This window comes from Brachionichthys hirsutus, chromosome 9 (assembly GCF_040956055.1).
Source record: "Brachionichthys hirsutus isolate HB-005 chromosome 9, CSIRO-AGI_Bhir_v1, whole genome shotgun sequence".
In the NCBI taxonomy this organism is placed as follows: domain Eukaryota; kingdom Metazoa; phylum Chordata; class Actinopteri; order Lophiiformes; family Brachionichthyidae; genus Brachionichthys; species Brachionichthys hirsutus.
This window is the reverse complement of record NC_090905.1, coordinates 11159224-11231312: the sequence shown is the minus strand read 5'-3', so window position 1 is coordinate 11231312 and position 72089 is coordinate 11159224. Positions and strand designations below refer to the sequence as shown.

General features: G+C 42.8%; 3 protein-coding genes across 3 annotated transcripts; 2 read left to right on the top strand and 1 right to left on the bottom strand.

Moving 5' to 3' along the window:
- Positions 1-9314: 9314 nt before the first annotated feature.
- Positions 9315-10568, top strand: LOC137899824 (C2 calcium-dependent domain-containing protein 4C). Its single transcript, XM_068743864.1, has one exon. The coding sequence runs from the start codon at positions 9315-9317 to the stop codon at positions 10566-10568; it is 1254 nt and encodes a 417-aa protein (XP_068599965.1).
- A 30311-nt stretch (positions 10569-40879) lies between these two features.
- On the bottom strand, positions 40880-49354 carry LOC137899161 (guanine nucleotide-binding protein subunit alpha-14-like). The gene is made up of 7 exons (XM_068743181.1): positions 49204-49354; positions 46840-47024; positions 46209-46363; positions 44643-44771; positions 43522-43651; positions 42181-42334; positions 40880-41085 (listed from the first exon to the last, which is right to left on the bottom strand). The coding sequence occupies exons 1-7, from the start codon at positions 49352-49354 to the stop codon at positions 40880-40882; spliced, it is 1110 nt and encodes a 369-aa protein (XP_068599282.1).
- A 5432-nt stretch (positions 49355-54786) lies between these two features.
- Positions 54787-68779, top strand: gna11a (guanine nucleotide binding protein (G protein), alpha 11a (Gq class)). Its single transcript, XM_068743093.1, has 8 exons — positions 54787-54922; positions 60179-60363; positions 60626-60780; positions 61032-61160; positions 61687-61815; positions 65863-65992; positions 67835-67988; positions 68589-68779. The coding sequence occupies exons 1-8, from the start codon at positions 54787-54789 to the stop codon at positions 68777-68779; spliced, it is 1209 nt and encodes a 402-aa protein (XP_068599194.1).
- Positions 68780-72089: the final 3310 nt, after the last annotated feature.

Below are 72089 nucleotides of genomic sequence, written 5' to 3'. Positions count from 1 at the left end.
CCCCCCCCCCGCCAGTGTTCAGTAAAGGTCGCTCGAGGGCCGGCGGGCGATCCCTCGCTCCGGCCGCTTACGCTTTTAGTCTAAAGGGTTTTCATTTTCGTCAGACTAGTCGTTTTTACATAGAAATATTGTCTGAGCTGCCCACTCTGATCGGTGGCAGCGTCACTGAGGGCTGAACCACCGCAGTTAATTTAAAAACTACGCAAACCTCAGGGGAGTAAGAAACAAACGCTTGCAACCCACCGACATCGTCAGCGAGCGAGCGAAGCGGACCCCGGGGGCCGTTTGTCTACAGAGAACTGTTTACGATCGCTACCCGAAGTGGATATTTGACAATTGCTTTGATTTTCCTTTTTTTCTTTTTCCTCATGGTTTGTAAATATATTTAAAATCTTAAATAAAGATCTTTATTAGATAAAAATATTTCTTTATTGAAGTGCCGGGGGGGGGGGGGGTTTACAGATTAATGAACTCTGGTGAGAGAATCAAATGTGACCCAGTCCCACGGCTTTGCCCTGAAAGGTAAGATTTCCTTTGCGTTTTGTACCTTTTTTTCTTTTTGCCGTCTCGTGCAAGAACGGGAAAGCCTCTCGTGTTTGGATTTAGAGTGAGTTGGAAGTGCCTTTCTTTGATTATTTATCGTGTAGCTATTTTAAATGACCAGATTTGCATCTGGATCATTTACCAGTTCTAACTCTATGAACCTACAGCTCCCTGCTCCTTCATGTTGGTGCCCCAGGTTGCCTCTTTGGTGCTTTGTCCAGACACTCAGTTGTCCACTGAAGCGTCACTATACCTTTGTTCCCACCGGCCCTCGGATCCAGATGCTAAAACGTTCTGCCTGATAAAGATCAATGCTTCTTTAAACCTAAGCCTCTCAGAGCTGCTGGCCTGGCTTCGCACTTGATGTCCGGCTGCAATGGACCGAATGCAACGAGACTGATCCTCAGTAACGCTGCTGTAATACAGACATTTTAAAGTCTCATAACAGTTGTGAAACATCTGTCCTTTTCTGTCTGTTTTTGTGATTCGTTCTGGCCGGACTTGTGTTCTTAATAAGGTTTTTTCTGCAGTGGCCTCTATTAAAGTGAAAAGGAAGAATTCAAAGTTTCAGACTTTGTGTGATTATTAGTTCTAATAATTTCATTCTTAGTGATCTTTTTATGATGGATCGATCACATGAACGCTGTCCACAATAGTCTTTACTATGCAGTAAATTCAGCTTCTGCTTTTAGGAGGCACAAATGTTCCAAATGAGGAAGCTTCAAGCCTCCTCAATGTCTCGATCATGCTGCAAAGTGTTTCCCAGTTCCCACACTCCTCAACCTCTCTTGATGCGCCTGCCTCATATCTGCGAATGAATAGCATCATTAGGTTGGATCAAATCTATTAAATGCACTGTGAATTTGTTTTCAATATTATGGGCTAGGTTTCAGAGGATGGTTTGAGAACTCGGCGCCCACAGAGGCAGCTGCTCCTGCTGTCTACTAGATGGAAGGGGCAAAAAAGCTTTATTTAGACCAGGGGTATCAAACTCGTTTTCTCCAAGGGCCACATTATCATTATGCTTGCCCTCCAAAGGCCAAATGTAAACCGTAACACAGTAAAAAAAATGTAACTAAATGTAATGTCATTTACTGTAAAATAAATGTAGCTACTCATTAACATGCTGTCAAATAACTATTTATTATTTAACTCTTTAGCCACCACAGTGATTACAATAAAATATTCAGTTTTGATATCACTATTTGAAAAGCCGAAAAACCACCACCTTGTCTTGTCATGGACATGCGCAAACCTAAAAACCAACCAAAGTGGGCAAGATAAAGAACATTCCCCGAGTCAATGCCGCGGAAAAGACGGCACTTTCAGGATCAGCACTGGACAGCTCCATATGTAGCCGACTACCTGTGGAGCTGTCCAGTGCTGGTCCTGAGCACCATAAATCAGAAATCCTTCACAGGAAGTTTAGAGTTGACACTGCAGATACAGGACCTGTAACAGTCAAGGCTTTTCTTGATCCGGGTTTCTGCCACTGGTTTGTCTTGCAGATGCGTTGATGGATGAACGATGTCCAAGAACTCTGACGATGACGCACCAATGTTTTCTTATGGGGATGCACATTTGTACTCTGCTCTGCCAGATGAACATTAGAGCTCTATGTTTGAGCTCTGTGTTTGAGCTCATGCAAATGTGAGCAGTGATGAAGAATCCCGGGTGCTTAATAGACTTGGCCTCTAGGGGGCAGCAGCGGTCTTGTTATGTTTGAGCTGCTCGACTTAGTATTTTATTTTTTTTCCACTTAAATTGTATTTGTTTTTTTAACAGCAACAGAGCATTTAATACTAATATTATTTTCCACATTATACAGAATACAAGACAGCATCAAGACCCCAGGTCCACTCTTCCTATACAATGAAAAACAAATCTTAACCACAGTGGCTGGTACACCCAGGTATACATGACCCCATTATCCTTAGCCTCTACATCAAAAAGCCCTCTGCTGGTCGCCATCGCCCCATAAAAATGTGTAACTGCAGTCATAGTGAGTAAGTTATCTTTTCCATTCCGTAAAGTTCTTTCAGTTTTACTTTCCAAACGTTAAGCGACGGTGGTTCTGTCTTCATCCATGAGATTGTGATGCATTTCAGGGCTGCTGTAAAAAGTATAGATAAAAGGTAGGTTGCAGATCGTCCTTGCAGCCCTGGTGGAGTAAGACCCAGAACAGCCACCGTCACATCCCTGGGTATTTCTAAGTGAAAGATCCGGTTTATGGCAGTATACACCTCGTCCCAAAACTGTTGTATTTTAGAACATGACCAGAATATATGTGTATGATTAGGCACATCTGTGCCGCAGTTTCTCCAGCATAGACTTGGTATATTCGGTGTCATTTTAGCTACAATGTCTGGAGTCCTAAAATATCTGCTAAGTATTTTCCATTTGAATTCTCTCCATGTATTTGAATTTGTGGTCTGGTGTGCCGCTATACATGCCTCTTTCCACAGTTCATCGGATATATTTTGTGGCGCCTCCGCCTCCCATCTCTGCCTCGCCAAAATGGGCTTGTTTTGAGTCATTGACTTGAATATTTTATATAACTTTGGCTTAAAATTGGCTCACCTCTAACTGCAAAGGCCGGGCTTTTGAAAATGAAAATCATCAATCTGAAAAAACGCCATAAAGTGAAATGACTGACAAAAATGTAGATCGATGCTCTGTATACGCTGGCGTTTCAGGCCGGCTCTGTGCTGAATCCTTCCTGCCTGCGACGCCGTTTTCACCACTGCCACCCTAATCTCCAGGGTCATCCCATCAGCCTCACCCGGCCGTCTTTCTGCAGAGTCCACCAAATTTGTTTCCTGTGGCGACATGTCCGACCTTTTGCCCGGCATGTGTCGAATTCAACAGACCAGAAGGAGCAAGACACTCAAATGCTCCTGGCATTTGCAGAATTGCTTCCTCCTCTGGTTTCTTTCATTCAAGGCTTGTCTTGAAAGGATAACACTCGACTTAAACCGCAGGGTATAAACCAGACTCGTGGATCAGACCCGGATGTTACAAGCCTCTCTCTGAGAGCAAGTCACATTTATTACTCAAAAGGGCAACTTGGCGTCTGGACACTGGCAGCGACTTGACTGAGATGGATCTCCGAGTGGGCTGCAGACTGCTGAGGAATGAGTGAACAGGGTTTATACACCACTACGGGTGCAAATTAGCATCTTTCCTACATGGTAAATACTAAACTGTACGCGGTCCCTGTGTAAGAAAATAGAACCTAGATTTGGATCTTAATCCAAACCACGAGTCTCTGATGCTTGAAGCGCAGCTCAGTGTTTTGCAATACATTGTTTACTTACGTGTGTCAAGTGTTTTCCTATTAAAACGTGTAAATGGGACCATTAAGAAATGGATAATGACTGGAAGCACTGCGATCTGGGGCGACCAAAAGCACAGAGGGAGCTCTGTCACAGATCCATTTGGGTTCCGCTGAAACACGCAACATAAACATCGCTGAGACGCTTTAGAGCGAACCGTCAACGACCAGCAGGTCAGACTGGTTGAACTGAGCCGCTTACAGGAGTGAGTCTCTGACTGCATGGATGACGGTCAGGGAGTCGATTAAAGAGTGATCCCACTTGATAGACTCAGAAAGAGGGAATGTCAAGTCAAGGTTATAATAAAATCAGCAATATGACTCAAAGAATGCATGAGAACACGTGTCAGCCTGGTGTTCATGATGACACCCCCTGTAGAGTTTTTGTGGAGCTCCAGCTCGATCCTCCTCTCCACAGCTCCTCCTTCCCATCCGTCCAGGAAGTCAATTGGATGTCAGCAGGGAAGATGTCTGGCCTCGGCGCCGGAACACTTTGGACTGACGCGTTCAGCTGCTTTCCTCTGCCTATAATTGCACCCACTGCCGGCGTCTGGGAAGAGAACCCGGTCCTGCGTCCTCTTGTGTTTGAAACGGCCTCTGTGTTGGACAGATGGTTATAGGGTCCAGCCCTTTAATGGGAGCAGGAGCAGGCGTTTACAAATTATTTTGCAGTATTTAACAGGAAATACGTTACAGAAATGCGGGACATCACCCAAATATCGTGAAGCACTAACACGGATCATGAGCTCTGCGTTATTAATTTCATGTTCACATTTGTATTCAGCCTGTAGGTCACACAAAACACACAATGTGAAAGTTGTCCCCTGAATCTCTGCAGTATTTGTATTCAACATTTGTCCCAGTTTACCATCTGATCGGCTCGGTAGAAATAGAATCAATAGAAGGATGAAAAAAAGTGTTGCACCTCTAACAAGGCGGCTCTATTTAGCTGCTCGTTGCTCCACGAGCGAAACCTTTGTAAAACGCTTCGCCTGACGAGTTGAACTGGCTGCAGACCACACACGGCGGGTGAGTGTCCCTCCCCTCTGTCATCTTAGTGGATCTTTCCACAGGCTGATCACTTCAGACCTCTGAGAGAGGAGAAGAGGCATTATTATTGTGTATATTTGTGCATATTGTACACGGTTGTGTTTGATGTGGGTTGGTAAGTTTTATATGTGCATAAGGGGGATGCCCTTGTGCCGTAAAGACAAATCTCATTCATGACTGCTAAGTCATGCATAGATGTGAGTTTCTGTGATCAGCGTTCCCCACTTGAAAACATATTTTTCTGTCATCTTGTGTGGGAAGGGCAGCAGTGTTGTGATAGTTTCCTGTCCTTGGCTGTGCATCTATATTAAGGGCAGGTTTTAGTCATACTTGGCTGATATTTATGAGTAATTCTGTGTCTGAAAACACAATTTTCTTTTTTTTTTCCCACCACTTTGTTACAATATCCCACCTATTATGAAAAAGCTGAAAGGCTGGAAAGACAATGGCATCTGCGAGAATGATCCAGCTGAGGATTGCACCTGGAGGCGGATCAGTCTACCAGAGAAGCTGCCAGGATAGCGAATGCTAACAGTTCAGCAGCGTGTCTGCGGCAGCATTACGTAATCAGAAGAGCAAAGACAGGCCAGACACAGCGCGGCCGACCACCCGTAACAACCCAGGATCGGGATCGACCCATAGAAACCGGCCAGCTACTGCTGCTGCAGGCCTGGACCGGACCAAACAGTAATTATCACCTGAGACATGATGGACGCGGTACCAGACCATGGCACACCGGTGCTGTGCTGATCCAGAGGTTGTTCCGGTCCATGAGGAGGAGGATTACTGCTGCGATAAATGTCGATAAGCACTGATTGTGAAAAATTCAAACTCTCCAATTTTTTTTAATCCTTCTATTTGTTTTTGCTGCTGATTAAATGGAGATAATAACAATTAATAAGATCAAAAGGCAGGTTGTTATTCTCATGATTCTCAGCTCAAACTGTAAACTTGCAGATAAATACGGTGGAGTTTATATTTAGCCTTTTTAATTAAACTATCAGTATCAAAATTCTGCTGAGATAAAGGTTTGGGCTTGAATAAGGGTTAAGAGTTTAATGGGAGTTAAACGCCAGCGGCTCATTTACTGCGAGGCTCTGCTTGTTGTGCTCCGTGAGCTCCCAATTAGCTGTGACAAGAAGGGAGCGTGATCCGGAACAATGGAGCTCTCCTCATTTTCCATGGGAGTGAGGCAGATATACCGGCGGCGGCGCTGTCTACGGTTTGTCATGTTAGAAGTCTCTCTGTTGTCTGAACTGTCCACATTTCCAAAGCCACTCCTCCCTGGTCGTTTCTGTTGGGTTTGAAGGGAGCTCGCTTCACGGCTTTTATACAGCACTTGACACAAAACCAACCAACATGGACAAATGAGCTTTCTGTCCTGCAGATCAATGAAGTCAGTGGGGCTTTTCCTATTTTAGGCAGAAAATATATTTGTTGCCATAGCAAAGTTTCCAGGGAAACCAATAAGATGTTTTAAAACCAAAGCCAGACAAACAAGGAGAATTGGGGGGGGGGGGGGGGGGGGAGCAACAGTAGAGTGAATTAAAACACAGGTCAAGAGCTGCTGCTGCTTCCTGCGCTGAGAGGATTTTGTTATAAGCTGCAGATGCATAAAAGCAAAAGTCGTGTGCAGCATGTACCACAAAAAAACAGCAACGAATTAGTCACTCTTTAAGGAGGATCACAAAGGATGGGAAGCATCCCAGTGGTGTAAGATTCAGGGCCAGAGAAATATCACATCCATGTTCATTTAGATCATAGATCAACATAATGAATGAATGAATGAATACACAAACACCGATCTGTGTGTGAGCATGAAATAAGAATCAGTATGGACGTAGGACGACAATGTGAAACCAGAGAAAACACATTTAAATAACACTGAAAAAGTGTTTTTTATTAAATTAAGTGGTCTCAGATTATTGACATAAAAAGGTTTTTCATGTAAAGCTCATGCATTTACAGGTCTAGCAAACGCAAGAGCATCTAAACCAGGAAGCCGCTTTAGTAGGAGGTTATTTACTTCCTGTTGACTCCAGTCATGAAGTGATTGTTTGCTGGAAATGTGTTTTTCTCTTCAATGATTTTTTTTAAATATGTAAATTGCAGAATGCAATTGATTAAATTATCCTTTTATTTTCAAAAACACGTTAATAACATTTGCTGCTCTTGATTGACGGCTCACCTGAAAACAGACCAAATAATGTCAGAACCAGGTCGGACCCACGGGTTTGGTAAAAAAAAAAATGTTAACCCCTTTGGTCAGATTCCACTGCATGGGATCTGAAACCAGTTGGCCCCACTGGGAAATACTCTGTTAGCTCTCATTGGTCAGCCGCAGCCCTTCGGCGGCTATAAAGCGCACGGCGTGCGCTCCGGAGCAGAGACGGTCTGAGGGCGCAGAGCAGCGCCACGGAACTCGCAGCTGGTTCTGACGGAACAATTGGACAAAGACAAGCGCGTCCTCTTCTTGCAGCACGGTGAGCATTTTATTTAAACCTAAATGCACAAAGATAAGAGGACGCCAGCATTAATCCAGAACCAGACAGGTTTTAAACTGCGGATTGGTTCGAGGAAACCTTCCATCACCTGTTGAACAGATATCTGTGTGCAACTTTAAGAGATTATTTTTTTCTCTGTTCATTCATATAATCGACGAATTATTGTGTTTAAAAAGGCACAGAAAACTGATTTGTAAAAAAAGAAAAAAGAAAAAAAAACAGCCTTAAATGTATTAATCCTCATTTCGATTATCTGCAGCCTCGTTAATCTGAACTCAGGAATCAACTCGTCATTTTCCTACCGGGTCTCATTTATAAAGAGGATGAAACACACATAGTTTATTTGTCTGTAAATGATGAGATTTTATAAATGCTGTTCCAAAAATAAATAAATAAATAAAAAATAGTGAAATAGATCTGTTTTATTATAATCCTGTGTTAGAACTCTGGTTTTTGTTGTTAATCCTGTAATATGGACTCTGGGGATCGTTTGTTCAGAGGCTTCACGCTCCTGTTCGTTCCTTTGTTCTAAACCCGATAAATGAACTGCAGTGCTTCAAAGACGTCGTCTAAGATAGACCTCTCACTTTATAGCGAAGATGTTCACAGCCTTAATCCTTGCAGTCCTTCCTGGCTGCTTGTCAGCGCTGCAGAACTTTGGCTGTTTTTAACTCTGTTCCATGTAGAGCAGGGGTGTCAAACTCATTTTCTCCAAGGGCCACATTAGCATTATGTTTGCCCTCCAAAGGCCAAATGTAATGTAACTAAATGTAATGTAATTTAATATAAAATAAATGTAACTACTCCTTAACATGCTGGTAATAACTTTTTATTTATTTGACTCTACACAGTAATTACAATATAAATTCAGTTTTGATGTCACTTTTTGAAAAGGTTGAAACTTAAAAATTGTTAGAGATAAAGCCATACTGTAAATGAGAACAATCACTAGTATGAACCAAAGTTTGTGATGGGAATAAATTAACACATCTAATAAAATGGAAAAGTTCCATTCAAATGCAATCATCACGCAGGAACATAGATAATCAATACAAAATCAAAGCTAAACCCAAAAGCCACCACCTTGTCTTGTCATGGACATGTGCAAACCAAAAAAAATAACCGAAGTGGGCAAGATAAAGAACATTCCCCGAGTCAATGCTGAAGAAAAGACGGCACTTTCAGGATCAGCACTGGACAGCTCCATATGTAGCCGACTACCTGTGGAGCTGTCCAGTTATGATCCTGTGCTCCATATGTAGCCGGTTACATATGGAGCTGTCCAGGGCTGATCCTGAGCTCCATATGTAGCCGTGATCAACATTTCAGCACATCCTGGAAAAAACAAAAAAGTTCAAATAACTTTCAATAGTCACCGCCAGCAGTTTATTCATTTCCTGACTGCAGCGTGTTGCTATTGTTGTTGCCATGTTGCTGAATTTTTCCATTTGATCAGTTCACTACTTAAGTTACAAACATTGCATATTCAATTGTATAGTTGTAAAAATATATGGATAGATTATTGCTGTTATTATAACATAAATCCTTTCAATTGATCAGGTTAAGAAAACCACACTACTCCATCGATCAATAATCAAACTTATTCAAGTAAATAATATAAAATAATAAAGAAAGAAAAATATCATGCAACACAAGTTATGGCATTAACGTTGTTCAAAACTCTTTTGTCACAGTGCAGCATTTTACAAAAACAAATGACTTGGAGGGCCACATTTGGCCCCCGGGCCTTGAGTTTGACACATGTGCTGTAGAGTAACCATCCTCACCCCCCCACCTCCATCATGTGCTATTAATTTGCAGACACACCTGACTGCATCGGCTCCGCACGGCCACAACGTCCCACTTTCTGGCGGCGTGGGAACATGTGGGTTCTGGATAAGATCCGTAGCTCCGTGGAGACCAGCGTGCTTCGATCGGGCGACAGCGGAGACAAGAAAGGCGCCACCCAATCATATAGCAATGTCCTCACCCCGGACAAGATCCCGGACTTTTTTATTCCTCCAAAGCTGGTCAGCAGCCCCCCTGAACCGGATGTTCTTAACGTAAAGCCCAAACAGGGGGTGCAGCTTTTAACTTCAGAGAAAAGCATCATCAGTGGGAAGAAGACCAGTTGCCCAAGAAGTACAGGCCTGGTGGCCAAGATCACAGGCGACAGCAAGAACCTTCTGAAAGCAGCAAACCGTCACATCATTCAGATAGAGAGCGCCGACGATGTCGTGGCTGGAGACACCAACGCAGACCCTCAGTCGCAGACAGCCATGTCCCTGCCTTACATTCCCAAGACTAACACGCCGTACGGCTTTGCCACTTTGAAGGAAAGCCCCCACACTCGCCGTAAAGAGTCGCTGTTCCACTGCGAGCATACGAGTCCGATCACCTCCCCGAGCACACAGAGGAAGGGGAAAGGCAGCGAGGCGGGGAACCACCTGAACCCTGCCGACTTCAACGCCTCTCACATGAATCCTTACCGGTACTTCAGCGGCGGGGAGAGCGACACCTGCTCCTCGGCCGAGTCGTCTCCCTTCAGCTCTCCTCTGCTCTCCCGCTCTGCCTCCTTGCTCAAGATCTTCACCCACGAGACGCAGGCCAAAGTCGTGAAGGCCAAGCGGACGTTCGCCCGCCACAGCTCCCTCTCCACCGACGAGTGCAGCTCGGCCGAGCCGAGCCCCAACGTCAAGCGGCGCCTTCACATGCCCTCCTTCCACGGCGGTGCCGGAGCATCCGACCACGGGGTCCATCGGGAGCACACGGTCAACCTCCACAAAGGCGGCACAGTAAAGATCAGCGCTCACTATGACTCCGGCACATCCCGCCTGCTCATTCGCGTCCTGGCAGCAGAGAGTCTTTACGACAAGCACGTCGACATCAAGAGCATCAACTGCTGCGTGTCGGTCTACCTGAACCCGGGTAAGGTTCAGAAGCAAAGGAGCAACATCATCAAGAACAGCCGCAACCCGTTCTTCAACGAGGACTTCTTCTTCGACTCCATCAGCTCGGTTCAGGTGAAGAACATGTCAGTGAAGTTCAAGGTGGTGAACAAAGGCACCAGTCTGAAGAGGGACACCCTGCTGGGGGAGCGAGAGGTGCCTCTGACGAAGATGCTCTCAGAGCTTTAGAGCCAAAGAACCCAGAGGGCAAATCAGACCAAAAAAAAAAAGAAAGTGGGGGAAAAGGATTGAGATTTAATTCGACTTTTGCACTTGTATCTGTCCGTCAAACTCAGAAACTACATCTCTTGATATACACCAAAGGATGATGGATTTATAGCAGACGCCTGCCCGATTCCTTCTCCCAATAACGAATGCTTATTAAATCACTTCGGGAACAAAAGTGACAGATGGACTCCACAGATGAAAGGGGTTGTTTTCTGGATGTGTTTCTTGGCCAACTTCCTCTGGTTCAAAGGCCGGGCGGCACCTGTGCATCCAACCTGTGCCGGTGTCCTCGGCGGCGCCGTGCTCTTCATGCATGGCATGGTTTTATTATTGTAATGCGACACAAACCCACACCAGGACAGGATGCGATTCGACATTAGCTGTTCAGCACAAAGGTGCTTTTGTAAATAAGCACAAGCTTTGAAGTGGTTCGACATCCTGATGTGCAAATGGACCTTTGATCCCAGTTGCCATGGCCCGCTCCCGCAGGGCAGGACACAGGACACAGGACAAGCACATCGACCACAATAGACGCATTTACATGCACATCCAGATGGAATCACAACATGATTGATAATGCAAAAGACACCTACGATTGCATAATGTAATTCGTGTTCTTGTTAGCAGAGTGTGAAACCCCAGTAACATAGCCTATGTGTGCTGCAAAAATCTCTTACAGTGATGTTGAACGGTGCCTTGTGGAGTTTTGTAATGTAAAAAAACAACAACAACCACAACAACAATAGCTGTTTTTGCATTTCTAGTTGCTGACCAAAATTCTAAATTTTGAACCTTTTTTTAATACGTTTCACTCTTAAAATAACAATGACAAAAATAATAATTATCTTGTATAATACTTTCATTCATATGATTATTTACAGATGCATTAAAACACCCAAACAGTTAAAACGAAATAAACACAAATACAAATAAACTCCACCGGACACCTTTTCGTCATTTCTTTTCGTTCATTATTAAACATCTGCTCGTTGAGAATGTAAGTTGGACTGTAGACAGTCGAGGCGTTGCCTCTATTCTGCACACACGGTCCCCACCAGAGACACCGGAGCCGACGCGATTGGCATGGATTCTTTTCAGCCTGTCACCTGACCGCATGAATTGTTTTTTCTGACATTAGAAACTCCTTTCCACTCCATTTTCCACCGTTAAATATTGCCGATTCCCTGCTGTCTTTCTTCATTACTTTAGAAATCATTGTAAGAGTTGCAGAGCTGTCTTTGAACCACGATTTAACATCTTTATTTTATTAATTTCAATACCACTGAGAGGACAAACAAGGTTCTTAAAAACTAGTAGAAATTAAACCGTCATGCTAAAAACAGAATCTCAACAGTTGCCAATTTATGCAACCACAGTGTTTGTAGTGGGCAAACACGCCAACTTAATGCATGCAGATGTATTCAACGTGTCACGTGAGAAAAACATGGCATTGATGTCACGGTGCAGAAGACGTTTTGCGTGACATCAATTTGTGGCAGACACGTAGATGTTTGCATGACATGCTGAGTTTCATGATGCCCCAAAGCCTTACTATGTATCTGTGTGAGTGGGAGAGAGAGAGAGAGAGAGGGGGGGGGGGGGGCGTTTGATTATTCTGACAAGTTTATCTTCTTTTTCTTTTCATGTGCAACATGTAGTATTTTGTCAAATACTTTTAACGGGTTGAAACTACTTAAGACGTGTTCGATTTGTATTTGTACATAACTGTGTACTACAGTTGTCTCGTTGAAATGCCAATTATGCACCAGCATGTGATAAGTGTTGCCTTTTTAATTATGCCTGTTAAACGTTTATGACCTGAGGGAAGAGGAGGAGGAATAAATCTCACAAAAGGCTCAAGAAGAAGAAGAAGAAAAAAAATAATCGACCAGGAAAGCTGTCATGGGTTACGACGTGAACAGCAGCCTTCTTGTCTTTCCGTGGATTCTGCTGGCCATCTGAAGAATTAGAAGAAATTGCATGTGATTGCAGCCTCGGGTGCTTCGGGGGGGAAGGAGAGCCGGAAAATAAATCAGAGACATCAGAGCGATGCAAATTACTGGGGCTTCTCTCAGGCTGCCCCAGAGCCTCGGCTTAATGCGGGGAGAATTACTCTCACCTGGTGTTTGCACCTCACGTGTTCCACGCCGCTGCTTGACCCCGCTGGTTGTTCCAGTGTGAAAGTCTCTGCTGTAGCCCTGTAGCATCGTGTTTGCTGCACATGCTGTGTTTCCTGCCGACCTGTACGCAGTCCTGTTGTAACTCTGGCATGACTAAAATATACTTCAGTATTGTCGGCACTAGATTTCAGTGGATTCCTATTCTCAGTGGTGTGATTGCCGTTGCGCGCTGATTACCGACGAGGGTCTGCTGCAGCTGCAAATATTTCTAATCTAATAATAATATAGCAGCTCAAAGCTACGCCAAGTTGACACACTTTTGTTGCTCTTGTGTAGCTTTTGATCCAACAGAGATAAATTTTATCACTTGAAAAACACCAAAACAAAAGCTGCCTGCCCTTTCCCCTCCATGTGGGTTCAAAAAATAATCTTCTCTGTATAAACAGAAGTTTCCTAAGATTTCACAAAGTATTTGATTGTTTAAAAATTCTTTTTAAATGAAATTTGTTTTTCACTCTTCAAATAGTAACTGTAGTTTTGCCAGCAAATGCTGGGCCTTATTTAAAAACAGGAGATAATTTATGATCTGCTGATGGAAATGGCATCTTATTAAAAAGAAATAGGAAAAAGATTCAGGCTCAGTCTCTTAGGGTAATTAGCATGTTATGGCATTCGTCTTTAAGTGCATCTTAAATGGGCGGGAACTGGTTAATTCAATGTCTGTTCTTTATACTGCCTAACTAAACACACAAAGAAGAAATCATACTGTCTGGTTCATATAAATAATAGATACAGCACATATCCAACTGGATTTACATCCTATACTATACGATACTTTTTAAAATTTTTTTATTAAATTAACAACTTTTAGTACTTTTTGATGGTCAATTTTGTGCTGAAATCAACCAGTGACTCAGTATATCTATACTAATAAATACAACAAAAATATTTCTCTATCTCTTTTTCCTGTTGTGTTGAAAGATTTTGCTTAGTTATTCACCACCAACATGATTAAGATTCATCCTCAGGGGACCATAATATATGATAATGCGAAGCGTTTTCTGATCCAAAGAGGAATCACCAGAATCAAGTTTCCAATTTCCCATTCCTTTACAAAGTTTACAGGAACTTACTGCAGTTTTTTTTTGCGCGGGGGGGGGGGGGGGGGATTTGGAGTAGTGATTGGATGTCGTATTTCCTTGATGGTTGCTGTTAATTCTTTTTTTTTTAAATAAACTATTCTGTATATGCTTAAGTTTATCTCAAGTCTTCTCTCTGAAAAATGAAACTGAAAAGTGCCAATCCATTACTTGACAATGAAATCTTTAGGTCTTTTTCCAGATTTAGGTAGATAAAAAAAAGAGAAAAGAATGGAAACAGGTTTCCATCTGTTGTTTCTGTTTGTGACGTATGCTTAGCCTTTGCAGGTAGATTTTCTTTATTGAGTTTTTACTGTGATACTAAACCCTTTCTCCGGTTATCCTACTGAATGTGTTCGTGGGTGTGAAACAGTTTAATTAAAATAAAAACATTTTAAGTAATTTTTTCTGCCTTTTTTTGTACCGAAAATGAAACGAACCGAAATTACATTTTAGTGTACCGTTACGCCACAAAAAAATACGGAGTGTGGACTGGTGGCTGGAGAGGCGCCAGTCTGTCGCCAGGGCACTGCCTAGGTGACCTTGAGCAAGGGCCCATTGCCCATATTTTGCTTAGGGCCCCAAACTAACCTGGGTCCAGCGGGGTTAGAGGGACACTGTAGCTGGAGTGACGCTGCATTCCTGCCATGTTGGAGGGGCGCTCACAGTGGGCACGGATTCCCATGTTTATGGCTTAGGAAGCAACTTGGATGTCAATGAGAATATGATTTTAGAGAGAATTGCTAATTCCAAATGTGACATGAACAAGACCGATAGGAAATCCATAAATCTGAAGTGGCTTGAATGTGGAAAGATGAACGTGGCTCTGAACTGAGATATCAGTGTTGCATGATAGTGATGCATGCACCATTTCTTTGAGGACCAGTGAGTGTCTGGTGTGACCACCCTCAGCCCGTTGCAGCGTGTGTTCTTTGTCCATAGTTTCTGCCTGCCTACATCAAGCTGCTCACCCGCATGACACCAAACACCATCGGCCATCTGCTGGTGCAGCGACGATAAATCCAACGTACCAGATGCGCATGCCCAAGGAACAGTGACTGAGGTTTCTTTTTTTATACCAGTAATGCCCACCTTTATGAAATTATTGTTGAGCAATGAAGTTCCATACCAGGACCAAAGGTTGATACAGAGTCAATAAATGATCCATAGTATAGTTTGCAGATTTTCAATAGAAAAAAAAAAACAGTCCCTAAACGATGATTATTACATTTAGAATGTGAAATTCTGTTTTCACCTTTGTGTACAGCAGGTTCACTTCCCGACACAGACATTAATTAATCTGACATTTAAACTCCTCCAATTTGAGCAACCCCCCCCCCCCCCCTTTGTTTCCCCTCCTTGCTATCTTCCTGCTTTTCTTGCTGTCTTTCTCATTACCTGCTACCCCTCACCCCTCACACCAAATATATGAACGTCTGCCGCCCAATATCTCGCATGCATTTTCCACACCAGTAGTCCGGCTCTCCCACTGTCCTTAGCAAATAGAAATATTAGAGACCTCATCTCTGCCTTGTCCTTTTAATTGGCAGCCTCGAGGAGGAGTCGGCCCATTTAGAGGAAGTGCGTGGGAAGCAGGCGGGAGCAGACATGGACAACACACCGGAGAAATCAGATAATAAATGTCACACGCCCACTCAAAGGAGTGCAGTTTCCTTCCACGCAAAGGTAACTGTTGCTGTCCTAGTTTTAAGCAGCAAACTTTTAATGCTTGTTTACCCTTATCATCATCATCATCGTCATCATCATCCTCACAGCAGCATTGATTCCAGCTACAGCGGCCAACTGTTTTCAGCATGAAGGCTCTGTGTGCCGCCTCCCCGGCACCAAACGGCCGCTAATGTGAGCATCTGGTGAACGTATTGGAGCGTTTAGCAGCCGGAGAGCCAGATACTGTGAAGCTGGTGGAGACTATAAAGGGGGGGGGGGTGAAATTGTTGTTGTTGTTGTTGTTTGGACACACAAACAGATTACTGTGCACCTCATTTAATGGCTTCAAACTAGCTCGGAGCCATTCTTGTGGCTTTGCTTCAATATTACAGCGCTTTGAGCCAAATGATGACTCAGCATGGCGACATTCTGTCTGACTTCCTTCATGTTTGAGTTTTTGGCCCAAATGCGACGATAACCTCAGTCGATCCACAGAGCAGACGTGCACGCATGAAGCTTTGATCTGGCTCATGGTTTACCAGACGTGTTATTCTTAATTTCTCTCCAACGGTTTTCCGTGCTTTTGACCAATTGATTCCGTTATAAATTATTCAGGATCGCACATACGCAAAAGGTTGGTACCGCACAGATCCTTTTCCGCCGTCCTCATCTCTACTGCCCCGAAATCATTGTCCTCACGTGTGCACGTGCACACACACAACAACACTATTGGGTTTCCTGTGCCAGCTGCGCAGGAGATGATGGCGCTGCTGATGCTCGCTGTGGCGGAAAGGAAAATGTTGTCCAATATCCTTCATCTGCCATTGTTCATTCCCATCCGCCGCCGGATGCTTCTGCAGCTTGTAAATTTATTTATAACGCCGTCTTCTCTTGACTCGGGTGGAGGATGGGGAAAATACTGTAGGCTTGGTAAATGGTTGCAGGGCGCGAGGCGATGGCAACAACGAGAACCTGGAGTGAACACCGTGGGCAAATTTGATTGGGGCAATTTTCATACCCAGCTTCGTTGACTTGTGGAAAGATTATTGGCTTTGGGATTACTATGGCAACCACAGAGAAGAGCGATTTCTGAGTGAAGGAATGAGATGAGCATCTGTGTGTGTGTGTGTGTGTGTAGAGCGGTTTGAGTATTGCAGTATAATTGTGGTACACTGTTCTTTTCCTTCTGTATTAATCCTCAGACAATAAACAACATTTGTGTATTTGTATAAGTCGACGCTCTCACAGTATCGGCAACGATGGTTTCAAGTCGTTGGAATATGTGGAGCTGTTTATTGAGCAAAAATGTCCACGGCACATCAAAAAGACCTGATTTCTGGACGGCCTCATATGAATGAATGTTGGTCTTTTCTGGACGTTTTATAGATGCCCTTCTGATGCTGCATCTTTCCTCCTTGTTCTGTACAAACTACTTCTGGTCACCATTGAACATCTACATTATGGGCTGGATATGACGTCAACCGGTTTTGTGGTCGATATCCGTTGAAAAACGTTCTTGAAAAAAGATCTGAAAAAGGCTCTCAAATTAATGAGAGCCTTTTTCAGATCTTTTTTGCAAGAACATTTGTCTCTGGTATCTAATTATCTCCAAATGTGAACATGGATTAGTTTTGGAATTAAACCAATTCCAATGAAGCGATTCATGTAACGAGATGTGAAAATGTAAAATGATAGCGGCCTCAAGAATTTGTCTTATTTGTCGAAAACCAGGAGATAGATCTTCGGCTTTTCCTCTCAGGAGAGTTCAGAATGCAGAAAAATGACATTTGATGAAGTGTAACCAATATATTTCTGTCATCACAAAATTAGAATAGCTGGAAACTCATTTTCTCTTGATCGACTAATCAAATAATTGTTGTATCTGTGGAGTGGATGAACCCTAAACTTGTTTAAAACTCATTGACGGATGGTGCTTCTCTTTTATTATCGCTATTAACTTTACTTTGTCCCTTGTTACTCGTGTGACGTTACTGTGTGGTATTTTTGTGTTTAAACCCTTAGTGCTTTGGGCGGAGTTTCTGGAAACATTTTATCCTCTGTATAATGAGAAATGATCCAACCTGAACACGATGAACGGTGCACGATTATTGAGGGTAATCATTGAAATGGGTGCTGATGAAGATTAAGCGTTAGACTGTTGCTTGTTTAAGCAGAACAATCAATATTCGGTGGTGTTTACTCACCTTTTAAATCCGCTGCCGCGATGATGGATGAAGTGCAATGAAGGGAAGCACAATATGAATTTGTCTTCAGTAAATTCTCTCTGGGGAATGAGGGACAACACCCCCCTCCCCCCCCCCCCGAGAAACAAAACGAGACAATATAAACAGGATGAGAGGAAATGAAAGTTGTTTCATAAACCAGTGAACCCCCCTGGAGATGAGGGCTGTTTTCCTCCGGGTCTATTGTCAAATATTCCGGCGTTGCATGTTCTGTCACAAGGCGGCACCTTACGAAAATCCAAATCCAAAGGCGTGACACCCTCCTGGCTTGTTGTCCTTATCAACAAATGACACCTTTTCATGTTAGAAACTCTTCTCTTCAGCCTCTTACTGCCCATTTCTCTTTAAATCTCCATCTTCAGTGCTGTCTTTGAGCAATGCGATCCTTGAACTTCAAGGATCATCTATACAAGTGAACTTGTGTGTCTCGCTGTCTCACTGAAAAGCCTGAAAGACTAAAATGCAGAGACCCCCCCCGCAGATGTGAGCTGCAGATGTGTAGTAAAACAACCCTGAATTCACTCGCTGGTGAGCTCCTAGATCTGAGCGTCATCAGTCACACTGCTGGTGCTCTGCTCAGCCCGAGTCAACATCCAGGGCAGTTAGGCGGCTTGCACTCTTTATTGAACAAGCCCTTGCAGTTTGTTTACCATCCAGAATGCACTTTAAGATCTGACTGCTAAACAGCCTCGATGTGCTGCCCACCAGAAATCAGGTTGCTCGTACCACAGCGAGCATTGTTGATTAATCAGTTCTGATAGGAGGAGGGGGGGGGGGGGTTGCCATGGTGACCGGCAGGCAGCAGACACCTGTGTATTAAAATGAGCGCTGCAGCACCGGGATCTTAATTAGCGATGCGGGGAAAGAGCGGGACGACGGCTACGGGGACATTTATCAACACACTGCTTCCATAAAATCGAAGAGAAGCAGGTTTCAATTGAATAATTGTCATGTGGAGACAATGTGAGGGATGATAATGGGGGGGGGTGCCTGGTCCTCATGAGGGTTGAAGACTTTGCATTCTGGATGGGATCTTTCAATGTTAGTGTCTTGTTTGGGCTGTTCCACACCTGCATTATTCATGTTCTGTTAAAAACAGTGACACCAGTGGAAATATTGCAGTATTATATTTGCTCCAGTGACTTCCAGCAAGTGTTGAAAGATACTTTGGCACAATTTTATTGGACTGAAAATTGTCAAAAGAAATGGTAGTTTTGAGTCTAAACGCAGCGCATGTATGTTTCTAAGACATATAGAGGGTGAAACGTGCTGCTCCTCTAACCTCCAGGGATTTTCCACTGCCAGTAGCAGACCTGCAGACCGGACCAGAATCTTAACATGAACGCTGCACAATAACAACACAATCATTTTATGTCAGGATGTAAAACAGACATTGTTTGTTTGAAAACTTTCTTAATCGCTGTATTTATTGTATGTGCATATTTGTTTTGGCATTGTTTTGGATTTGAAACGCTCCACGAGTGATGGAGGCGGTTATCGGATCACCCGTGTTTGTTTGTTCATCTGTCTGAGAGATATCCCGAAATGACGTCAACAGAGTGTTTGATGAAATGTTGCGTAGGCGTAGTAGAGATGATTACATTTGGAGGCAGATGCAGCGGCAGGTGAGGGTGCTGTATCCCCCCCCCCCCACACACACACACTTTCTGTATTGTGGCCTTTTGTAATTAACGTTTATTAATATCACAGTAAACCACATGTAATCCATGCATGACCAACACATGATGGATCCAAATTAGATCCAAATCTGAATCCAGCTTTGGGTGATTAAACCATATAAGTTTGGAGGCGTTCAATATATATCTAGTGCTTTCTATTTATTCTGTGATCCCGCCTCCATTTATCATAAGGGTTATCGCACATAGATCTGGACATACATGTAAATAATACCTTTTCTGCTACTTGATGTAAAATTGGAATTCAAATACCTTTTGAATAGTATAGAATATTTGAAATATATATTTCTTTACTGTCTTCTCCAGGCAAATGTGTGTTTTGACTTTAACCCCACGCCGAGCTGTGTCATCGACGCCATGGTGGACTGCCTTCATTTAGACTGCACGTAAGCAATAAAGGATGAATTGCAGCTGACATTAAAGTAGTCATTCAATTTGTAATAATTGAATGAATGAACAAATGCAGAACAAATATTTCTAGGCGGAAGCACGTTTCTTGAACTTTGTAACCTGCCATAAAGCACCTGCTTTCAGCTCGCCACTTAAAGGCCACGCTAATAAGAGAATGTCGTGTGTATGGCGAGGCCCGGCTCGACTCACCTTAGATGTGTGTCTGTGTGTGTGTGTGTGTGTGTGTGTGTGTGAGTCAATTTCAGTCTGCTGCAAAGAGAGGTTGATACGGCCCTCAAGACGTCGTCTTCCATTTCATTCGCATGTGCAAATATAAACACAGTTTGACCACACGAAATGTTGGTAGACGGGGTTTCGTCTAACGATGAAGCGTAACTCCGTTAATGTGAATATTGTCTTATTGCATTAACTACTTGAGTCCTTCAGACTTAAAGAGAGAGTTAGATATAAACGTAAGTGCTGGTAGAGAAAATACTTTGAAGGTTTATACGTTAGTTTAAAATAAAAGAACGCAAATCAGTATAACCTAAATAGAATACAGATTTAAAACACACATAGCATTAAATGACATCGAGTCAATAGATTTAATAAGTATTTTTGTGTAGATTTATGTCATATTGTGTTTCAGCTGTCTACTTACAGCCTAGTTATATAAATACAGATTGTTCCAGCTTGCCTTATTGACTCCATCTGCTGTGACTCCTGAGTCTGACTCTTGGCCCTCCTATTTTCTTGAGCACAAACATAACTGTAGATTCCAGGTTATCCACCAAATAAATGAACTTCATTAAGAGAGACAAAGTTCATGCGTGCCTTCTTTCGGACTGTCGTGCAGCTTATTCTTCTTTTTTGCCGTGGCCGACAGCAGCAATGCTTCGGCTGCTGCTGTCTTAAAAGCAAAACAACGATGACTCCCATTCCGTGTTTGTTCATTCTTACCCAGTGGTGCGGAAGATTAAACAATCCTTTTTAAATGCCACTTCTAATCTGATTTGAAGTGCAAAAGCACAAAGATAATAAATCACCCAGGCCCGTTACCTTTCTGTCCGTGGTTCTGTGTGGGTTTGCCGTGGCGCTCCGCTTTTGTGACGGTAGCAAACCCAAGGTTAGAGACAAAGAAAAGACGAGACAAAGAAATCGTCTGGGAAACGGTGAAGGACACATTTTTACACTAATATAAAAATGCAAAAAAATATTTGAATTCAAATTTAATGTTATATTTTCAGTCGGGTCCTGAAGGTCCGATCCCAGCTAAGCAACAAGAACAAGTAGGTCTGCCATGCTTTACATTTCTTTTCATGCTAAAATTAGCACATTTTGAAAGCAATGTGTTTCTGACGGGAAGACTCTGCTAATTGTTAAATTCAGATTATGAATAATGGATAATGAATCCAGAAGAGCGCAGAGAACAAGTAAGAACCTTTTGCTATCCAACGTGTCTAATCAGCTGCTGCCTTTATTTTTTAGCAGAATATTACCTAATTACATATTTATGTAGAGCTATACAAGTTCACTGTTCAGGACACACTTTAACTTTCTACATTTTTAAATGTAAAAACTTCACTTCACGTGCTGCCTGTGTTTCTATAGTAGGCATCCAAGCAGGGTTATGGTGGAACTAATAATATTTTAATTATGTTTTAATATCACTGTGGCTGATAAAATGTGGTCGATGATGTGTGCTACCTGCAATTTCATAACCTGCTCGTATGGAATTCTGGCCAAATTGATTTAAAACCTGTGAAGCTTGAGGAACAGTCTCAGAACAGCGAGGCGCCTCCCTGTCCAACCTTTCATTTTGTCTGTTTTACAAATGGCCTTGGCGTTCCAACTCCACGTACGTTGCTGCTCTATGATGCAAAGCTTTATTGATTTTTGTTTGTCATTTATTGGTACAAAATTATAGTTTAGTTACACACCTTCAGCTGGAGAAGAAAATGAAGAAAAACAGCAAAGCACACACTTGTGTTTCATTTGAATGAAACACTAATAATGTCTTTATTTGGATAATAACTGCGACTGACGGAGAAAAGGTCGATTTCAAAAATAGCCTGATTTGTTCTCTGTTGTGAAGAGGATGTTTCAAGAGGCAGCCTCTGACGCCTCGGTGTTAATGTGTGAACTGCTGGAGCTGCACTAAAGGGTGCCAAGGAAAAAGGGATGCGGCAGCGTGGCCAAATGAGCAGTGTGGATAATAATGCAAAGGCCAAGATGCTGGAAGCGTCGTCACCACTACAAAGACTGTAATTGAGGCAACAATGGTGAACTAATCCTTCAGGAAATGCTATTCCCGTCCGCCATCGTCTGCAAATTGGCATGTATGACGTCTGACGTAGCCACGCGAACGGACAAAAACACACGTCAGTTCCTAAAAATAATAGTTTCTGCCTCTTTTAGAAGTCTTAATTAATTATTTGCATTTAATTCTGCTGCCCGCTATGGTGAAGAGCGAATGCAAACCAGTTGGAGCTGGTTGAGAAGCCGACTGAGATTCATTTTTCTGCGGCTATGTCAAAATGTAAAACTACTCACAGAAGATTTATATACCGTACAGATATTAATATTTCCGTTCTGCTGTTATATATTGATCTGTGCTTCGCCTCATATAACTCAATCCACCGCCTTTTTATCTGCATTTCTTTCCCATTCCTCCACCTCCTCTGTCCTCCAGCTTCATCTGGCTGCAGATTTAGGAGAGCGATGAAGGGATTACTTCCAGATTTGTTTTGCTCCTTCTCCTCGGAGCTGAAGGCCACGTGCTCCTAAAAAGCAGACAAAGGACTATAGATTTATCTCGCATCCTGGCCTAATGAGATTCTGCTTGAACACTTATGTTTTGCTTTTACGCTGCAGCTGCTGTTTAAAGGTGATGCATCACATACGAGTTGATAATTTGCAATTCCTTCCACAATTAAAATCTAGATGGATAAGATGGCCAACAACATTTGCATCATCTGAGTAATATGCAGCACTTCCTGTTGGTTAACTTTCTTTCTTTTTTTTACCTCTTCAGATGGGTTTTCAAGGTGTGCAAAATTTTAAAGGCCACAGACTTTTTTTTTTTAATCAGGCTGATTAAATGGCCCTCAAAATCAGATGAAGAGTAAAATTATCACTCAAGCAGCGTTTAAAATGATTCCCTGCTGGACTAATAAACCTCCACTTTCCACATTCCTGAATATCCATAATCACATTTTACTAATCCATCACTTCCTATTTTGTGTTACTAAATATCAAAGAGGAATTATATAATTACTGTCTTTTTCAAATCATACAACAACATTTATTTCCTCAGGACTTTGTACTATTGATCTGTATTGAGTGGATAGAGAGGGAATACAATTAAATGTCGACTCCAAGCGCTTTGTTTGCCAGGGGACAAATTGAGAGGTTATGTGGCATAGTGTACAAATTGACGAAGATGAGAAACATAGGTCTGAAATGTTTTTCCTTTTATTATCAGCAGGTGAAAAACAAGTGGAAACAAACATTTTTTTTTTCCACTTGAACATCTTGATTGGATCATCCGTGATGGTTGGAACCTCTGTTTTCCTGTGTGCCTTCTACTCACACCTGTTTATATTTTGCTTTCAGTGCCGATTGCTGCAGTTCACGGATTGGCTGTGGCCACCCCGGACGCACCTGGCGCTTATCCCCATCGTCGCCAGCAGCCTTTTTAGGCTCTGCTTTAGTGTCTTAGAACTCGCTTCGTTTTTCGGGCTGTGTGTTTGTGTCCACCGTTCCTAGTGACCTTTATTGTTATTTCTACTTCTGCTTATTTATCTCACGTTAAAGATCAAACCAATTTCTGGCCTCTCTGCTTCTTAGGGTCCATTTATGTTAGTCCCAGTGTTTACTGTGAACAGATGAGGGGACAGTAAATGAATTCCACTGGTAGAACCTGGTGAAGGACAGCGCGGGCCGGCCCGTCTGCGTTCTGCACAGAATCCTTCATTGTCTGAACATCGGGTGTTTTCGTCAGCACAGCACAGTCTACTAGAAATGATGCTTTTAACATTACCTAACCAGAATGTAATGCTGGGCATTTGCATTTTCTAATGAAATAATGCAGACACGGAATACATAAGTAAGATCTGTGCTGTTTCAGTAACAGGTGTTGTAGCTGCCTGAACAAACTAGATGTGCATGCTAAATCTACCCCCCCTGCATGCATTTTTAATTGTAATAAAATTTTAATTTGGACTGCATTTGAATTTCATGTTGTTCAGTTACAATTTAATGAGAGTACTTGAATATGTAAATTACTTCAAATGCACACCACTGGTGATTCTATTCATAGCATACATGTATTTGCTGGCCCACAATTTCCTTTATTTTCTGTAGAGCCTTATCCTTTGAAGGCTTGGAAGGGGCTGGAGCCTATCCCAGCTGACATTAGGCGAGAGGTGGACTATGTCACGCACAAGTCACCAGTTCATCACGGGGCCACATGACAGACAATCCAATCACAGCCACATTCACATAAACAGTCCAGGCAATTTACCGGTAGAGGAGGGCGGCGTTCCGGTGACAGTCCATGTGGACATTAAGTGGACATGATCTCAGGGGATGTGGGACCCAGTGGAAACTAGAACCACTCAACTCTACGGCGACTGCTATTAAACCCCCAAAGGCCAAACCAAAAAAAAAAAAAGTTTGGAAATGTGAGAGCAGTAAAGTCTTTCAAATTAGTAATGTGGCTCTAGCAGCCGGTTCTGTTTTTCACATGACAAAAATACATACATTCCAATCTAGGGCTCAACGGATCAAACAAAACAACAATATCAAAGGGCGAGGAGCAACCAACCAAACGCGATATCAAACTAGGGAATACGGGACGACGCAGGGAACGAGAGAGGCTAAAACTACTGACCAAACAGAGGAAATTCTGCCAATTCTGCAATAAAATATTGAATTTGGACTGCATTTGAATTTCACATTGTTTAGTTATAATTTATTGAGAGTACGTGAATATGCAGAGAACTGTCCAGAGAGTCAGGCCCAAAGAGGCAGGAGCTGATTAGGTGAGTCTTGTTCAGTTCAACGATGCCTCCACAGCTGTGCAGGGCAGAAATCAACCTGCAGCTAAAGTCACCATAGCAACCCTGACTAATGGAGTTTTAATGTTTAACTTTAACATTTATTTCTGACCTCATTCTGGATCAGATCCAGGAGACATTTTGCAGGATTTTTGGTGAGTAAATTGAATGCATGTTTTACAAGATATGATTTTTTTTAAAAGCATCCATTAAAAGTAAATGGGAAAATCCAGATTGCGACAGTATCCGCAATCCGGATCCGATCCGGAAGGAATTCAGTGGTAAGGTAGAAGTCCCAACCCTACATGACTGTGCCAAATTCCATAAACATTGGTCAATAATTAACCGAGATATTGAGGAACAGATTTTGAAGCCACATAGCCAAGACAACAGTCGTGATCTAAAATGATTTTTAAGTTTCTTTTAAATAGCTGCTTCCTGCCAATACAAGCGAGACGAGGCAAGTTGTCCCACAGAGCTATTGCTCTATAGATAATAGATGGAAACAAGGCCTTTGCACTTCCAGCTGACCGTTGCTGGACCCGCTCGTGCCATCGTCATGGTCATGCACAGTACTGCTGAAAACAATTAGTTTGAATGTAAAAATCTGGGGTTTTATTTATTCATCAAGGTTAACTTAAACATTACAGTTGCATTAAATGCTAACCTGTTTTCCACCATCAGCCATGAGAGGGGAATCATGCATGACTTTCAGAGTCCTGTCTCTGCAGCTCCTCGGATTTTCTCAGCCCTCGTCTACCCCCACCAGAGGCATTATCTCGCTGCTTTCTCAAGCTCATCCTTACTTTTTTGCTCCATCTTCTCCCAATATCCTCTTTAATTTCACACCCAGTCCCCCCCCCCCCCCCCCCCCAACCACACACACACAGATATCACCTATCCCCTCCCTGCACCGCGGCCGTAGGGTATATCTGCATTGTGTGGAAATGACATAATGCTCTCGTTTTCTCACTGCTGACTGCTGCTGTGCACGGTGAGAACACAATAGCAGCACAATTATCCAGACTAGTCTCAAGGCTGTTCAATAAAACATGAAGATAAAACAACAACAAAACTATTTGTTGATGGAGAAATAGAACTACGTTGCTCTCATTATGAGTTTCTGCATCAGTATTGTGGCGTATAATCAGTCCGGATATCAGTTTAAATACCCTTTGCAGATTATTATTCTAACCTTGACCTAAAACAAAAGGAGCCTTATGGATAATTACCAGTCTCATAGATTGACCGAGGTCAATATTACAATACCCATTGCTGTTGCTGAGGAAAAGATGCCATTCAGTGACGCAAATAAGAAACCGGAGCAAATTCCCCGTGTTGTTGCCCCCGAGAGCAAAACGCCAGAGTTTCTGAAGGGACTCAGGATTTGTTCCGAATCTCAACGTGCCGTGATTTAAGCAGCTTCATCTTCAACTCCCCAAAAGCAAGTTTATCAACAAGTTAGCAGTCATTTCTGAAATCTTCATGCACAGATTAGTAATTTTGGAATCAAATATTTCCTAGTGCAGTAAGTCTCCTCTTTCTTTTTTTTTTTGAACTGATGACTCAACCAGAAGACGCTAATAGTTCCCGCTGACGTGTTTCCAACTGCCAGTCACCCGACACTGACTCACAATGTGATCTCACAAAATGTTGTCTAAAAAGAACTGCACTTATTTTTAGACTATTTCACGTTTTTGTTGCTACAGTTGTCTTACAGTCACTGCAACAAAAAGGGGTTTGATTGAGTTAAAGAACGTTAAACATGTCCGTGAAAACCCACTTCTTGATTGGCAGCCGCACTTTGTGAGCTTTGCTGACTGTTCGCTTGCACTGATCACACAGGTTTCATTCATGTCTGCTAAATGTCTTCTTGTGTACGGACACATCGTCGTCTGCGGCCATTTTTCCTTTGTTGGTCAAGTTAGCTCCAGCTTTTACGCGCCGACGCGATGATAATGGCGTGCGTAGCTTCCTGCTGGCTGCACAGAGACACCGGCTCCAGTGACGGCCTGGAAAAAGAGTTTTAATCGTAGTGTGGCGCTTTGCTGCTTCTCCTGTCGTGCTCTCGGCTTGTAACGTCCATCCTTGGACTTAAAGTCTGACTTTTTGAAGTCTTTTCACTCAGCCCTGTCGTCTCAAGTCTCTCTGTGCTGGGTGGCCCCTCACTGCATACCGCGCTCCCCATGCTCCGCTGCCCCATCTGATTAGAGAGAGAAAGAGTGAGACCGACAGACGCAGGTGGAGGGAGGGCGGAGAAAGGAAACAGAAAGAGATAAAGGTGGAGGGAGAGACAGGGCGGAAGAAAATGAGAGGGACGATGGAGAGAAAGGGTGACGCTGAGCTGGATGGATAAAGGCAGACGGGGCCATTTGTATGAGAGAAGAGGAGTGGGAGGCCAAGCTTTGTGAGAGGTGGGCATTAGAGAAGGGGAGGGGGCCCCAAACCCTCATCGCTTCCTCATTTCCAATTTTATTGCCCATTTTGTTTTAGAGGGAAAGTCATAGCTTCCTCGCCCCCTGAATACACCAGGCTTCCAAAGATCAAATTAAATCATTCTTCCTCACGCCGGAGTCAACAAAGGGTCTGCATTTGAATTGGTATGAGTCTCTTGATGAAGAAGAATGGGCCTGGTGCTGATCTCCTCTCCATTACCTGTCTAATTACACCTCCACTGATGAGGGAGAGCAGGGCTAATCACATTATCTCTAAAGGCCTAATGTCATTCTGGTCCGCAGCAGCGCCAGCAGACGGGGATTAGAGCAGGAACGTGTCCATTTCCAGTGAGATTAGTGCACCATTGTTTACCAAAGATTAGCAGCAGAGCCATCGCAGTGTTTTTACAAACTGTGGTAAAACCTTGAGTACTTATTGTTAATGCAATAAAGTTTGCATTTACACGAAAACCTTTCCAGCATTGTTTTACGAGAATTAAAAATAATCACATAATAAGTCCCAAAGAAATAAAGAAACATGTCAAACCAGGTTCACGAAAAGATCACGTCATTATTACAAATAAGATTTTATGTTCAATGATTGCGAAACATGATGAGTTTGTCCGACTCAAAACGTTTGAGGAAACAGACTATACCTCAAATCACTGAAGTGCATTAAATCAATATATTACCATGGAGACGCGTTGATTTATCACATCAACCTGCGTCAGGAACAGTACAACATGTCCTGTTCCACGCCTTCACTGCTGGGAAAACCCTTATTTACATGACGCATGCTTTAAATATCAGTGCCTACTGTTGTGGGGTTGCTTTATTTATTTATTTATTTAATAATTGTTCTTTACCCCGAATATAAATGTTGGTGAAACTGAAAACTCTTACCTAAATCATCAGGTTGACATTTTGGGAAACCTTTATCTCTACCTTTACTCTGAAAGGTAAAGGTTAGATGCACCATCAGCATGTGAGCAGTGAATAAGTGCATGGCTCAAAATGTCAAGCTTGTTGCATTAAAATAGGTCACTCTGGCATTTACAAAAGTAAAGTTTTTATCTATTTGTTTCGGTAGTTTTGCTTTTTTCTAATGTTATCCTTTTTCTTTTTTTTCCGGGCCAAATCAGAAAAGCATAATTCTTCTCAAACATGCTGCCAGTTGTGGACAGACTGTGACTCGCAAAGACGTCTAACAACTGACCAGCATCTGGGTTCCGAACGGAACCCTTCCAGTCATTCCAGTGGTTTCATCCACTGGGGTAAACTCCAACACATAAGCAGAGAGCTGGGCGTGGGGGTGTAAGCCCACACCAGGCCTCTGCCTCTCACCTGGTGCAACTCCACTGAACGAGAGCGTCCAATCCCCAGAGCTGTGCACAGCGGCGAGCCAGACCGCATCGAGACTGAACTCCTCAACCTTCTATGTACTGAGATTCTGCAAGTGGTGATCGGAACGCCAAGGCCCAATGCTGCCCAATCCACACTGCACCAGACCCCTGTGGCTCCTCCTGTGGGAGGTGGGCCCACGGGTGGATGCACCCATGTCCCTGTTGACCAGGTCCCATGGGTGATGGGCCCAGCCACCAGGCGCTCCCACAGAGGGGCCCCTTCCCCAGGCCCGGCTCTAGGGTGGGGACCTGGTATCTGATTGAAGCGGGTTGGGTGCTTGTCATCAGGAATATTTTCAACAACACTGACCATTCACCTAGATCCACTATGGCATGGGAGACCCTATTAAGGGAAAACTGCCATTGCAAATGGCCCCAGACAACACAGCTCCTAGGGAAATTAGGCTACTGGAAAACCTCCACTGTGGTAAGCTGGCATGGAGGAGACACGCTAGCTCCTTATTAAATGTCTTTATGTCGGGAGGAGTCATAGAATGAGCTACTAACCTCCCCCCCCCCCCCCCCCCCCTTTTCCCATTATCCTCAACAGCCAGCCTCCGTAAATACTCCCCCCCAGGACAGACAGATAATGAGAAGAGAGCACTTCAGAACACAACAGGGACATTTTGGGATGCAAGCAGGTCAAATGGAGCAAAACCGTGTCCAACAACTAGTAAGACTAACAACACAGTTATTATACATAATCTGTTGCAGTGTTTCAATAATCTGGTTTTGACATTGGCGTGCGTTTCATCTTGTCAAATCAAAGCTCACTGATCCAATCACACCCATAATAGCTGCTCTGACTGGCCCACAGTGTTATCATACAGCAGCCCAGTCCTTCGCTTCGGGCAAAGTTAGAGAGAGGACGATATCTGGACCTTATGAGAGGCCAGAGAGATGAGTTTCAGAGTTCGCATTTCACCCTCAAGTGCCTCTGAAGTTGAGCTTTCAGGCTACGTGTCGTTCTCTATATCCCTGGGTTCATTTGCACAGTGCCGTAGGCTGGGATTTCTCTCTTTGCAGAATGGGGGGGGGGGGGGGCAGCTGCACCTCTTAAAACACTCGATTCATTGGTCGGGGAAACGTGACCTGGAGCTCATTAGTCTATATTTGTCAAATCAACAGGACCCTCTGTAGTAAATTATCAACAATGCAGTCAGGCTACTTTCCAGCTTTAATTAAAGCGTGCCATTGTTCGTCAGGGATTTGCCGCACGAAGGTGGCGTAGGAGGAGGATTCTGCAAAACGTCACAGTTGTGAGTTGTGTTCTAAGCAGGATAATGAAGTAATGGGTGAAATATGCCCCCCCCCCCAAAAAAAATAAAACAGACACACCCTTCTCCTCACACATTTGAAATCTCACAACCCCACTTACTTTACTTTAGTCCATCGGTCCATCTTGTGTTTCTTATGAGGCTTTCATCATGGCTGATGAGAGACGAGGTAAACCTTGGGCATGCCATCGCTTTGAATTTAAGAGATATTTATTCTACCGTTTCATCATTTTCAGTTTTAGAAGTCCTTTTTAAGTGGTAAAAAAAAAAGAAAATAAATCTTCCTGATAAAAGCCTTTGAATAATAAAATAAAGGGAGCCTGTTGTGAGGAATTTGCAGGACGTTACATTGAATTCAACACATTTACTGACGACATCTGTTCAACGGCTGCTGTTAGATGTTTAGAAGAATCCTACGAGAAGATCACACAGAATGAAGTCAGGAGCGCTGAAGGGTAGCCTTCAAACACGATGAAGAAGCGATCCTACTACGGTTCCTTTCACAGGTCAAACACCTCGTGCTTCTAAAGGTGTGACTGGGAGGAAGGTTTTGCACCTCATATTACTCTTGTGAAGTTGAAATATTCAGACCTGCCTTTCTGCATTATTTCTGGCTCGCTAGTTAATGTTCACACTGAACGGGCTTCTATTTGACATCTCAGGCTCCAAACAGCTAGAAACTATTACAATCTACAACATATACGATTAATTCAGGCACCCCCGTTTCAACTCCTTCCTCTTCTCTGCAATTTCATGGAATTTACTGACAGCATGCATTGATGAGATAAGCGTCCAGCTTTAAGTTTTAAGTTTAGGTATTTTCAACATGTGCAAACGTGTTTTTAATCGCAGTTTGTAAGGCATAGTTCCAGATAGAAAAATGAAATTAGCATGTTATGTGTGATGCCATGCTGCACCGCCACGTCCGCTGGCTAACCTGCGTCAGTTTGAGCTTTTTCTAATCACCAAATCTATCTCGGTATTAAACTTAAGTGTGAAAATGACTGTATGTGTTCATGTGCCACGCTGTACTCACTATGGCAAAGGTCCTCATGACAGCGTTCATAGAAAAGGTAAAGGTCAGGCACCTCATCAAATCAGATATCCATTAGTGTACATTATGTAAACCCGGCTCGGCTCCTAAAATGATACAGACAGGTTACAGCACCTGTCTGTCTTCATTCAGCCACATCGACAGGTAAGTTTAGGGCAGGGGTGTCAAACTCATTTTCTCCAACGGCCACATTAGCATTATGTTTGCCCTCCAAAGGCCAAACGTAAACCTTAACATAGTAAAAAAAAGTAACTAACTATAATGTAAATAACTATTTTTTTAAAACTCTTTAGCCGCCATAGTAATTACAATAAAATATTCCGTTTGATATCACTTTTTAAAAGGTTGCAACTTAAAAATTGTTAGAGATAAAGCCAAACTGTAAATGAGAAAAATCATAAGTTTGAACCAAAGTTTGTGATGGGAATAAATTAACACATCTAATAATGTGGAAAAGTCACTTTCAGGATCAGCACTGGACAGCTCCATATGTAGCTGTCCAGTGCCGATCCTGAGCGCCATCTGTAGCCGGGAGTTTGACACATGTGGTTTAGGGGCTCAATTACAGGGAACCTTCTCTATGTGTAATTACACCCTCATATCCAGGCTAATTATAATCTGCACTTTACCACTGAGAGTCACCGACATCCCAGATAGGTTTTCTTTTAAGAAGAAAGGCAAGAAGAACATACAAAATTACATAAGAAGCAGTTCATAGCAAACGTATAAATCAATTCATTCATGTAAATTGTGCAAACTTGTCTTTATATCCCAGGTTGTAGCTAGAGCCTTTGAAATAAGCGTTACTGTACTTTGTTTGAATGCAAATTCGCTGTTGTGGAAAGTCAAATTTTGTATGCAAAGCGTTATGCTGATCCTTCCCATTGACTTCTGAGGGATGCAGATGCAACTGAGTGGGATGGAGGCTGGAGTTGAAGTATGGGTCTGCATAAAACCGAACATTTAATGTCCCCAGACCAGTGAGCCCCCAAATCCCTTTTGTGGGAGGAGATGGAATTGGAGTGCCTGCTGCTAATGAAGCCAGATCGCTGGTTGGTTCAACCAATCACAAGTCGAGTCAAAACTGTGACTCCCCACGATTATTTTCCGCATGACATTTAACCTCTCACGAGTGCAAACGCCATCATTCCCCACTCTTTATTGTGCAATAATGCAGTGCATCAGACTCTCGACCCCAAGTCTTATTACTTTACATTATGAAGTAATACTTTCTGTTTAATGCCATTTAAGGCCTTCATCTAATTCTGTTCACGTTTATGAGCTCTGTTCTGGTTGACCTGAGTCAGATTGCACGTTCTTGTATCTCGATCTCGTGTATCTGTTGCTCGTTCGTTAAAGCAGGGACACCGAACAGGTGGAGGAGGCCTCGCCGACAGAGACAGAGGAAGACAGACAAAAACAGAAGTGAAAACTCAGATGGAGATTGACAGGTACAGATAGGCTGATAGGAGAAGCAGTGAGGGCAGGACAGCTGGAGAAAGGGAGCGCCAGAAGCGGGAATGATTGACATCAAATGCTGCTGCCGCGCCGCCTGGGCCCAATTAGAGTGCCATTACGGAATTGCTGTAATGAAGAACCGTTTCGTTTGCTGTACTCCCGAAGACACCCCGGTTCAGAGCTCCAAATGCATTTCCCGTTTCCATCTCCAGGTATGGACTGAGACAAAGAGCGGGAACAAAGAGCACAGTCTGCTGGTGAAGCCTATTATTCCGAATGCGGATGTGGAGCTGAGATTAGGAGCCCGCCCTCTGGGTCAGGAAGACCGGGTGACGCAGCGCAGTCACCCGGTCTGTTAAAGGTCACATGCGCCGTCTGTTAAAGGTCACATGCGCTCTGCTCATTTCCATTTCCGTGTGCTGTGGTGCTTTTACCCATGAATCCCTTACATTAGCAGATCATCAGAGCCACCCATCGCTATCCGCCAGTGAAGACAGGATTTGTCCTCAATCATGTGGAGGGCAGATTGAGGATAAGATTGACCCAAAATAATAAGCATTGCCTCCTGCAGATAGAAACAACAGCTGGTCCCATCTGGTGAGGAATCTTGTTACCCTCTGGACCAAATCCATAAAGCCTCCCTGGAAAACAGAAAACTGGAGCGCTGGGTGCCGTTGATGATGAAGAAATAAAGAAATGGAAAAGAACATCTGCTGAAAGAATCATGGCTTAAATGTGCCACTTACTACAAATTAATGATGGCACGCATCTACATCCACGCTCTCTGTGCACTGACGGACTCATGGAAGTGGAGCAAATTGTAAAAATGTCTTGCATGTTTCCCCGTGCAACCTGCATGTACAGTATATATCCCTTGCTTAACCAGGAGAAATCTAATCTGAGATTTGGAGTTGCTGATTTGAATTTATTTTTGGGAGCCTGTGCCCCAGATTAGCAGACTGGCCGTCTGCTTATCCAAAGTGGGCTAGAGCCAAACACTGAACCCCAATTTGCTCCCAGGGGCTGTTCCATCAAAGTGCAATTAATAGCATTACTAACATTACAGCAGTTCAACAGACAAGTGTCACATTTTCCCCAGCCTCTTTATTACACCGGAAAGACAGACAGTGACTGTTGAAGAGTTTCCTCAGAGCATCTGCACGCCCTGCAGAACGCCACAATGACTTCTATTACATTAAAGGCGCCTTTGCTGCAAAGGAGGCGCTCCTTGTGAACTTTGCAAGTCATTAATGTAATGTGTCACATTGGTAAATGCACACACACACACACACACACACACACATACTCTTGACTGTGGCTCCCAACCACAGCGTATTCCCTCCAGTAGATGAGTACACAACAGAGACAAAACCTCTTCAGTTAGAAGCACAGAGCTCCCCCGGCTACCAATATATCTGTATACTCTTTCATTTGATTTGGTGTTGGCCCTCAGGGATGATAATATGATAAGCAGCACATTGCTTTTCTGCCTCAGTGCAAAAAAGAAGAACTTTCTTTAAACTTTGCTTTTATTTATTGGGAGTAAAAGGAGATGTCGGACACTCCAGATCCATTTCTATGTCTACGACGTCAACAACAGCGTCTGGCTGTCTCATGTTTAACATGAAAGAAAGATGAGAGCAGGCGATCGCCAGCCTCTCGTTTCTGGTTTCTGCTCTGCCAGTGACAAAGAAAAAGTCTAATCACGTCAGACGGCACCTATTAAATACACAGAAACAACACCTTTAGATTAATCTGAGGGATGAATGGGATCAGACTTGAGAAACAGCCACAGATATCCATACATTTCTCACATTTTTCGTATCACAGAATAATGTTCCTCAGTCCAGTTCTGTGAGTTGATGCTTCATGTGGCTGCAGCCTTCACACGGCCATGTTCTGATGGTAATGGGTCAGCAGTAGTTATTATCGCACTCACATCAAATGTGATGCACGTTGGATCGTTAAAGCCCTGTGTGGTCCACCTCCATTGAAGCATATTCTTTTTTTTAATTAGCGTCTTTGTGCATTAGATTAGCCATCGTGTTTGTTTCTGGTTTATTTGATTCATCTGGAGCATTTTGATTTGGATCAAAGCTCTTCTTCTTTGTATTTTCCAGATTGATTTTGCTTCTGCCTCTGGGTGTCGCATAACTTTGTACGCTTGCTGTGAAAATGGAAATGGAAATAATCATTATTATCATGTCTGCTTGGATTATGCATTTCAAGAGGTTGCTTTGCCAACTTTAGATGTTTCTACTATGTCTTTTAAATCTTTTCTACAATGCCCTTTGATTCATCTAAAAGATTTACATAAATAAAATAACATTTCCTACTTCCAAATCGCTATATTTTCTTTAAAGTGTGTACATTTCCTCTATGAAAGCATATCACACTTTACCTTAGTTCAATTAAAATCCAACTAAAACAGTGTAAATATTCAATCGGCATCAATTAACCACCAGAGAGTCTAACTTTAATATATATTGAACTCAATCTACATCTACAGGTTGTGATGCAGGGGGGCAGAGCTGCTTTTAGTGCTTAATGATCTGTCTGTATGGCAGAATGTGGAGCCACAGCAGGGGGTCTCCCGTGGTAATTCAGCTTCCTTTTAATTGGGAACATTTTGTGTTGCTCCTTCCTCAACCATTAATAAACCAAAGCCCTGCAGCAGCCTCTCAAAAAGTCATTAATGCACAGGATGCAGTCCGAGCCGGGCGCTACAGTATTCATGCCTTTTCCCTATTGTCATCATTTTCATTATTAACTTCTGCATATGAATTATTGATTGCAATGATGTTAAGCAATAAATATAATGTAGTAATAAAACGGGAATAGCAGCGTTACTGTTTATTGGTTTTAATAAACCCTTGTAAAAGCTGCTTTTTACTTCTTTTCTTATTGATTGCTTGTTGATCCAGGTCCGGACTTTGTGGACTTTATCGACACACACTTGTCAGACGGACTGTTGTCCTCTCTAAGTTGCATGATGTGAATGAGTCAGCACACCGCCAGGGCGATTCAGGCTACAAACAGCCAGCTGCCTGGAGCTGTTCTGGGAACCCGTTTGGTGAACCATGCTCGTAAATTGATTCATTTCATGAGCTGCTAAGCACCTTTTTTTCTTTGTGTCTCATATGCTTCTATGGCTTTGACAAAACCTCTTTTTTTTTTTCAAACACGTCTCTACTGCTACTGTGAAAAGATAGAAGGCAGGCGCACAACAGCAACAGCATCGCAACATATATTGGCACAGTCCAGTTCAACATCACAAAGCTTCCAGCAATCACCATGTCATTAGAGCCGCTCCTCGCTGCAGGGCTTTGTGTTCGGACTCATTGTGTTTCACAGGATTTTACATTATTGCTGCTATTTTTACACACTAATCTGGATGTTATTGTGACTCCTACTGTGGTGGACCCTGAATCTGTAAATGTGAACTGTATGTTTGATAAGTACACAACAGGTGTGTGCCCGCTTTGAGCAGCACTGGTGGAAATGGGGGGGGGGGCTTTGACCAGCTCTTATCAGCAACAAGCAGTCCATAGCAACAAGCCAAGCAGCAATAGGTTTAAAGAAGGGCTACACATCTCAGCCCTGCTCCTGCACAGATAGATAACACAAGCTGCTTGAACTCACATCCCTCAATCAACCCCCAGGAGAGCAGGGCTCACTAAGCCTGACCTGTGGTTGAGGTCTGGGTGGGTGGGTTGATCACAATGGACGCTATTTGATTGACTCCTGGTTATGTTGTCTGATATTTATTAGCCATAAAGGCCATCAAAGCCCAGCTTCCCACCTGTTGTCAAATCCCCTCGTCCTTATCGGCACATACACGTTTTGGGAGACTTGTTTGCACGGATATGGAGGAATTCATCATTTTAAAAATTGACCTCGCAAAATTAGCTTTGTCCTGAACTGGGGTTCATTCTCTGAGGTGATGAGGAGGATCGAACGCGTGGTGGCCTTGTCTGAATAAAAATAAACCTTTTCTTTCTTCGGACTGACAACAGCACGTAAAATTCATGTGCATGAAACCAGCCTGATAGATTATTATAAATAGGCAGATATAGATTTAGATCGATAGAGGAATGGTTCCATGTGTCACATTTGATATTCTGACAATTTTGCGCATTTTCTGGGTTTTTTTTTAATCACATATTTATATTATAAAAGATTTAATGTTTATTATAAGTATCAGGGGCAACTTAAATATATATATTTTTGTCTTCACCAAAATCCACTCAAAGAATTCCTGATTAGTCCATCAAACATAAATAAATAAATCTATTAAATCTGACACAAGTAGGTGGAAGTACAGGCAAATTGGCTATATCACCAATGTACCTCAGTCCAAGAAGGGCTTAGCAGCAGTTAGCGTGATCGATGCTAACAGCGTTGTCGGCCTGTCGCTGTTTGACTGTTCCTTCTCCAGCTCAGGGGGTATATTTAGCGCCCGCCTCTGTGGCTCTGCACTTTGTTAAAGTGGACGGGCTATTAAGAGCTTGCTGGTGCTGCCGTTGGTCTGGGGAAGCGATACTTCCGCAGCTCAGGGCTGCTCAACAGACCTTTCACTGTGAAATGTCCAACATAAAACTATGTTCCCAGAGGTTGTGAAAATGAAACAGAGTGAAACACCTAACATGATCACAACGGAAGTAAACAAACTGCATTTTCACGGCTTTGCTCATATTGGGAAAATATAGAAGTGCTTTCTGTCATTCTGGTGAACGTCCATGTAGCCTTAAGTGTCTTGGTCATATGCACATAGGTTGGCAGGTAAGTAGGTGGATGGATGATGTTGGTAATCTCAGCCCACGGCCTTCTTGTGTCTCTCTTTATTTCTACAGCTATCACTTCCTGACCTCCTGATACATATTTTTTTCTAAAATCCCTAAAGGTGCAATCCAGAGAAAGTCCAAAATAGTGTTCAGTACAGTACAAGTTCAATACACAAGTCATCCCAGATCCAGGTGAACAGATTCACACAATGGTAAGGGCAAGTAAAAGAAAACCAGAAAAAACAGCAGAGAGAAATCACAATGAATGACAAAGAGATATAAATCAGCAACAAGCTGGAGCAGAGGACAGAAACACGCAGAGAGGCAACGAGAAAGCGACAATCGCCGGAGGCAAGCTGGAGCCTGAAGGGGAACGATGAGCCGACACGGGACAGAGAGGTCAATAGATCACAGGGAAAAACAGAAGTGTAATATGAGAACAAATTATAAGGGAATAACTATCAAAATAAATCAAGCAGCCATCATAAGAACCTTTTCACTTATAACCTTTTGAAATAAGAAAGAATAACAACTTTAAACCAAGACTATGACGTGCGGGGTGGGTTCTGGTCGCGGCCCAGCTGCCACACATCTGCTGCTCACTGCAGCGTTATGAATCCTGTCTGCCATGTCTTCAGGGCAGGTCGTCTGACCTACACGTGGCATTCGGGGCAGATGTGACCTACGGCAGTGAAATTACAGCAACTTCTTCTTTCATTGGAAAATGCGGCAGTTTTCCGCACCTTTGGCAACACTTCCTGACTGAAGGCTTAAGACTGACCCAACTGAAAGTCATCCTGGTTGACTCTCAAGGGCGAGCTGGTTTTAAATGCAGCGGTCAATACAAAACTTCCTGCTGGCAATGTTCCCTCTAATTGTTCATGTGTCAAACACACAAACTCCCTGAGCAGTCCCTCGGACAACACCATAATAATACATTTTATTTTAAACGCACTCAGCTGGTCTGTTGAGCAGCCCTCAGCTGACGTTTTCAACATGGCTTGTCATTAGAGAGGATGATGAGCAATATGCTCTTCCCCAATCAATGTCAAACTGCAACTTTCTCAAATTGTGAAAAAAGTATTCAACATTATCACACATATAATCTAAACGGAATCAGTGCTCTGCTGTTCTGAAGGATATGCCCATGCAGAATGGAACGCAGCCCGCCTCTGCGCGGAGATGTTGGCTGAAGGTCGGGGGCGTCTGGGATGATGCAGTGATGGGACCTCATTACTAAACCGACTTCACGCCAGACACAGAGAAGAGACGGCCGTGGCCCTGATGCTGCTGGGAGGTTCACGTTGCACTGACATAACCTCGCCCACACACACACACACACACTAAAGAGTGTCAAGTCGTCTGGACGAGACTGACAGTCACCAGGGCCACAGGATCACTCTCACACACTCCTGTGGTGCGCTGTTGTGACAGCCACTAACAGCCACATTGAAGGTGTGTGTGTGTGTGTATCTCTAACGTTCTGCAGCAGCTCGGTTCATTCAGTTACTTTGTTTCCACCATAGTGACGGTTAAACTGTTCAAAGGGCTCCATGATTCTCCTGCAACATTGTTTCCTCTCGTTGCTCCTTTACTTCCTGCTTCAATCCTAAAGACGGATCTTCCTTTCTTCCAGTCCAGATGTGTCTCCATCTTCACATCTTAAATGGAACATCTGCTCCAGAAGGCAGGCTTTGTAGGTGTTCATCGGTGGGTTCAGTTATTCGGTGGATGTTCACTGGTTCCATGACAGTTTATAAAGTTAGTGACTACAAATTATATTTAACCCTTTAAAGCCAATAGACAATATTTGTCTCTGCAACGGGGCGTCACAAAGAAGAGGAGAAAAGCATCGCAGCAAGGACAAACAGACACGAGCAGAAAGGTGTGCGTTTGCTTGTTTTTAATGTTAACTACAAAATAAATATTTTTCCACTTCCTCCACCATATTTTACACAAAGTGACACCACATAAGAAGAGGGCTCCCAGTCCACGAAGAGGAGTTCCCTCGGAAACAAGCTCTGGGGTCACCATATAGCAGTAAAAAAAAATAAAAAAAGATACAGCATTTAAGCGCAATGATTTAGTAGTCACCAGTAAGTGTACAACAGATTCAATTGTATGGGTACATCTGCAGACATGGTGTAGAGAAATATGATGAACAACCACAAAACACACACACTGGGAGCTAATGTTAGCTTCTCGTCAAGGTCAGTTCATCGGCTGAATTTAATGTCGCGCTCCACTCAGCCGTCGATGCGAACCGGAGTAGAAGTCCCACTGCAGGTCGTTTATTATTCCTCTCCACACACTGGTAGAGATACTGTAAGACGCTCCGAGACCTCCCGCTGCAGGAGAACCCTCCCCCCTCCTGTTGGATTGTTTTCATCCTCACAAGTCAGTCCCTCAAACTCTGCTTGTGCTCCTTCTCCGTGATGAAAAGTACACTTTTTAGGCACTTTGTAGCAGCGTAAACGAGCTCAAGGCACGGCAAAGACATTTGAATGACTTTTATTTTCTAAATAGTGGCATACCAACAGCAGCTGGACAGTCGACAAACTCCTGAAGCCATCACACCTCCGTTGTTTAAGTGTTGAGCTGTCACACAGCATACATTCTCTTTCGATAAGAAACCCACATTCAGCAGGAAAAACATTTCAAAATAACAACAAAACAAATCTGTGCAAAACTGTTACACAGAAGGACATACTGGATTCAAGCTTTTGGCTTCTATGCTCTCATCCTCATCGTCGTAACAATCCTGATTGTCATCTTACTGTCCGGCTGTGGTGCTGATGAAAGCCCGTGCTGGAGGTTAGTGTCGTTGACGCACACACTGCTGCTGAGCCAATGAGAGAGGGGGACAGTGAAGTCTGAACGCCATCACGATAGAGACAGAGCTCGACAGATATTACGTAAAGAGGGAACAGTTTAATAAGGAGTGTTAGTGGAACAAAGACAGGAGATGAATAAAATGCAGTATGTCGTAATAATAATAAAACACTTCTATTTATGGCAGGGCGAAAGGTGTGTCTTTACAGTGTGTGCGTCAGCCGCACCTGAATCGACCTGCCGGATTCAAAAAGAAGTGTTTAAAATGTCAGAGCAATGAGCGGCCTCCACTTGTAAAAGTCATTACTGCGTTAATGGCAGCACGGCTCCTCGCAGCATCTCTGCTCCTGCTTCAATTACGGACCAATTCAGTTGCCGCACGAACAGAAAGGCTGCTCCATCTTTTCAAAAGGCCAAAAAAATCAAAAGGGAAGCTGCTACAGTGCTGAGAGAAATGACGATTGCTTGGTTCTCATTCCCTGATAAATTAGACGACTGGAATGTTCCTGAAAGTCTCAGAGGAGGAAACGGCGGAAGGACAAGCTTGCAACCCTTTCACATCTGCTGATCGACATTTAGGATGAACAATGCCCTTGTCACCTAGGCTTGAGAAAGTAATCTTCTTTTCTTTTCTTTTTTTTTTAAAGTGAAACATTTAACATTTTGACCGTCCTTCGCTCCTTCCCTTAGAAAAGTAAGTGATCCTCAGATTTCAGATGATCCCGTAGTCCTTGAGCGACTTCAGCAGCACCGTGTCCCTGATGTCATTGAACACCCGGCGGATGTTGTTGGTGTCGGTGGCGCAGGTGAAGTGCGGGTACAGAGTCTTGGACTTGCAGCTTTTGTCACGGTTGATGGACTCCTGTTCGTACAGCTTCAGGATGTAGTTCATGGCGTCCTGCGCGTCTTGCTTCTTACCTTTTGGACGACAAAATGTAAAAGTTGAATTTGAGCTGGGATTCCCAGTAAAAAAAAAAAAAAGAAAAAAAAAAAAGAGCTAACTTATTTCCTGTTCCACAGATAGAAAACTGATATGCATCTCTGCTGAGAATAGATTCACTGATTTTGGTTAAAAAAAAAAAAAAGTAGCTCCAAAAAATAAGAAATAATTCAAGATACTTGTTTGTCTCTATTTGGGGTTTTCTGGATCGTTGATGCCCAAAACAATTCAGTTGAGCTTTCATTCAACAAATGTCTGACCATTTAAAGACCAAGCTTTTGATCTATTATCCTAATCGTCTTCTGCTAAGTAGAGGAAGCAAACAAACACACAGAAATGAGACATTTTTATTTGACGAGGCTTTTAGTCTAGACTGCAGCTGTCAAAACCACCGAGGCTGCAACAAGGAGACATAAGCCCTCTCTACCATCAACGAAAAAAAGTTCTGATTTATAAAGGTCTCTTGACGTTACTTCATTTGATTAAGATTGGAGAAAGAAAGTCAGATCTCCAACACACACACACACACACACGTGCACCCATAGGTTGTCGGGGGGTGTGAGACTCCTGTGAAGCACAGTACCTGTGTGTAGTTGCCATGGGTAACAGAAAGAGACAGGGTGGTGGGGGGGTGGGGGGTGGGGGGGCTGTTAGGGCAGCACTCTCCAGCCATTCACACCAGCAGCCACATCCTGAAGCATGGCAAGTACCAGGAAGTGACTCATTTGTAATGAGAAAGAACGAACACTGGCTAAAACTGGGATGACCTGCTGTCTTTGCTGACAGCAGGACAACAATGGGGGGGGGGGGGGGGGGCACTCAGAGTCGAGGACACGCTGTGGCTGAAACAATAACTGTGAAAGGAAAGGATGACCGATGGTCTGACAGCGCTCTCTTGGTCCTGGACACATTTCTATCCACGCTGTTGGCAGCAGAGATGTTACATCAGCACTGATGTTACTTTATGTTAACACGATGAACCACCAAAACAAATTCACCGAGTAACCTTCTAGCGGACAGTTTGCTTTTTATGCCCTCGCCAAGTAAAACAGACACACTCAGCCGCAGCTCACCCGTGAAGCTCGGAAAATATCTCTGCAGGTCAGAGTTCCGGATTTTGTCAGCCAGGATGTCAGTCTTGTTGAGGAAGAGGATGATGGAGGTGTTGAGGAACCACGGAGAATGGATGGTTGTGTAGAAAAGAGCAAGACTCTCTTGCATGCGGTTCTAAAGAAAAAGACATCATAATGGATAAGTCCTGAATAAAGTAAAAGTCTCAACTCTTGAGATGTTCTTTGAGAGCAAAATGCATCATTTTGAGTTGTTATCCAATCAGATTGTGGTTCCTGTTCCATACCGGCTCACGGTAAACCCTTCGCTGGTCATTTGGGCGTATAAAAGATAAATGCCCACACTTTGTCGTACATGTCAGGACTCAGGAAGCTGGGATGTCAAACCAGACTATTTTTCCTGCTCCACTGCATCATATTCCAGTAGCGTGGGACACTTTTGAATGTGTTAAAAGAGGATGAAAAGGAAAAAGAGACACAAAAAGAAATGGCATTGGAGGTTCCAGGCCTTCAAAGCGGACATCAGACATGGAGATAATGTTCTGGGTGACGCGTTAGCGCGCCGGTAGACCGTTGTTTAGGTTTTATTGGACTTCTGTTGGGGTGGTGGGGGGGAGAACCCTGCTCCGCCGGCCCCGTGTCGGCTGGACAGCAGTGGCTTCCTTGCTTTTATTGATTTTGGCTGACGCCCCCCGCCCCCCTCCCCCCCGGTATTTAATTAGTTTAGGAGGTATACCCTAGTCTTTCGGTTTTAAGTTAGTTACTTGTGTGTTTTTTTTTTTGTGTGTGTGTGTTTCATCTTGATTTATGCTTGATCTCGCTCCGAGGACGGTTAAGAGATCCTAACAGGCCAAGCAGCTTTGGATAATGCAGCAGAGAGGGTGCAGTCTTATAAAGGGAGGGTGGGTTTATGGGGGTCTGGAGTACCCAGGCCACACCAGAGGTTAATGAAGGTGTTTGGTGGACTAAACGTGGCTTGGAGAGATAAACGGCTTAGTGACAGGAACGGAGGGAGGGCAGGAGGCGACGCTGGAGAGACCGGCAATAAGAAGGTTTCTTGTGCAAGAGCGAGACCTGGTGGTGGATGAACGAAAAGGCTGAAGAGACGGTGGCAAGAGAAAAGGGGAAAATCAGAGATGACGGGAAAACAGATAACCAGATAGTATGTGTACTTAAATGAAGAATAATTTATTGATTATACAATCGATTATTAGATTTAGCAACAAAATGTCTAAACCCTGGATTATAGAAGTTCTTTTTACAACTCTATAAAAAGCTACAAGCTTTCAGAGTCATACACAGCCGGACACCAAGTAGGCAGGTAGTCAGAAACAGTTCGCTTACAATGGTTTCTCTCTCCTCCAGGACCTGGTCGTACTCGCTGAGGGAGGCGAGGAAGATAAGGGAGGTGACGTCCTCGAAGCAGTGAATCCACTTCCGCCGCTCGGACTTCTGACCGCCCACGTCGACAATCCTGTCAGGAAGATGGCGTCAAAAAGACAAGGAAACTGTTTGAAAGTCGGTGCTAGATGTGTTAAGCATTGATCTGCTAAATAGGGTCACCTGTCCTTCAAAAGAGGATTCATTATGGCAACCAATCATGGCGATATATCAGATATGCTTTAATGTGTTTGAGCAGCTTTGATGAGCATCTTTCCTTATGAATCTGTGCGAGCTGTGCATGGTTTCATGAATTGTGCAATAATAAAAACTGAATTCTACAGCGATTAGTCTGGTCCAGTGGTCTGGACTCTGGAACACAGACGTGAAGCAAGGCAACCACCCGAAAGCTTCTCGTACTGCTCACCGTGTGGCTCTAATACTGCTGCCAGCAGTCTGAGGTTGCCCGTCAGTGAGGGACTCTGTGCCAGACTTACACGTTCATGACACTCTCTATCTATCTATCTTCTATTCTAATGTACTTTCATCCATCCATCCATCCTCTTTTAGATTAGACTACAGCCGCTTTATCTGCCTTTTAGGCCACAGATCTGCTGGAGCCTATCCCAGTTGACTATGGGCAAGAGCTGGGCCACATACAGACAGACACAGACACACAGACACACACTCACAGACACACACTCACACCTACATAAAAATTTGTAGTGATCAATTACCTAAATTGCATGATTTTGGACATGAGAGGAAACCGGAGAAAACCCACGCGGACACGGGAAAAACATACAAAATCTTCTGACAGGTCTTTATGTGGAAAAAAACAAACCAAAAACCCTTTCATTACTTTATATGGTTAAAAGTCCAAGTATTCCCAAAGCCCCCCTGGTCTCTGAAAGGAATGGTATCAGCTCTTGTTCAAAGTGGAACGCAGGACTTCACTTCCTGGTAGGGTTTTTGTGCAGAAATGTGACCCTATACTTCCATAGAGTGGACAAAGCCTCTGAAACCGTCAATTGTGCAGTGGACAGTGTTAGATTCCTGCCTGTGGGGATTTGGGGTCTGGTCACCTTAGTGTGATGTTCTTAATATTGAAGGCGTAGTCATGGATGCCCGTGGTGGGGAATCGAACTCGCAGCACATCCTGCTCTGTAGGGATGTAGTCAGGGGCAGAAATGCGCTCCAGATTACTCATGTAGCTGAGGACAGAAGAAAAAGAACGTTGTACAATACTTTTATTATGCTTGTATTCACATCGCCTTCGGCTGTGCACAACCCAGCACAGGTAACATGAGACAGCCGATGACTGATCAATAGAAAAACAGCGATTAAACATACAAGAGGGCAGTGGGGTGAGGTCAGAGCAGCCTGTGTACAGATCGCCGCTTTATGGCTTGTGTTGATCCAAGCCGTCGTTAGATAATGCTGACTGCATGTTTCTTATCAAGCGCACGCCATGACTGGACTGCTGAGCAAACACGGAACAGAACAGCAACAGACGGGAGCAGAGTCAAGCCTTTGGTCCGGGGGGCGCTTCAGGATGCTCACGCCTGCTGGGCGCGGCGTGTTGCCAGTCTGGGGGCAATGCTGGTGACCTGCGTGATGACTTATTAAGGTTGAATTAATACTAAAGCCTATGTGTTGATCAAGTGGATTCAACATGGCTCAGGCAGACTGCCACATAGGTCTAGCGCTCTCCAGTGGTCTCAGTGCTAACCCCCCCCCCCCCCCCCCCCCCCCCCCCCCAAAAAAAAGACCTACAGCCTCCAGACTCCAGAGGATGACATGTCACAAGAATTGGAAAGATTTTAATTGATAGATCCAAACATCAATACATGTTTTTTAAGCTTGGAGAGGGACAGGCGGAGGGGACACTGAGACCTCCGTCCTCTCGTCTGCAGCCACCAGCTGGCTACGGGCGCGATGCGGTGTACACCCCGGGACGCATCGCCAGTGCAATGCGGGGCCACACATAGACAGACAATCATTCACACACTATGGACAATTTAAAGTGATCAATTCACCGAAATTGCCTGTTTTTGGAGGTGGAAGGAAACTGGAGAACCCCCGAGAGAACCCGCACAGACACGGCGAGAACGTAAAACCCTCATCACAGATGGCAATCAAACCTGGAAACTTCTTGCTGTGAGGCGACAGCGCTACCCACGGCGCCACCACACCGTTTGTTGTGTGTCAACTTATGACGATGAGTTTGAGTACAAAGGTTAGCCGTGGCAAGCCGTGGAGTGCTCCTTTGTGATGGATGAGCTCATTGATTGCAGGTAACTGGGCAGATGATAAATACTAAATAAAAGGAAACTCTGCTGCTTGCATTAGATTATGTGATTAAGCAACATAAGGACAAAAACCAAGTGGCAGACTCGATGCAGAGTGAGCAGCATAAAGCAGCAGATTATATTTGCTGTGACATGAAGTGTATTTCCTCAGCTGCGTTCTCTTTGTTTTTTCATGCAGGTTGTAATGCCCTGACTTGCAGAGTGCTGAATAGATTCCCATGCATGATATCATCGTTGGCAACATGATGTGACGGTGGTTTATCACACGAGCCCATCTAATCTGGAGCCTAAATTCAGGGCGTGTCCCAGTGTGGAGCGCTTTAGCTCTCGGCTACTCACTACTCTGTAGAGTCCAGGAGCTGGTACTCGCAGCGGCGGGTGTAACAGGCCCTGATGCCCAAATCTGTCCAGAGGTGGCAGATGGCTTCGACGTGGCCCTGCTCCAGCTGGGTGATCTGCACTGTGTTCACATCCTGCAGGAACTTGGCGTGGATCTGAAAGACATCCAAGACATTTTAGATTCCAATGGCGAAAGGAGTTTGGAAAAATTCCATGTCTTTTTTTTAGACATCCTGTGTGAATTTCACCTTAGTCAAGGATGATGCATGTTCATCTTCTGTTTATAGACTACAACATGCTGAGTGTGCGTTTCTGTCCCGGTGTGTTTGTTGTCTCAGACAACAGTTACTGCACTCGCCCCGATGCCCTCACACGTCCGTGTTTGTGTCTGTTCCTGGGTAACGGTGTATTTTTGCAAGCCTGCATGCTTGTAATAAGTAAGACAGCCAAAACTTAATTTATATTGCACCTTCCTTCACACAGGCCACGATGAGCTAAAACTAGAAATCTGATCTGACAAGAGGAGCAACTGGATCAACACACTAATGTGTTTGGTTGTGGTAAGAGCTCAAGTTGCTGCAATGATCCGGTCTGAGTGAAATGCACAGCTGTGTCATGTGTTGGAGTCCACCTCATTCGCTGGGTTGGAGTATGGAATCCTGAGCACGCTCATGGCTCCCGTCATGGCCTTCATGGCCGTGAAGATGTTCTGGAAGATGCACTTGGAGAAAGCCCTCCTCTCTTCCTCTGAGAAGCCGCGTCCGTGGATGATCCTCATCTGTCGGATGAAGGTGGTTTTACCACTCTCCCCGGTACCTGAGCAAGGGGTGGGACAAAATAATAAGAGTAATCAGCGTGTTTCAGCATGTTTCAGGTTCCGTTGAGAGGCTCACACCTCTCTGCACCCCCTGTACGGTCACTTTGTCTCTTTGGCCTCTTGGAGGGGCTTTTTAGTGCCAAGGTGCTGAACTCAGAGGTACAAAAACAGCTTTGTCCCGACTGCTGTGAGTCTGCTGAATAAGCATTAGTCTGCGGTTCCTCATGCATTCTATTCATTCATCTTTTTATCGGGTTTAATCTTAATAATAATCTTAATGTTGTTGTTTTTCTTATTATTGTGGTTGGCAAACCTTTTATGATATCCTGATTACTGGGGCTAGATGAAATGTTCTTTGAGCACTTTTACCGGTTGTATAAATTTTATACGCATGTTTGCCGGTTTGAATGGAAATAGGATGTTTTAACTGATCTCACAGCAAATCAAGTCTATCATTAACTATATTAATGTCTCTGTGTGTGACCCACACACACGTTTAACACCTGGGGAGAGTGCTCCTTTTTGGGGCTCCAGCAGGTCATGTTGGACGGTTTGTGCATAAGATACAGAGCTCGGTCTGACTGTCATTATTTACTGATATATTTTGGTGCTTATTTGATTCCTATCTGTGAAGAATATCATAAACATAAACTTGACATAGGTACTTTTTTTGAGAAGGTCTCTATAATACCAGCGGGCAAAAAGGATCCAAGGTTTCAGTCGCATTCGGCCCTCAGACACAGAACAGCACTTTCTTGTAAATTCTCTACACCGTTTCAGAGGAAAGCAGATAATCCCGTGTTGATAGACGCTTTAGTGACAATCTGTTCCCGCACACAGAGCTTTTCACCTTTCTGTCATCGTACACAGTGCTAGAGGAAGTAAGACCGGGCAATAACTCATCATTATTGTTTATGGTCGCTGCATATCATTGCAGGGATTCCCCCTGGCCATTGTTCAGCAGCGCTAGCACGACCCTGGGGTCAGAATTTGGTCCAGCCGAGCATTTGGCTTGCTTATAACAAGCTAAATACAAAATCTGAAGCACCGGCGAAACAGTAGCTCGGCTTTTTCCACACATGCAGATGATGATTTATGGCGTAAGCAGAGTTCTTAATTTAAGAGGGGATCACCAACCATCATAATAAAACAATGCAGGAAGCCAGCTATGAAAACGCAGTGCTGTTTAACTGTCCATTAAACTAAATAAAATAATTAAATCCTGGGCTTTTATTCGTTTATTTTAAAGCACATTTATTTACCGAGGCCCAATAGTCGACCTGCGCTAATAAAGCTACACGTCACGACTGGCTAACCGTAATCAGGTTTCTACAAAATGCATGGATGCCCCACTTTTCATGGCGATCCGTCAGGTAGTTCACATGAAATTGACAAAAACAGACAAAAAAAAAAAGTCCAAATCTTGCCATGTCCCGTATTTACTGAGAACTTCCTGGGCCAACCCATACGATCCAGTTTCATGAAGCTCCAAAGAGTTTTTGTATAAAACTACCAAGAGACAGAAAACAAACGATCAAAGACATCCTTCTTGGCCCATGTAATGAATATCATCGTGAATTTCAGTCCCATTTCACAGCTGATAATGTATAAAACACAAAGAGAGGAAGATGTAACATCATTTCTTCTTATCCGCTGTGCTACGTATTCAGATCATTTAGGTTTGGAGAGTCCTGCAATGTCTCTCGTTCAGTTTAATGACAACTGTGTCTCGTAAACATTCGAGGAGGCGATATGGAAAGAAAAAAGTTCCCACATGAAACTGCCTCCAGCCAGGTCTGTGGATTTACCATCAGTAACTGGGTCGGGAGTTCAGATGGTCTCAGCGTTAATAAAAGCATGTCCCACTCTTATTCCCCTTTGACAATCAGGACCATAATCTGATCATCTGACAACAACAGCTGTATGACTGTTGACCTTGTGGAACATAACCAGTCCTGATCGGGTCCATTCTTCACATAACTCTAGCCGTGGCACGCAATTTAAATGTCTGTGTGTTTTTAATATGCATTCAAGGCACGCCTTCTCTGTGGGTTTCAGTGTCAAAGTGAATTTCATGAATTCTATTCCTAAAAAACACATGGGATCCTTATTCTCGTATAATGCCATTATTATTATTATTATTATGCAAAAGGTGAGGCTGTGAATGCAGTCACTGACCCAGCAGGAGGATTTTAATCTCCTTTCTCGTCTTCTTCTTCTGCTGCTTGAGGATCCTCTCGATCTCCTTGTCCACAGCGACGTCCCTCTTCTCCTCCTCGGACAGGCAGCACACGCAGGTGCGTCGGTTCCACTGCCAGCAACCCGCCATGGCCAAGAAAACACTGAAATGACACTGTTAATGAATAATCAGCTGCAACGACGATAAGGACCGACAATAAACTCCACAACAAGCCAATGTCCACCTTATTATTATTTTTGTCTGTAAAAGCGCTTTGTGAATTTTATTCCTAGAAAAGTGCTATATAAATAAAGCATATTATTATCATTATTATTATTGCTTTGTCTTCTCGTTATAAGCGTCATGATTTATTTTTGACACACCCCTGAGCTTACTCTGAAGCGAGTCAGAGCCGAACTTTAAATAGTGTTGACAGAACAGCGCGGGGGGGGGGGGGGGGGGGGGGGGCTACATTGTTTAACTTTACAGCCATCAATTCATATTATAACATTCACCTGTTAGAGTAATGTTAAAACTGAACAAATAAGTTCCCTCAAAAGTTACAAGATGCCGGAGTCTCACCTCCAATCACTCGGTCACGCTCCCTGACAGCGCGCAGGTACGCGCTCTGATTTCTGCCCGCGGTCCATGTCTCTGGCTCCTCCACCTGTGGCGCACAAACAGGCGTCCTTAACCCACATATAACAAGCTCAACGCGCTCTCTTCAGCCCGCACGAAACGATATGCTCGTCGGGTAGATCCACCTCCGCCTACAGAGGAATGCCAAGCCTCTTCGGTCCGCTGGAAAACGCTCTAACAGGAATGCGCGCAGAGACTGACGCGCTGCGCAGAACGCGCCGAACGAGCGCACCTGTCCGGGAAGTGAAGGGATTTTGTCTTACAAAATAAGAGTGTAAAGTTGCTAGTTTACGTACAGTACAAACATTTCGTTAAGATAAAACATATTTTCATGTAATACAACATAGGGACTGCAATCAAATACATCACAGTGTTAACATGATGCAATGGCAAGAAGCAAAAAAAAAAAGGGGTGGGGGGTTGCATCACACAGTGTATCATTCTATCATGATTGTCATTTTAAAATGTAATTTAAAATTAAATGTAATTTAAATTTAAAATGTAATTTAAATAAAATTTTCCAACATATGAATATTTGATTGATTGTGTTTTCATTAAATGTGCATTTTAATTGTAATTAATATAGCACAGTTTTCAGGCCTACAACGTGATGCTGACCACTACTTGGGACGTTGTTGGAAGATAAATAGAATAATAATAATAAGGAAAATAGAATAATTAGAAAATAGACAGAATGCATAATGATGTAAATGCAGTTACAACCATCTGATAGCAAATTTTATATAATGCCTTATATCAGGGGTGTCAAACTCATTTAACTCATTTTCTCTAAAGGGCCACATTAGCATTATGTTTACTCTCCAAAGGCAGAATGTAAACCGTAACACAGTAAAAATGTAACTAAATGTAATGTCATTTAATGTAAAATAAATGTAACTACTCCTTAACATGCTGTTAAATAACTATTTAATTTTTTATTTAACTCTTTAGTAATTACAATAAAATATTCAGTTTTGATATCACTTATTTAAAAGGTTGTAACTTAAAAATTGTTAGAGATAAAGCCATACTGTAAATGAGAAAAATCATAAGTATGAACCAAAGTTTGTGATGGGAATGAATTAACACATCAAATAATGTGGAAAAGTTCCATCCAAATGCAATCATCACGCAGGAACAAAGATAATCGATACAATCCAAGCAAAACCAAAAAGCCACCACCTTGTCTTGTCATGGACATGCGCAAACCTAAAAAAATAAATGAAGTGGGCAAGATAAAGAACATTCCCGAGTCAATGCTGCGGAAAAGACGTCACTTTCAGGATCAGCACTGGACAGCTCCATATATTGCATATGGAGCTGTCCAGTGCTGATCCTGAGTGCCATATATAGTTGGCTACATATGGAGCTGTCCAGTGCTGATTAAGTTTGTCTCTTTCACGACCAATAATAATAATAATTTATAAGCCTTATTTTGAAAAGCCAAAAGAGGAAGTTGATATTTCTTAGTCCTTGTGATTTGATTGAGGTGTGAATGAGTGAGCTGAACATACGATTAAGTTTCGGCTCCTACAGGGCTGACCTGATTATTGTTTTTAAACTGAACTGCAGTAAAAACATAAGTACACAAACTTTTTAAAAATTATTAATTATTAGTGTTGTTGTTTTTATATTAAAATATAAAATATATAATTGTAATTTATATTAAAATCTCCCAATTTCATCAGGTTATGAGAAACATGACTTTAAACTATACAGGTATTAAACACTTACTGTCACAAAAGCAAACATGTAAATCCAACAAAAGCTGCAAACTCATTAAAAGTCTACAACGTCACATATAACTGTTATTTTTTTACAAGACAGGAAGTGATTTGTCACCTTCTTAATGTTTTTCAAGAAGATATGATGTGAAATAGGTATTTCGTCAGACCTCTGCTGATTTTTTTTTATATGTTAATCTTTTGTCTGAGCTAGCAGAACCAGTTGGTCAAGATTGTTTTAGTCTCAGATCACCTGAGCTCTATATTACCATGGAAACAAGGTGAGGTGAAACAGCAGGTGCTTATGGAGGGGTCATATTATAGTGTTATACTGCCAGCAATGAAGGTTTAAATACAAGTAAACTATGTGTATATTAGATATATGCTTCACTTTATAAACTTTGTTTCACAGTGTCATTATTGCTGTAAAAAGACCCCTCTGAGATATTTGTACTGTGATTTTTGCCTTATGGTGTATCTGTCTGTGTTTCAAAGCTGAGATAAGTCATGTAGATTATAGCAAAATAAATCCCATGTTGATGAGATGCATTTGTATAGTGTCAGTTTAAATGATATTGAATATGAGGAAGAAAGAAAGAAAGAAAGGGTGTGGCCTTACTGTGACAGGAGAGTTCCTGCCTCCTTCCAGTTAGAGGAAGTGAGTTTGTGCAACATGCATCTGATGACATGAAGTGGCTGGAAATCTCTCTGACAGCCTCAGCACCACAGAAAAGAAGACGAGTGTGAAGAGGAGACTTTGGATGATCAATGTGCTGCTGTTGGGCTCTGATAGTTGAGATGAAGGAGACTGCAACCTGTTTCCTGCCTTGTTCATTTACTGCCAGCAAAATATCTACTACTTATCCAAAAACAACAGTTCAGACGAGACTTTAAAGCATAGTGCGTGAAATTATAATAATTTGACGTGGTTTAACTTGTTCATGAGGTAATCTTTAAATATATATATATTTTTTTATGTTATTTTCAAAAACCTCAATGCTGAAAAGTGTATTCATTTTTATTTATTTGTACAAATACTTGTATTTGTTTACATATGAATTGTAGATGTATCATCTCAAAACATGGGATATAGCCAATTGAATTAAATTGCTAAAAATATAGCATTGATTTGTTGAATAATATGAAATGCAATGTGAGAGAACAAAATCAGAAGACATGATTGCGAGTTTGTTGCTGCTTAAATGAAATTCCACTGACGGTAACCTCGTGAGTCACAGCTCAAGACTTCCCTGATCATGCCGAGCATACCGGGTGCGCGTTTGTTGACACATGGATGCTCGTCGTTCTTTGGCGTCACATTGTGAGACTTTGTAATCTGAGCTTCAGGAGACAGCGAGACACGATACCATTCACATGAGACAACTCTAATCTGCATCTGCCTTCCACACCTCACAGACACGCACCCCATTTTTAAATGAATGTCTTTAAAGGAAGACTTGAATGACTTATGAATCTCTTTGCATTCGGTCCGGGTGCTCTTTCAGTCCAGAAATTAAGGTTACAACTTCACGGCTTGCAGGAATTCCTCTCTGAGGGCTTTTACGTGACTCGTGAAACCTGCTGAACCAATTCTAAGGCGTGTGTCTTGCTGAACCTCGCGCTTCCACGACTATACCACATGCCCACAAGATGTCACTTAGCTCAACGCTATTACCCTGCAGTCCATTCACACAGCACAATTTACTTAAGGAGAGTTGTAACTTTTTACTACCGAGTCATGAACCTAATTAGACACGCTGTGAGTTTAAAGTGGAGGTTGTCTCCGGGCCTGAACAAATGAAAACATTGAAAGCAAGACTGGCAACAAGCACTTTCAGCATTGCATTTTGTAAGTAAATGTAATGTAATTGTTACACTGCAAGCACACAACAAGATTATGTTTACACCCCAACGGGCCCCTTGAAACACACACATGCAGGGGCCCCAGCATGCAGAGAGGGAATAAGGTGAGCGCTAGAGTTAAAGCTCCATTTTCGTTCTCATTGCTCAGTGACAGGTGTCAGAATGTGGCTGGATGTGAACCTTTTCAAACATCACCGATGATAGAACCGAACAGCTTCACACTGACGTGCTGCTCTCTGACAGGAGATGGGCGTCGCCAGCCCAGCCGAACGTCAGCCGCTTTCCTCGTACCGGGGACACGCCCCCCGACAGGACCGTGTCATCTCAAGCAAACTTGGGAAGTCAGCGCTCCAATGAAGTCAAGAGCTAACGCCCACAAGATCGATTTTAGTTGGCTCCTTCTTCGTCAATCACATTTTTAAGGGCGACGTCACCGGCACCGCCACGCCGGAGCTTGAGGAGTGGGTGAGAGAACGAGCCCTCACCGCCACCAGGGGAAAAAAATAGGAATACCAGCGGCGGTAATGTGCGCGGACTACGGGGGTCCGCTTGACTGACGGTTCGGTCCCGGTGAGGTGTTTTTTTTGGGAACATTGGCTAAATGTAATGAAGATCCTTTGTCATTTCCAGTTCTCTGGTTTCCAGGGATGGCTAGCTGAGTTAGCTTAGCCTAGCTAGCTAGCAGGTCGCCTTCCCAGTTGGCTGCACTGGGCGCAGCGTCCAGGTCTGGTCTGCAGGAGGGTTCCTACTCTGACCGCGATAATCATATTAAACGGGTTATTGTTAGTCGGGTTATTGATACGGTGGTGCGGCCAGGCTATTCGTTGAGCATCGCTAGGTGGACGGGCGTCCGTTCTCAGGGCGCGGGCGTGCAGGGTTGGTTCCGGGGAGGCTAGCTTTGAGCTCTGCAACCAGCGCAGCGACTGTAGCACGTAGCATCGGCAGCCGGTGACGCTAGTGCCCGAATAGCTCTGCGACCGAGGCTGCTCGTTCGACATCAAAAAGGAGATGCGGTGTTTTGATGGTGCGTAAGGCCAGAAGCAGCTCCTGACGTTAGCATCCTTTAGCTAGCATTACCCGAACTAGTTTCAGCTCGGAAAGTGCATCAAGTAAAATGCTTAATCGTGACGTCGGCAGCCATTTATGATATTTTTCTGTAAACAGACTTTGAGATTTATACGAAATATCTGACAGCAGTTTCGCACCGGCTCGGAGGGCCGGATTCTGCAGCAGGCTCACTCGCAGGCGTCTCTGTCTATAACTCTGCTGCTCAGAAGGGGTTTCCGTTTAATCCCGAGTTAGAGAGAGGTGTTGTTCCGCGCACGCTGTCAGGTAGACGTTTCAGCTCATGCGGTGATGACTTTAGACCCCATGATGGCTTGCTGCCTGAGCGAGGAGGCGAAGGAATCCAAGCGAATCAACTCCGAGATCGAGAAACAACTTCGGCGTGACAAGAGAGACTCGAGAAGGGAGCTGAAGCTCCTGCTGCTTGGTGAGCCTCGCACCGTCTCGACAGTTCCACGTCGGCGTGGGCTGACTCACGCACCGCACCCGAGCTGATTTACTGTATTGTGAAAATGATGTGTGTGTTTTTTTATTTTTATTTTTTATTTTTTTTTGGTACTAACTCTGGATTTCGTGGGTTAGGCTTCGGGTTGGCTTGGGCTCGTCCTCTGCTGCTGGTTAAATCACACATTGTTTCACAGTTTTGGCTGCCCTCTTGCTTCTGTTATACCTGAAGGCCAAAAAGCATTTTGATGCAGACTGATGCAAAGTACCGGCGCTCAAAAGAAACGACACAAATTCTCTCGCTACACGGTGACCGACGTTCGCCTCTGAGGTGTGCTCCTGCGTAATTACGCATCAGAGGGAACATTGGGGATGACACACTCTCCCGGCATATGACTGTTGATGCCTGTGTGCGTTTCGGCTAAGGTGAACCCTTTGCTGTAAGTCGCATTATTAGGAATTGCTTCAGAATGGCCCACAACGCTAGTTGTCTCTGGCATTTCAAGGTCATAAATCCGCTTATCTCCAGATTAAAAGTGATGTGATTGGCACTACTCAGTCATTCGTGGGCCTTTTGTGAATTTTACAGAATATCAGGCGTGGGCATTTAAGTTCTCTCCAGAGAATAGACCGTGTCAAACAAATGTTCACATGTTGGTGGAGGAAACTGCTATTTTGTTTGACGCACTACTCTACTGTTTAGTTGATGATTTAGATTTAGCTGCAGAGCAACATCGCTAGAACTAACAGGAATTCGGTATCATCAGGAAGCTTTGGAAATGGCCCGGTATCTAAATGAATGGCGTAGGTTGAGATGAGAAAGATGCACCAAATGTATGCGGCTCTCGTGATTTCTAAGCTTATGGTCATGCAGAATCGACTTTATCTTTGCTTTGCGGCTGTAGCCTTGAAGTGATTGCTGCTTGGTGCTCTGATTTTATTTTTTTTATGCACCGGAGAACGTTGATCATATGGATTTGGGTTTTGGATTAATATAAGTTAAAGGGTCTCTTGGCCTTTGGCAGAGGCATGCGCTCTTCTGAGAGCTCGCTTATTCTGACTGAATAATACACAAGTTGAATCACTACCCTTCTTGTAAAATGGTCTTGCTTGTGAATCCAAGCACACAAAAGCTGTCTTGGTTCAGTTAGACACCTTTTTTATTCATGAGAAATTATATAACTGTTATTGGCAGAGACATAATTGTCCTGCTTTCCTCCTCACAGATGAGATGTTGGGACAGTGGCTCATTCAAATATTTTTACTGGGAGGATGCTTTCCATCACAAAGGTTTTAGAGGAATAATAAGTTTAGCTTGAAAAGGTAGTATTTGCTTATGTCTCCTGTGTCTGTAATATGCTTAACTAAGTTTTGTTTTCAGGGGATGTTGGTATTCAGGCCCAGTGATGACATGCACAGAGAAATCCCCCATAGTGGAATATAAAGTCAACAAGTAGGCAATAAGCAATACGTTCTGAAAACATCCATGCCGTTTCCGAATGTAAAGGCAGGTCGCACACGTATGATGTCACAGCAGTTTGTCGCAGGCAGTGGCGTTTCTAAAGCTAAAACTCCGTCTACAGGCCTCCACACGCAGACGTGTAAACCGAGTTTTCAAACACAGTTGCATGTGGATGGAGTTTTTAATTATTAATTAATTATTTATTTTTAAACAAGGTCGTGTGGATACAATTTTTTTGGGAAAGATCGGGCTCTGTGTGTACATGGCCTAAAATGGATTGGAAGATTTACATTATTCATTTGTCGCTATCTTGAACATTAGTTCTGCTATTACATTTTTCAGTCACTTTTTCAATCATTTGTGCAAAAGGTAATTGAAGCAGCTCTAGAAAAATGTGGTGCCTGTTCAGTGTGAAACTAATACACTGGCCATGAAAAAACATATTTCTGTAGCTGTTGAAGGGCCCTTCATGTTTGCATATTAAAAACGAGAAACAAACGTATTTTAATGTCGGTGAGGCAGAAGATAATTAATCTGCACTATGTGGTACTAAGGTGAAATGTCTCGGTGATAGTTTTTCACTATTTGTCTGGTGGTTGTGCAAACTAAAGTTGACACACCCAGAGTTTTGGCAGTCGGGCCGCTGAGACACCCCTGTGCTTCCTACGTCACCACCAGTATAGCTTATAATTACTGATCTGTATCCTTCCTCATTTTGTTTCATGTCTTCATTTATGTTGACGGGTTGGGGGTAGTACGACAAAATGCCGGTACATGATTTGTACATTTGCCAAAAAATTAAATTGTCGGGTTCACCTGTCTTTTTGATATGAATTGATAATATATGAATGACTGTCTGTGTTTATCAGTTCCCTCTACGGGTGTGTGTCGTCAGTCATTAGTCTGCATGTAGTCATATGATAATGAAAAAAGTCTGATGCCTAAAAAAAGACAAAAAGCTCTTGGTATGTTTACACAGCAGCACATCAGTATTTAGCCACTTCCCAACTAAGTCTTGAACTTGGAAAGATGAAACATTAGACTGATCTCAGGAATAGTTGATAAATGTGATGCGGGCGCTGCAAAACTTACTCCTTAGTTTCTTTTTCTCCTGTGTTCTTGTCTCTTGCAGCTATACATGTGGCCAGTGGGAGGGGGATTGGTTCCATCTCATGAATGAACAGTCATTTGTGAATTGTATTAAAAAAAAAATAATAATAATTGTTTGTGAAGGTTCTTTGTTGGATAACTGAGGCTATAGTAGATCTGTGTTTGTCAAACTGATTTGTACGAAACCCCTTAATGTGAAGATGAGACAAAATGTCTATATTCAGTTATTTATTTTTTTCCCCTCATGTCAAATTGACTTGATTCAACATGGAGGGGGATGGGTACGAGCCTGGTTAATCCAGGCATCTGATGTACCTCACATTGTCAGTGCAGCTTCCAATATGGACTAAACTTGTAAAGTTGACCCTGTCAAGACTCGAATGCATTATATGCAGGCATTATTTTGGAAATGTACACAGTCGTGATTTCTCATTGGAGCTGCAGCAACTGAACCAAATGCTGCGCAATAGTCGAGTGGTTTCGTTGTTCTGCGAAGTATGAATTTTGTGTGGGCTGTCTTAACAACCTCTGTAACGCAGCTGGAGCCCTTAACGTAACTTTTCTTATTTTTATTTTTGAGCCAAACGAGGGAGAGGGGCATCAATGTGAGATCCTGTTAACATTCTTACTGAATATTACTTTCTAAAGGCACAAACAATTTCTAACTTTTCTAGATAAATAATTCCATGCATGTTTTATAACATTGAAATGTTTTTTAATTGGCCTTTTCAAAAATGCGCTGGATTACAGTACCCCTTCTTTTGCACATAGCTTGAAATACAATATAAAGTTGCAGTGTTTTTTTCCCCTTTTTTTTCAAAACTCGAATGCAAAAAGCTAAATACACGGATGGATCTCAGAAAGAGGTGATGCTACATAATGGTGTTTGGTGACATGTTGCACACTCTTGTACAGTAGGTGGTATGCAAGTTGGTCTGTTTGAGGCCCACTGGTAAATTGAGAGGAGAGATTGTATTTTGGCATTCAGTTTATAGAGGTCTATAGAGGTTTATAGAAGACTCGCTTGAACATCAGTTTTCTTGACGGAAGAATGTTTTTTTTTTTTATATATATAAAAAGGTGATTAAGGCAGATTTGCTTCTGTCGTCTACCACAAGTAAAGCCAAGCTAATAATTAAGTGCTTGCTGTCAATGTTTGTGACATTTTTCTTTACTTAAAATAGCAGCGAGCGTGTTGCTCCGCGCTCTAACACATTGTGGGTTTTGTGTTTCTACGTTCATTGAAGAGAAACCTGCCTGCCAACTGCATAATCTGGAAGCTACCGTGTTGAGTTACAAAGATACAATTGTTCTCTCTATCCGACTCCCCCCCCCCCCCCCCCCCCCACACACACACACACATATTGAGGCTAGAGGTGAGGTCTTTGCAGCGCCAGAGTTGTTTGGCAATTTTTATTTTTATTTTTACAAAGAATGCGGAGCACGATTTGACATCTTGGTTCAAACAATTCCCATTCTTTAGACTGCTGTTCTGTAATGGCGACCCTCACACTAAAGATGTAGAAACCAAAGCATTGTTCTACAGAACTGACCATCTGTGTGAACGGTGTGCTGCATAATTGTGTGCATCCTGTTTACATTAGTTCTACTGGATGTAAATAAAGACCGTAGAAATTTGACACTTAAAAACAATGGTTGCTCAACTAGGATCTTTCATTCATTACTCTGAACATGTGCAATTAATGTGAAACTGTAAATTTTATACCTTTTTTTTTTTTTCTGGTAAAGGTTTATAAATGAGTATTCAGCATGAAGAATGCATGCTGAAATTGAATGTTGGGAAGGACTTTCTGGAGACTTACTGCAGCCTATCAGTTGGATTTGTTTGCCATGTATTTAGTCCAGCACAAGAGTTGCCATGGGAACAAGCATTGCCCCCCCAGGAGGAGCCGCTCCACTGAATGTACGGTAGCTTGTCCATGAGAAATTCTTATGCTGGATTTTCCAGTTCTGCAGGAGAACAGAGGAGTCTGTTTAAATAAACTGATCATGCCTGCAAGGCATGCTCGACTCCTGGGGTTGTGTATTTGGGGGGGGGAAATCAAGCACACATGAATTCACCAACCCCCCCGTTCATTTTTCTGCTCGTCTCCAGCTTGAAAGTTGCCTTGTGTACTCAGTAAGAGCATTAAAAAAAAAACACCGCCTACCTTTTTTGTTCAGCTCTTTAGCTTGAGAACGGGAACTTTCTAGTAATATATGTTTGGACAATTGCTATTTAAGTTTCTCTCAAAGAGACTGTTTGAAGGGAAAACTCCAGTGTTGCCTGACCTGCTTTCCACACGGATATATCTTGTCCGTTTAGATGGCAGGCAGCACTCTGGACACTCCTTCACTACACTCAAGCTGTCCTCATCAGACTTAACTCATCATTTCAGCATTGTCTCAGGAGTACCGGCTGTACTTGGACGCAAAGCATTTTAAATGATCTAATCAGCCACTTAAATTCCGTCGGGAAATGTGGTTGTCTTAAAGTCGGTGTGGTTAAAGTAGTCCAGCAATTTGTTTCAGTGTGCAGCTGCAAGTAATTGGTTCATTTCACCAGTCCATGCCTGTTAAAATCCATACATAAAAAGGAATGCCCATGTCTCGCCCGTTGATGACAATTTGTCAGACATTACCGGTACTGTCTTGTCTGTCCCGAAGGTACTGGAGAGAGTGGAAAGAGCACCTTCATCAAGCAGATGAGAATAATCCATGGGTCAGGCTACACGGACGAGGACAAAAAGGGCTTCACCAAACTGGTCTACCAGAACATTTTCACATCGATGCAGGCCATGATCCGTGCAACCGAGACCCTCAAGATCCCATTTAAGTTCGATCAGAACATGGTGTGTAGTGGTGACTGTACTGTGTGATTAAAATGGCTATCGGCATCCAATTACTACTATTCATCTTGGTTCGAGATGTGTACATTAACTGCCGTTAATTTACTGTCTCTGTAACTATGACCTGAGATAATTATGAATACACTTTTACTCTCCTTCATATCGCCTGTGGATGTAAACTACTTGGAAACTGTTACTTTGGAATTTCCCTTGTGAAAATACTTTCATATGAATTCCCCAGTCTGCTTTTCTTCCTCCTACCCAGAATAATGCCCAGCTAGTGCGTGAGGTGGACGTGGAGAAGGTTTCCTCTTTCGATCAGCCGTACATCGGCGCCATAAAGATGCTGTGGGCTGATCCTGGCATCCAGGAGGCCTATGATCGCAGGAGGGAGTACCAGCTCTCTGATTCGACAAAATAGTAAGCAAACTGACAGATGATGTACTTGATGTGGAAAATAGAAGACTCATAAAGACATAAGATGCAGCAGGTTGTACCCTGTAGATGGATATGGATCAGTATTTAACACAAATGTCTGAATGTTTATAGCAAGTATATATTGTTACGCATGTACTTATGGAGTTTTTTTGTATGTGTCTAACTTCGCGGCGTCGTACTGGTGGTTTGTCTACATGTGCATCTCTTGTCATATGTTCCCTCCCCCTCCACAGTTACCTTAATGACTTAGAACGAATAGGATCGCCGGGGTACGTGCCCACCCAGCAGGATGTACTGCGGGTTCGAGTGCCCACCACCGGAATCATTGAGTACCCGTTTGACCTGGAGAATGTTATCTTCAGGTACTGGTGGCTGGTTGGCTGCTCGACAGCTAATCGGCGGTTAGGAAAGCAATGATGCCGATCACATCATCTACCCTCGTGCTGCACTGCAGGGCTCGGCACTTCAACACATCCCTAATGGTACATTCTCAAAGACGGGCTTCACGATCCGGCCCCCAGACTCCCTAGAAAGGCTGGCTGCGTGTTGTAATCGCACCCAGGCTGTCAACATTGGCCTCTTGACTGTTAAGTCGTGTTTTTGGAGTCAAGATTAAAGTATTGCGTCTCTAAAGCTTAACGGTGAGCAAAATATGGAACTGAATATACTTTGTCTTTGGGAGCTGCCATTAAGGATTTATCAACACTTCTAAGACTATTTGGGGATTGGCAAAACACTGGCTAATCCCCATGTAACTCTTGGAAATGGTTTCCTCTAGTTCCGTCTGGACTGATCCACTTGCTTTTGGAGGGGGTGTGCGGGATCCTCTGTTTATACTTCACTTTCTCTGTCCTCCTTCTGTCTTTTGCTGTCCTTCCTCTTTTATAGCTATCTAAGTGATCTGGATCGTATCGCTGAATCCTCCTATCTACCAACCCAACAGGACGTGCTTAGGGTTCGAATCCCAACCACTGGGATCATAGAATACCCGTTCGACTTGCAAAGCATCATTTTCAGGTAGAAGACCTCTGTTGTTTTACTAACCCCATTGGTAGTCTGTCATTTTGAGCTTCAAAGGCTGAGTCAAAACGTATGTAGATATGTCACTTAAACAGATTCTCTGGTACGTCCTTTGTTTTACTATGTCCCCGGTCCATTCTGCTGTATGTAGTACATGGTGTCAACATTACAGCGGTTAATGTTGACATTATTATAGAGAAACCCTTTTACACAGAGCAATCCAAAATGAGATGACTTTCTTTTTCCTGGTGCAGGGAAGGCGCACCATCATCCCACCAAGTTTGTTTTTATTTTTTGTGGAAGGCTTTTTTTTTCTCACCTGACAAAATAACCCTAATACAGCTGGCAAAAGACTAACCTAGACTCATCTTGATCGGCATCCAACGGCACGTACTTATACAACTTAACTATACCCACTATTTGGTGAGAAATTGTAACAATTTAATTATAGTGATGCACTTTAAAGAAAAAAAGATTCTGTGTTAGACACTTATGATCTTGGTGACAAATGCATCAATCCTCTTTAACAGTTTCGCAATAAAAGCTGTGACTTGTTTAACCAGTTGGACGCATAACTGCAGCTTTTTTAGGTTAAGTGTTTAACGTTTTACACAATTGGCAATGCTTTGAAGTAGCTCAGACATGCTGTCTGTTGTGCTAGATGACATGGATTCACTGTTCTGTCAATGGATAATGCTGGCAGGCAGTAAAAAAAAAAATCATTTTGCACAAATGGGCTTTGTCACACAACTTCTAAGACAAGCCCTCACTAGCAAATGGATAAATTAAGTCTAGAATATACAAGAAGAATGAGCTTTGTCATGCAGCACACAGTACACACACCATGAAAGGTCATTTACACCCTACATCATCCCAAACCACTCCCATACAAGGAGACAAACTTGTTCATGTGCTACCCCAAAACAAGCATTGCACTTATAGTTGACCTACATAATAGAAATGATACAATCCTTTTTTGACATGCTCAATTGAGTACAAAGGAAATATATTCAGTGTCAACACCCAACAGCTTCTTTACATTTTTAAGTATCGGCTTGCTCTGAGTCAAACGTGATGACGGTAACAGATTTTAAACAAGTTGGGACATGGATGACAAAAGACTAAAAATGTTAGATGATCAGAAAGGTCTCTTTGGAACAATCCTCGGGTAGACGAAGGAATTGGTAGCAGGTGAAAGAATCGTCCTGCAAAGGCTGCTGTTTAAAGGCGTAGATGATCAGAGATTTAGCACTGAAGCCAAAGATTCTATCATCACAAACGTTTTGTTTTTATTGGCCAGCAAATGTTTCATTTTGTTTTTGGTTTAGGTAGTCAAATAATTAATGGTGTCATGCCGAGGTCCTCGCTGTACTACAGTATTTTAACATAATACTCCTTCGGGTTTCTGCAAGTAGAATAGTTTCCTTTACGGTGATGGACCAAGGGAACAAAATTGATTACAGAAGAGCACAAATCAATAATAAACCATATCAGCGTCGGCGAGCAAGAAATAACTCTGATTGCGTTGAGTTTGTGCTGAAGAGGCTCCCAGAAGTCCCGGTGCCTATCGTGCAGGCTCTGTGCTGCTGATGGGGAATCACGAGATGCTCTCGATGACAGCAGTTTTTTGTTAACATGCTGAAAACACAATTGTGAATGGGGAAATAATTGTGTGCAGTTTTCGCTGGCAAACTATTTTAATTCCATGATTATTGGGCTTTTGTTGTTGGTTTTGTTTTACATATGTCGGATGATGTGTTTGATTCCTGTCGTTAAACATGGAGATACTCTGGTTCCACATTTACTTGCTTGTTAGTCAAACGGCCTTTATTGCTGTTCATTTGTTTATTGGGATCTCCGTTAGCGATTGCCTTGACAATGGCTAGTCTTCATGGGATCCGAATCCTAAAATCACATTTGATGCAATACAATGGTGCATTCATTACACATTCAAAATATTAGTGAGTATCTCAATATGAATCTAAAATGATTGCACAAAGACGACATCTGCTGCTGTTGTGGTGCCATGATTAGAACGACACAAATCTCTTACTTCCCTCTTAATTGGGTTTTGAAGTCACAGAAAATGTCATTTGGCTTATCTAGCATAGAGCTTAGCATAATAAGTAGGTCACTCATCTTGGAAAGGGAGGAAAAAGGTCATTTGATGTGAAGTTTTATTTGAGGCTGGCTTCTGGGACACCGTCATCAGTCCTGTCCCCCTTTCTTGTCGACTGAGCTCGCTTTTATGATATGCAATAATTATTTTCCAGTTCAATATTTTAGTATTGCTTTTTAGGTAAACATGAGTTTAGAGAATGCAATCAGAATTTTCTAATTTGGTTACAGTAGCTAGTTCCACTAAGACAAAGATCCTTTAATTTTCCAGTTTTCTTCTTCTGTTTTTCCTTCTCCAGTGGCTGCTCCTCTTGTAGCCTTTACATGTAGCATGTTTTCGTTGCCATGTACAGATAAGTAATGTTTCATATACTATCCTGTTCACTTTTTTCTTTGTGGGTGCTCACAATTCTTTTATTTTTTTGTTTTTCTTTCTTAGCTTTGGCGGGGCTTGCTCTGTCCACCTGCGAGCCATGCTGCAGTTTTGCAGTTAATTTTTCTATTTATATTCTTGGCACAAAAGGGTGTTTGGTGTTTCAAATGGAACTAAGTGTGGGGGGAAAAAAACCCATTTACCATGTTTTATTAATATCCTGCCATTTTGCAGAATATCTTGATAATGACCAGATACACCAGTGGCTTAATCAGTTAAACTAATATGGATGTTCATTCATTCATTTTGAATGAATGAATATGAATGTGTTCCTGCAAAAGTATCCGTTTGAGCGTTCATGCATTGGAGTCACGAGGTCTGTGTGGGTCTGTAACATGAATTTGAATCGGGTCCGTCTGCAGATCATTTGATCGTCCTCCTCCAGCCTCATTAGGTGGAAGTAGTGCTAATTAGGGTGGAGCATTTACTGGTTTCGTGGTTACACCACAGTATGTAATTATAGTCCTATCACTATTTGCTGATTACTACTAAACAAACGTAGACTGCTACACCCCAACTGCCTGTCAGACGGGAAAGTGGGCAGAATGATGCACATACAGAGGATATAACAGAGTTGTGAGAGATCTTGCTTATCTCCATCCCCTAAAAAGAAGGAAAATATGAAATGGATTTGTTTTGGACATTATAAAAGCCAAGTATTCTTTTGTCATGGATGAAAAAAAATTGAATAATTTATAATATAATTTTTGATTAGAAGAGTCTGTAAGAGAGGGAATGCTTGCAGCTAGTTCAAACATCTCTCTGCACAGATCATGGTACGTGTCCCATTGATGATTGAACAGAGCAACTGGTTCATCAACATCTGAGGAACCGAAATGATCAAAATCGGTCAGTTCGCTGTCCACTGACGAAATGTTACAAACTAAAATATAGTTAATGGGAAATAATTTGTCTCTTTCCCTGCAGACAGCCGCCTTTGTCTGTTCAACAAGCTTTACAACTTAGATCTTGCTTTAAATGCTCCCTTTTTTTTGTAAGAGCCCTTTCTTATTGGTATTTTACCAGGAGATTTTCTTTACAGTGACACTTGTTAGTCATACTTTCCATAAAATTTCATGACTGCATGCGATATCCGTAAGTGCTAAGAGTCCAGTACTATGACAGTCATGCCATACTTTTGGAGCCCCGAGTCCTCATGACCAGACCACACAGATCCTCTAACAGACTGATTGACCACCACTGGATACCAACCGATCAGAAATAAAAGCTAAGCCACATTTTGCAACGCGTGCATCACTTTGCACTGATGATCTACTTGAACACCATCTGCCATGAAGAAACCCTGATTCTAGGCTGGTGGCTCTTCCTCAGTAAAACCGCCTCAGGGTTTCATCTCTAACTTTAATTTCCATCTGACATTGATTCTAAGGGTAAACGATGATAGATTTGGAGCCAACTACTTACTTCATGTAATTATTTTAGTCCCCTTTGCTGGCCATTCATCTTACCTACCCCCCTTATGTTCCAACCAGGATGGTGGATGTCGGGGGTCAGAGGTCAGAGAGGAGGAAGTGGATCCACTGCTTTGAGAACGTCACCTCCATCATGTTTCTGGTGGCTCTCAGCGAGTACGACCAGGTTCTTGTGGAGTCGGACAATGAGGTGCGTACCTAAAATTATTCACACTGCATGATGCTATGTTCATGTTTCCTCTGGTGTTCTTGCATTATGTCCTTAACTTTAATTTGAGCACTTTTTAAATGACTGCATATCCTTTATCATGAACCGGATCTATTTAAATGTCTTGGAGGTGAGACCACCAAAAAAAAAGGCAGTTCATGAGTTGGGGATGGCTTTCGATATCTGAAATGCAATGACATTTCGTAAGAAATGTGAGAAGTGTCAATAAAGGAGGGACTTGAAACTTCAACTTGTTCAGTCAGTCTTCGTAAATACACTTTTGGTCCAAGAGTGAAAAGAAAAACCCCACAACCTTGATGTAACTAGGCAAATAAGAGCCTTCACTGGATAAATATCGAACCTTTTTAACGAAATAAAATTATTCGAACTCGCAGCTATGTTTAACGGCGAGAGCATTTCTAGACAATGTGACTGTGGCGCTGAAGGAAAAGTATCAACCCTCGGTCGGAACAAAGTGTCCCATTCATGGGTTACATCTACGACTAGAGGGACAAAAACAAATGTAGACATTGAACAGTTTTTCTACCAAATGGAGAACGGTGCTTCTCCATGGAAACCTATTCTTGATGTCGGATGGTAACGATCTGAGTGACGACATCAAGTGCTTTACATTTACACTCTTTCTAATCTGTAGGATTACTTGGGTATGGCTCAGTAAAAAAGTAAATCCTGCAGGTTCCATGTTCATGTGAAATCAGGAAGTTGGCAAATGCTGATTTGTGGAACAGCTTCCTGACGCTTCCTCTGGTGCTAATCAGCACCAGTTCTGACGAGTGCCTTAAGCCGTGGGCCTTCACACGATTTTATTTTCGCATAATAATAAAGAATCTTATATAAAAGGATATATTTTATTATGTTTATTACTGCAGCACCAAGGAATACATGTATGATCTCTAAAATAAATGGGTTTCTGTGCTTTGTCGTTTGAAGGTGAGAGCAGTTTATTGTTTATTTCTATAAACTTTCTAAAGGGCCTTTTTCCTCATATATTTTTAAGAACTTCTTTCAATCAGATTTACCATTTCATTTACTTTTTTTTTTATTATTAAAAGGGGACTTTACACTGACCTTAACGATTCCACATTTCAACCCCTTCATCGGAACGATTGTCTGTGGCTGCATTCGCACTGTGTGGCACTGGATCATTTACATGCTGCATCATATGCACATTTATGTGCGGCAATATATTTTCCTCTATTGGCATCCTTGTGAATTGCTGCATGTATTCTATTAAATGCTTTCCCATTCCCCCGAATGGAAAGTTTTTACTGATACTTTATAAACAGAAAAGACACAAGTCTTCTCTCTGAGCATATTGTTGGCTCTGTGTTCAGATGAAATGATAGCTAACGTGATTACATACTGCATAACCGCTGCTATTCCACTGACAACAAACCCTTTCTCTGACCTGATCATATGACAAATGGGTTTCAGCCCCAGCAGCCAGCTTGCCTTATCTGCTGTATATCCCTTCAGCGCCATTCTCAACCTATTTGGTTGGTTGTTGTTTTGAGCGAAAGTTTTAACCGCCCCCTGTACTTTGTTGTCCAGTCACTGGAATGTCAGTTTGTGTCCTGAATTTTATAAAATTTCCGACAAGCTGTATGTACGACCCCGTCACCAAATGTCCTCCACAAATAGTTGGTGCCAACTAAGGCCTGCTAATTCAATGTTGAAAAAGATGATCCTGAAATATAAAAGGATCTCATTGTATCCACAGTGAAGACAAAATCATGTGGGAAGTTTCAGTTGGAGAGATCTTCCTTCCTCTATAGAATGTAATAGCCTTTATTTTCTCATCAGAATCGCATGGAGGAGAGTAAAGCTCTGTTCAGGACCATCATCACATATCCCTGGTTCCAGAACTCCTCCGTCATTCTTTTCCTCAACAAGAAGGACCTGCTGGAGGAGAAGATCCTGTATTCTCACCTGGTTGATTACTTCCCAGAGTTTGATGGTGATTTCTTTTTTTTTTTTTCCTTATTCATTGGACTCTTAATCAAAAGTGGTCTGCTCGTCTTGTGTAGGGCTTGCCCATGCTGTCTGTTGAGCCTCATGCTATGCGCTGCGATTTATACACAGTGGAACCTTGGTTCTCGAACATGATCTGTAATTCTGTTCGAAAACTGACGCTATATTTCCAAAGAACCAGATGAATGCCCACTTGCATGTCTCTGCGGTATGTTGCTGTACTACAACACAAACAGGGACTCCAGCGATCATGTATTTACTTGACATTAAAGCAATTCCCCAGCAGGGGTCAACATAAATGATGTACAGCATTTTTGAGAATAAGCATATATTTCAAGGCAAAGTTTAAGAGCAGGATATTTTGAAGGGGTTTCTGGTACAAGGGTTCATTAAATATGACTAAAGTTGGTTTGAGTCGGCACAGACAGAGCTGCAGTCGGTGCAGTTTACAATGCAAAATTTTTTGAAAATGTACTATTCTGGAAGATATCTGGCAAGAATAGCTTTTTTGTTAAACGATCTGCATGTAGGGAAGAGATTCTGAAAGATGATCAACTTCCTGACATGCTAAATGTGTTTCTCTCAGGTCCCCAGAGGGATCCCCAAGCGGGCCGGGAGTTCATCCTGAAGATGTTTGTGGACTTGAACCCTGACAGTGACAAGATTATCTACTCCCATTTCACATGTGCCACCGACACGGAAAACATCCGCTTCGTCTTTGCAGCCGTCAAAGACACCATCCTACAGCTCAACCTCAAAGAGTACAATCTGGTGTGAAGAGCGACGGAGAGACCTGCAGCTAACACACACACACACACACACACACACACACACACACACACTTGCAAACTAAATGCAGAGTCCGCTTTTTGAAACACACATCTGCATGAGAGCATACCGTTGCTCAAAGAGTCGAGCAGAGACAACGCTATCATGTTGTGTCCCCGTTTAGCCTTCTTGTTGGTTGTATGGTTCTGACCGTTGTTCGTCTTGAACCAGACTCCAATATAACACTATCCATTTGTCCTGGCGCTTTTGGGCTGCTGGGTCTGTCAGGTCTTGTGGGTCTGGGCGAGGCTCTCTTCTTTGCGCTCTCTTCTCCCTAGACACTACATTATCAGCAGCGCTTGTAAGTTTGAGGTTGGTCGAGGGCCGTGTGTCGGTAAGCTTTTATCTGACATGCTGTACACTACGGTAGAAGGGCGTGTGGCGAAGTGGCAGAGTCCACTCACCTGGGAAAGGTAACTAATTATGATATCAGGCAGCAGTTGGGTGCAGTCGGGTACTTGCCTCCTGAGATTTTTATTTTTTATTATTTTTAAATCCCTGCCCCAAAATCAGAGCTCTGCCCGGAGTGTAAAGTTCTTGTGCTGCTCACCCAGAGATCACCATGCTCTGTCAGGTTTAAATTTTTCCAGTTATGTTTAGGTCTCGGTCATGTTGTTGTTCTGCAATTGAATCCGAAGACGATGACTCGAGTGAATTGAACATCCCTGAAAGAATCGGTCTGTCCCCCATTTGAAAGTGTCCGACATCACAAAACGTAACACTATTGGTACTTGCAAACGAGGCACCAACTGTACTGCCGTTACTGTCGGTTGCCAAACTATAATTCATCTACTTTGCTATGAATACAAGCATTTTGCCAGTATTCTGTTCATCCATTAAGTGTTTCAAATAACATTCAGGAACTGGTACCGCCAAAATTCTGTTTTCTCTTCAAGTGGCTCAACCCGTTTCGAGATGGCGCGGTTTGTGGCATTTTTCACGTCTCCTATTGTCTGTATGACTACTGTGACTTTCTTGTTTGTTTTTTTTTATTCCCCTTCAATCTTGAATTATCTTCCAGTGCACAATGTGTAGATGATTGATACCAGATTATTACAGTGCTATAGTCACTAAAATAAGTTTTTTGGGGTTTTTTTTGCTGCCAATTGGCTCAAATCGTAAGTCGGTCTTGATGATAAAGGTTTCTCTGTAGAAATTTTCCATATTTTGGCCAACATTTGAACTGTAATGGATAGCAAGAGAGCAAATTGTATTTTTTTTGTCTAATTTTTCACATTTTAATTTATCAGTTAGGCTTATGTATTGTTACAGTATACAGTAAATGAGACTTACTCTCGTTTCACTTCAAATGTTTTTCCATCCTAGGAGACATGAGGATTTTATACTGCTGTAAAATGTCAAAACTATTTTATGGACAAGTGTTAAAACTTTCTATCGATACTTAGTAGTTACAGTTCTGTTTTGAAATGGTTGACAATGGAAAAACACTGTTTTCATGTCAGATTTGTGCTTTATGCAAACTGCAAAATCAAGAGACAAAAAAAATGTTGTGATTGAATATTTGCTGTTCGAGGATACTTGCTTTTTTTTTGGATATGTGTTTGCTATTTGTACCAATCCCATATTGTGTCTTGCCTGATGGTTGTTTAATATTCCGTTCAGCTATTTCATCTTGACGTGCTTCAGGTATGTTTTCACAACTTGTCCATTACAAGGGCTACTACGAGCAGGATTGATGGAGATGAGAGGATAATTGGAAAAAGGTGCAATGACTCAAATGAAATGAATGTCTTAATGACGTCTTGAGGGTGATAACGGTGCATTTGATGAGCGAGGAATTCAGCAGTCCACAGATCCCTACATGAAATTCCCTAAACATTTGGTGACTGGTTCACAATCACCATCTCTTTGGCTTTTTTTTTTTTTATATATATATATATATTCTCAGCACATTCTCAGTGTCCTGGCTATCGCACCTAACGAGGGTTTTTAAGAAGACGTGGTTCATGTTTGCTTTATACTTTCCACTTTGAGGTTAGGCACGGTTCTCGTCTCATTGGTAGCGTTTCAATTTAGTGCACCTAGAGATGGCTGGAAGGGTCGGGTTAAACGGCAATGAAAACATTACTGACCTTGCGGTACTCTTATTTTTATTTTTAAACTTACATTTATTTTCTTTGTTTAGTCACCTTTTCAATCACTTCACTTTATATATATTTTTTTGACACTTGCACCAAGAGAGAAATGTTCACGCCTCTCGCCAACGCTTGCGTCGATAAAGCCATCTTGTATGTTTAGACACTAAAATGAAGAAGGGATATATATATTTATGAGAAGTGCCACAGATGTATGAGTTGCAACATTACTGGAGATAATGCGATGTTCTGAGTTTGAGAAGTCAAGTTTGTATCTGATTTTTCCGAGATGTATTGGTAGCGGGTTACGCTGGTGCTTCAGTCAACAATAAAAGGCCTTTTCTTGACCAGTGTCTCATGTATAGGTCGATGCTTTTCACTCAAGATGTTAATCAGTAAGCTTTTCGTTCCTAAATTAAGATCTTATGTATTTTCATATGTGGATGAATAAAGTACAAATTCAAATGAGCTTCGACAGGAATACTGTATTGCTTCTCTCTGGGATATCATTGGGTGTAGTTTGTCTTTCAGAAACTCCCTGAACGGTCTCTGTCGACCTTAAGAGCAGGAGTGTCTCTGGCCTTCAATAGAATGCGATATGATGATAAACTAATGTGTGTATATGTGCTTAGAGTCTCACTACTGACTAAAGTGTTGCGTAACAACACCGTCGGAGACTGGAGCAGAGCCGGGTCTACTTTAAAAGTCTCGTTGATTTGTTCTGTGTTTTAGTTATCTTGCATATATATATATATATATATATTTTATTTTTTTGGGCGAGTTTGTATGACAATCCAGCGAAACATTGCCGAACAAAATCAGGCACAGCGAGGGGTGTCCGACATGAGCAATATCTACTAACCTGATCCAGAGCGTTGGGAAAAACTCGTTAATCTCCATTTAGAGACGAAGGATTCTTTTATTTTTTGCCAAAGGAGGCTCGCGGGTTAAGTTTGGATGTCGGTGTATTCATTGAAATACTTTCTAATTGAAGGTACTGAAATGGCCATAATCGTAACTGGATGGTTACAATAGCAAAGGAGCAAATTAATATGCTGTGTGCTCGCATGTCTGCCATTCTCTGCTCATCTCATCTCCTTGATTGGCTTTATTCTGTCCCTGAGTCAAAGGCACTGAAACTACAACCCTGCAATGGTTCTGCA

Bases quoted from the DNA above. Each gene is read 5' to 3' on its own strand.
- LOC137899824 (XM_068743864.1), top strand. From the start codon at position 9,315: ATGTGGGTTCTGGATAAGATCCGTAGCTCCGTGGAGACCAGCGTGCTT.
- LOC137899161 (XM_068743181.1), bottom strand. From the start codon at position 49,354: ATGGCGGGTTGCTGGCAGTGGAACCGACGCACCTGCGTGTGCTGCCTG. The intron at 47,025-49,203 runs GTCAGTGACTGC...CCCCTTGCTCAG, and splicing joins GATTAAAATCCTCCTGCTGG to GTACCGGGGAGAGTGGTAAA. The intron at 46,364-46,839 runs GTGGACTCCAAC...GATGTCTTTCAG, and splicing joins ACTCCAACCCAGCGAATGAG to ATCCACGCCAAGTTCCTGCA.
- gna11a (XM_068743093.1), top strand. From the start codon at position 54,787: ATGACTTTAGACCCCATGATGGCTTGCTGCCTGAGCGAGGAGGCGAAG. The intron at 60,364-60,625 runs GTGTGTAGTGGT...CCTCCTACCCAG, and splicing joins TTAAGTTCGATCAGAACATG to AATAATGCCCAGCTAGTGCG. The intron at 61,816-65,862 runs GTAGAAGACCTC...TGTTCCAACCAG, and splicing joins TTGCAAAGCATCATTTTCAG to GATGGTGGATGTCGGGGGTC.